The sequence below is a fragment of the Muscardinus avellanarius genome, assembly GCF_963383645.1.
Source record: "Muscardinus avellanarius genome assembly, chromosome: 4".
Taxonomy (NCBI): Eukaryota; Metazoa; Chordata; class Mammalia; order Rodentia; family Gliridae; genus Muscardinus; species Muscardinus avellanarius.
Window position 1 is genome coordinate 56465702 of NC_137789.1, and position 72089 is coordinate 56537790.

General features: G+C 37.0%; 1 protein-coding gene across 3 annotated transcripts; it reads left to right on the forward strand.

Annotated features, from left to right (window-relative positions):
- Window positions 1-25175: 25175 nt before the first annotated feature.
- SNX16 (sorting nexin 16) lies at window positions 25176-52681 on the forward strand (the record flags this gene model as incomplete). 3 transcript variants are annotated; one of them, XM_080693646.1, is made up of 8 exons in its annotated part: window positions 25176-25323; window positions 25411-25550; window positions 33174-33260; window positions 40339-40487; window positions 46466-46535; window positions 50812-50948; window positions 51775-51894; window positions 52585-52681. In XM_080693646.1, the coding sequence occupies 8 exons, from the start codon at window positions 25176-25178 to the stop codon at window positions 52679-52681; spliced, it is 948 nt and encodes a 315-aa protein (XP_080549772.1). The 3 variants fall into 3 exon arrangements, with proteins under 3 accessions (XP_080549772.1, XP_080549771.1, XP_080549773.1); XM_080693645.1 differs by having other exon boundaries at window positions 25176-25550; XM_080693647.1 differs by lacking the exon at window positions 33174-33260 and having other exon boundaries at window positions 25176-25550.
- Window positions 52682-72089: the final 19408 nt, after the last annotated feature.

A 72089-nucleotide genomic window follows, 5' to 3' on the forward strand; every position in this document is an offset into this window, starting at 1 on the left:
GAACTCGGGCATGGGTCATCTAACTCCTCTTTTCGTGTAGAGATGAAATTCCTTCAAAGATCAAATTTTTTCTGCTATAAGGAGCTCAATGTTTATGTTGAGGGATGAAATATTTGGGGCATATCATGAAAAATACATGAAGCCAAGGTCCTCGTAGCAGAAATGAGGATTGAAAGTTGTGAGACTGACATACATGGGTAGTGACTGAAGCTTCTGGGGCAGCTTTGATATCTGGCTTCAGTTTTAACCTTGTCTCTGTGTAGAAATCTATATCAGGCTATCCAGAAGTTTTCAATTACACAACACTTTTTCTTGTTTGTTCTTTGGCACTACCTTGAAGGCTTAAGCCTCAAACTTCATGCACTTGGTGGTGACCAGACCTATGGCTGTTTTTCTATACACCAGGACTAAACAGGACGTTAGCCATAAAGAATGTGCGGCATGAGCTTCAGCAAAGAATAGGCCCCTAGCTGACAAAGGCAAGCTTGGAATTCTGGCTTCTTGACCTTGGACCACACAGACACACTTTCTATGCAGAGCTGGCTGAGGCAAAGTTTCAGGTATAGTTACCTGCCTCTTTATGCATAGGCCTATTAGACATTAAGATTCAGAACATCTGCTGCTCTGATGAGGGAAGGATACAGCCCCCGCAGCACCTCCATATTAGAGGTGCTACATATTATGTGTGACGTTCTAGTTTCATATGATCAGTTTGAAGCATAGACAAATGGTAACAAAGGAGAAATGCAAAACTAAGAAGCTTTGAATGTGCGCTAGTAAATTATCTCCTCATATAATCTGATTTCTGGAGCTTCCATCCACCACTAAAAAATTCTAAACTTTGAAAAACAGAGCACTATCTCAAATGCTGCAATCTAAGAGAGGAGACAACTTACAGCTGACCTTTTTCCACATATACATAGTGTCAAAATGAACCTTTTACTCATTTCTCCCCACTGAGTTTAGGAATTTTGGACAACTGGCATAAACAGTTTAGCAGTAGAGCAAGGCCAAGCCAAGATCATGTTCTTAGTCTGAGCTCCTTCACTCAGATACAATTGAGCCTATACTGCTGTTTTGGGCAACAATATTTGACCTGAGTACATCATGAGTGTGGGATTCTGGGAACATTATTTTGCCTTTTATAACTGTTCTAGACATCTGAGATTGACTCATTTCAAAATTTGCCATGCACAGGCCTCAAGCAACAGTCATCTGGTGTGTCCTACTCATCTTGTGGATTCTTTCAAAGTGAAGCTCACATACTATTTGGCATTGGGTTAAGGCACCCTCTGAGGGCCTGATGGATCTACACCTGTCCCACTAAGATAAAACTCTACTCAGCTCTTAAAACCCCCGAGCTAAGAGTAATCAGGATATTAAGTTAAAAAGAATGGGTTTCTTTAGCATTTTATAGCACAAGGGCAAGAGAATCTGATTTTGGACTTTATTTCCTCCGCATTCCTCCTTAAGCTTAAATTTATGTGCTGGCTCTTCCCTCCTTCCTCCTCCAGACCTCTCCATGCTGCTCTGTGCCTGGGTGCTGCCCAGGAGCCTCTCCTCTAATTTACCACTGGATTCTGCCAACAGAAAGCAACAATAGAATAGAAGAAAAAGGAGCTTGAATGATTTTTCTCCTCGGTTTCTGTACCACTGGGTTACTATGAGTTGGTGGCATCCCTCTATTTAAAGCATCCCTCCCCATAAACCAAGGTTATTCTATATGATCTTGACACTTCATGCTCATTGACCACAAAGGTAAAAGAAAATAGCCGCTCCCAAGAAATACGGAGCATCCCTGCTTAAATGACAATGCGGCACCCTAGCTAAGCACTGCAATGACACAAAAAAGAAGTACACGGTTCAGAAGGGGAGACGTTACTGAAGGATGAAGATAAAATCTGCAAAAAAAAGATAAAATCTTTTTTATAGGAATAAAAGAAATGATATATGAAAATATGAGGAATGTTTGTCCCTTTTTTGCTTGACATATGGTAGATTTTTTTTTTTGCCATGTCTCCTTCACAATCCTCTGTTTTTACATGAATTAACACTTTTACCTCTCTAAATATCACTGTGAGGTAGATACGATAGCTATCCCATTGTTAGTGAGGTGCAATTTTTTAGTTAACTGGGTAAATTTACTTGATTTCCCCAAGGTGAGAAGAAGACAGAGCAAAGACTAAACATAGGCCCCCCGTGTTTAAAGACTAACCACCTCGGCAAAGCCATGCCTATCAGGAAATAATGAGAAGATTTATTTTGCTCAAGTATTTGTAGAGAATAATGTAGATAAAGTTGGCGAGATGGATTATGCCTTAATACAACATTTGTACTTCATTCTTTAGTACCGAGCTAGTGAAAGATGTTAAGGAATTGATTTAAGCAAGGCTTTTTTCATGAGATTTATGTTTGAGAGTACATACAAAAGAAATCAGAATTAGACTAATGAGGTTGTTTTAATCGCATTGATTTGTCATCTCAAATTTATTCGATTACTCCTGCTTCACACAGTGATATGAATATATGTGGCAGCATTAGATCATTTGCAGCCAAGACTTGCAGAAAATAAAATTAATAATCAGAATATAGAAAAAATAACCAGAGAGGGGTGTATTACGTATGTTTGTACACACATTTTTTTATCTAGGGATATACATCAAAAACAAAGCTCAAAACAGAATGTGAAAGTCCATAAGAGGATTTGGGATGAAGAAAGGGGAGAGAAACCGCAGGGCAATGAAGTGAGTGAGATCAGTGTTACAAGAAACATTAAGTCTTCTGCTTGCTAGGTGAATAGGGCCCAGGGGTAGAATTTGAAGTTTTGGTTCAGAACAAGAAAGAATTTTCAAACAATTACAACTATCCAAGGGTAAACTTGATGATATGAGTCTATGAGTGTTTAATTCCAAATTCCTCTATTCTGAAAATTCAATCTGTTGAGTGTTATACAATAAAGAGAACAAAGCATAGTTGATACCATATGGATACAGAAAAAGATAGCATGTGCTCAGTAGCAGGAAGCATATCATGCATGGTGTATTGCTATGGATAAACTGATGCAAGACGGATGTATAGAGTATAGGATAGATGGATAGGTATTTTAACTAGAGAGAGAGATAGATAAACAGACAAATACACATTAATATGTTGTTTTAACAAACTTTCCAGGTTCCAAAATGTGAAAATCATGATGAAGACTCTAAGAGTTAAAAACTATGCTTGAATAATGATTTACATGGTCCATATACCAGTAAATGGGAAAGGGAAAATGATTGAAGTCTTTAGTAATTATTTCTAACATCTGGTTTTGGATAATTAGCATTTGTTCTTGAGTTTGAAATTGGGTATTGTTTGCATTATTGAAGAGTCTAGGGAGTTTTACAGTTTGGGGAGAACATTTTTTTAAAGTTAAAAAATAAATACTTAAAATTATTCCTCCTCCCAAATAGCACGTGATAGCATATGCTTTTTCTACAAGCATCAATAGTCAGGACATTTTACATCCAATATAATGGTCATTTTTTTTCTTGATCTTGGATTGTGTTTGTGTTAGAGTATAAAAATGCAGCCATGCATGGTGGCACATGTTTGTAATCCCAGGCTTTCGGAGGCAGAGACAGAAGAATACGGGTTCAGGGCCAGCGTCAGCTACTTAGTGAGGCCCTTAGCAACTCCATGAGACCCTGTTTCAAAATAAAGAATAAAAAAGTATGGCTGGAGGTGTAGCTTGAAGGTAGAATGTCCCTGGGTTCCAACCCCAGTACCACAAAAATCAAAATAAAAATATAAAAATGCAGATAACATTTCTAAAAAATAAAACATCAAATTGTGAATTTAAAATTTTCTTAAAACTTCTGTAAAAATAAATAAAAATAAATTCATATACATTACATATAAAGTCATATATATTGTATATATAATCTTATAAATATTCCTATAGATATTTTATTACATATTTCTATATATTTCATACTTATAAATATATTATAAATATGTATATATTAGCTGGGCATGGTGGTACATGCTTCTAATCCTAGTACTTACTGAGACAGGGGGCTCTCAGAAACCTAGTGAAACCCTATTTTCAAATAAAATATAAACTAGGTCTGGGAGTGTAGCCCAGAGGTAGAAAGCCCCTGGGTTCCATCTCTAGTACCACAAAAATAATCATGTATATATCCTAGAAGAATGTACATATTTAAATATATATAATATATACAGAAATATATATGGTAGCTTCACTTCCCTTGCCTAGATGGCTTACATTCTATCTTTCTAAAAATAAAATCCTGGTAAACACTGTATATTATTTTAAGAAAAAAATTAATTTCTACTGATAAATAATATATTTTTCACTTTTTAAATCATGTATTTTAGCAGAAAGACAACTAAAGGGGTTTTTAGCTCATATTTGTTAGGTTATATAATGAGGTCATTATTTCCAGAAAATAATTCCCCTTTCCAATTGCCTGAAACCACTGCCATAATAATTTGATTTAGATTGGGAAAAAACACAATCATAGTTTCTTTTCAATTAAAAGATATATTTCATTTTCCAATACATCCATTATCTTCATTTCTTATAAAACTCATTACAAACTAAACAATTTTATTCAGCCCAAGAAAGTTCTGTGAAAACAATCAGGGGTTACAATATAATTGTACAGCTTTAATGTTGTCCATATTTTTCTTGAGAAAATTTTATACTAACAGAAACTCCAGCTTGCTAGAGTATTTTCTTAAAGCAGCATATCTGCTATAAAAATAAAAAACTGTAGCTTATGTCCATGATTAGTAAGATACAGTATTGTTAAAATACATGTTGGAGAAATCCAAGTACCAAGATAAAGAAATATATGATTGACTAGCATTGGGGCACATGCTTGTAATCCCAGTTTTTAGGATGCTGAGATGGAGGCCAGCCTCAGCAACTTTGGAAGACCCTCATCAACTTAACAAGACACTTTCAAAATAAAAAATAAAATAGGGATGGTAGTGTAGCTTGAAGGCAGACTGCCCCTGGGTTGACTGCCCAGTATCAAAAGAAAGAAAGAAATACATATATAATTTTTTTAATTTCTTTATTGGTGCATTGTAGTCATACATCTTAATGGAATATAAGATGGTAGAGGCTTACATGAATACATCACCCAATTAGCCCTTCCCCAATTCCCACCTCATTCCCTCTTCCCTCCCTCCTTCTCATGTTTGGCTTACTGATTTACTTTGATATGTTTGTTAATGTACAACATGTGCAATAGGAAATTTTCCTCTTCCCCTCCCGTCCCCCTCAATTAGGTCACCTTATTTGCTCATCTATAGTTTCTCCTTCTTCATCTATGGTTCCTCCTGTGACCCATTTTCTCCTTAGCTTCAACATATTAGGGAGAGTATCTGGTTTCTTATTTTTTGTGACTGACTAATCTCACTTAGCATAATGTTCTTCAGTTCCACCCATTTCCCTGTAAATCATGTAATTGTGTTTTTCTTTATGGCTGACTAAAATTCCATTGTGTACATATCCCATAATTTTGTAATCCATTTATCTGTTGATAAACAACTGGGCTGATTCCATTATTTGGCAATTGTAAATTGTGCAGCTATGAACAGTTACTAATGCATTAGTTTGGTAGTTTGGTTTCCATTCTTTTGGGCAGATACCCAGAAGAGGTATTGTTGGATCATAGGATAAGTTCGTTCCCATTCTTCTGAGGATCCTCCATATCGTTTTCCAAAGTGGTTGCACTAACTTGCAATCACACCAACAATGTCTTAGAGTTCCCACTTCTCCACATCCTCTCCAGTATTTGTTGTTATTTGTGTTTTGAATGATTGCTATTCTAGTTGTAGTTAGGTGAAATCTCAGGGTAGTTTTGATTTGCATCTCTCTAATTGCTAATGATGTTGAGCATTTTTCACACATTTATGGGGCACTGGAATTGCTTCTTTTGTGAAGTGTCTAGTTTACTTGCCCATTTTTTGATTGGGTTATTTGTTTTCTTAATGCTGAGTTCTTTAGTTCTCTGTAAATTCTAGATATTACTCTTCTGTCGAAGGAGTATGTGGCAAAAATTTTCTCCCATTTTGTCAGCTCTTGGTTGAGGTTCTTGGAAGTTTTCTCTGCTGAACAGAAGCTCTTAAATTTAATTCAATCCCACATATTGATCCGTCTTTTAGTTTCTTGTGCCATTGGAGTCTTGTTGAGAAAGGTTTTACCTGTGCCTTTGTGTTGCAGTGTTAGAACTATGCCCTCTTCAAGGAGCCTCAAGGTCTCAAATCTAATTTCCAAGTCTTTGATCCATCTTGAATTGACTATTGTGCAGGGTGAGAAAGTGGGGTTTATTTCCATTTTTCTGCATATGCTTAACCAGTTTTCCAAAACCATTTGTTGAACAGTCTATTTTTTGGTTTTGGCCCATTTGTCAAAATTCAATTGACTGTAAGAGATTTGTTTCTGAGTCTTCTACTCCATTGGTCTACATATCTAATTTTGTGCCAGTATCATGCTGTTTTTATTATTTTGGCTTTGTAGGATAGTTTAAACTCAGGTATTGTGATTCCTCCTGGATAATTTTTTTTCTGAGACCTACTTTGGCTATTCTGGGTTTATTTTTGTTCCAAATAAACTTAATACTAATTTTTCTATGTCTATGAGATATAACCTTGGTAATTTAATGGCTTTTTCATTGAATCTGTAGATCACTTTTGAAAGTATGGTCATTTGGTGATATTTATTCTGCCTATCCATCAACATTAAATATCTTTCTGTCTCCTAAGGTCTTCTTCAATTTCTTTTTTCAATGTTTTATAGTATTCTTTGTATAGGTCTTTTACCTCCTTGGTTAAATTTATTCCTAATTATTTTATTTTTTTTTTGTGGGAGATCCTGAGTAGAAGTGTTTTCTGGATTTCTTTTACAGTAGATTTATGATTGGTATATAGAAAAGCTTCTGATTTTTTAAAATTGATTTTATATCCAGACACTTTCTGAATTTTCTGATCAGTTCTATAAGCTTTTTGGTTGAGTTTGTTGGGTCTTCTAAGTATAGTTATGTCATCTGCAAATAGAGATAGTTTTAGTTTTTCTTTTTCTATTTGTACTCCTTTGATTTCCTTCTCTTACCTTATTGCTCTTGCTAGAATCTCAAGTACTATATTGAAAAGAAGTGATAATGGACATCCTTGTCATGTTCCTGTTTTTAGGGAGAATGCTTGCAGCTTTTCCATTTTTAATATGATGTTGGCTCTTATTTTAATAATTTCCTGTCCTATAATGGCTTTGGGGTTAGACTGTTCCTGTTTTTCAAGGGTTTTGAGGTGTGTCATTAGGTTATTTATTTGGTGATGTTCTGCTCTTCTTATGTGGGCACTCAGTGAATTTTCCTCTTAATACTGCCTTTAAAGTGTCCCAGAGGTTTTAATATGTTGTATCTCTATTTTCCTTTGTTTCTAGGAATTTCTTGATTTCACCCCTTATTTCTTCTAAGATTCATTCTTCATTCATTGTGGTCTGAAAAGACACAAGAAAGTATTTCACATTTTTTAATTTGCTAGTGCTCACTTTGTGGCCCATAATGGCATCTTTATTAACCTTTTGTCCAGAAGATTAGTCTCATGGTGTGAGAGTGTTAAAGTATCTCAGTATTATTGTATTGAGATTTATGTGTGACAGTGTTACAGAGTTTGTTTTATAAAAGTAGCTGCACTTATGTTTAGGGCATAAATGTTAACTATTATTATTTCCTCTTGCTGAGTTGTTCCTTTTACCAGTAAAAATGGCCTTCTTTGTCTCTTCTAATAAGCTTGGGCTTGAAGTCTAATTTGTCTGATATCATAGTTGCTACTCCTGCTTGGTTTTGAGTTCCATTGGCATGGATTACCTTGCTCCAGTGTCGGGAATCCAGCCCAACAGCTGGCGGGGCTTGGCAAGATGATGAGTACCGACGACTCGAACACAAACCCACGAGCCGGGAGTCAAGTCAAGCGAGATATCATTTATTTCTCTCCAAGCAGTTCTTTATATAGCACCAAGCCATGAGGGGAATTTCCATGAGAAATAGCCTAGCCTATCCGGGATAAAGATCACTAGCACGTAGTTTACAGCCAATCCCAGGCCAGTACATGAGCCATTCATGTGTACAGGAAGCTCCTTTAAAGGTAGAAAGGGAAAAAACACTCAGTCTCCCCACCCATAATGAATGGGGAAACCACGCCTTCCTAGCTTCCTCCACGCGCCATCTTTGCCTCTTTTTTGCTGAATCACTTTACTTAAAGTTTTGCCTTAGGCCGTAGGCCGCTCCGGCTGAATCTCCTTAGGCGCTGTATAGACACACCCCATCACTCCAGCCCTTTACCTTTAGTTTTATTACTACCTTTACTTGTAATGTATGTTTCTTTCAGGCAGCAAATAGATGGGTTCTGGTTTTGAATCCATTTTGCCACCTTATGTTTTTTATTGGGGAGTTAAGGCCATTTATGTTCAGTGTGATTATTGAGAGATGACTTTTAATTTCTAATTTTTGAGGGTTTATTTTTTCATTTATTTATTTTATTTATTTTATTTATTTTTGGTGGTACTGGGGTTCCTGGAAACACTTCTACCTCCGGGATAGAGTCTCAGACCCATTTTTATACTTTTTTATTTGGAAACAGGGTCTCCTAAGCCAGAGCAGCTGGCTTCAAACCAGCATGATCCTCCTGTCTCCACCTCCCAAGCACGGGGATTACAAGCATGTGCCACCACGCCTGGCTAATTTTGAGTTATAACTTCTGTTTGAGGTAATGTTAGTTCTTCTTTGCTTAGTTGTTTGCTTGATGGAAATTCTTGTTTCTCTTGTCTGAAGGAGGTTCCAGAAGTTTTCTGTACCTTTATTTTTTTTTTCTTGGTGATACTGGGGTTCCTGGAAACCCTTCTACCTCCAGGCTATACTCCCAGACCCATTTTATATTTCTATTTGAAAACAGGGTCTCTTAAGCCAGTGAGGCTGGCTTTGAACCAGCGTGATCCTCCTGTCTCTGCTTCCCAAGCATGGGGATTACAAGCATGTGCCACCACACCCAGCTTCTGTACCTTTATATCAACCTCTTGTTCTATGTTTGAAGATTTTGATATTACTTCTTTGAAAAAATTGTTGATACCTTTGGAATCACCTTCTATTCCCTCTTCTAGTCCTATTATTCTTAGTTAGCTCTTTTAAGATGGGCCCATACCTCTTTAATGTCCAATTTATGCTGTTGAATTTTTTTAATTATATACTATGCATTCATTTTTGGCATGATCATCTTCTAAGAGAAAGATTATATTCTCCATGTGGTCTAATCTGTTGCTTAGAGTTTGTATTGATGTCATCACTTCAATTATTGGATCTTTTATTTCTTTCAGACTCTCTCTAAATTATTTTTTGAAGTCCCATATAATTTCCAATGTTGGATTTCAGTTTTGTCCTTCTGGCAATCTCTACAATTCTGTGTCATCAGGTTCTGTTATTGTGGGGTTGTGAAAGATAGTTGCTTCTTTGTTATTCCTCCTTCTCATGATTCAAAAGTTTGTATTTGTTGTTTTTTATAGATTTCTCTAAGTCCCTAGGTGTCAGCTGGTATATCTAAGGGCAAGTTTTATTGTATTCAATGTTGTAGGTTGAGTAAGGAGGGAAGTGAAGTCCTACATATAAAGAATTGGGTAAAACCACAGAAAGGATTGAATAGAATAAGAATATGAGTGTTGTAAGGTAGTAGAGATTAGAGATGGTGAATATGTAGTAGTATTCTAGTATCCAATGTAGAGTATTTAGTTTAGTGATATGAAGTGGGTTTATGCAGGAAAAAAGAAGAGAAGAGAGAAAAAAATTAAAATAAAAGGGACGGAGAGAAGAGAGTAGCTATGTACAAGGAAAGAAGCTTGGGAAAGGCATGGGGAAGAGAACAAACAAACAAGCATACACATGTAAAAAAAAACAAAAACAAAAACAAAACAACAACAAAATAATGCAAACCTTCAATATATAAATATTCTGCAGACTTGGCCTCTGCAGTCTCTCTGAGCATATGCCGAGTTCCACTGGCACTTTTCCTGCTGCAAGCCTGATTCTCTGATCTCTCTCAGTCTATGCAGATGGCTGGTATCAGTGGGAATGGATTGAGCATTAAACATAGATCTCCCTCCATGCTTTCCACAGATGTGGAGCCTGAATCTCTCCCTGCCTGCATAGGTGGTGGATGCCTCTGGACAAAACCCAGTGTATACTTAAGAGTCTCTGTTCTCCACCACTAGGGCTGGTTTGGTCTGACTTCTCCTCATTCACAATTGGGTGGTCTGTGGTGGTCCCAGAGATCCTACTAGTTGGATCTAGTGTTCAGCATAGGTCATCCTCCACACTTTTTGCTGATGCACATCCTGTCTCTCCGAGCCTCTGCTATGTCCAACAGCAGACTTTATCCCCACCTTTGCCTGGCTGAACTACAAAGTCTCAGACCCAGTGAGTGTATTACAGCTACATGAGTCCCTATGGGTGCACTGGGTGTTCTCCCGTGGGGACAGAGGCTTCCTTATGGTGTTTTTATGTGCCAGTCTTGACCTCTGGAGGTCATAGTGAGCTTAGCCCAAACTGCTACAAGTCATAGCCAGTGTTTGCACAGGAGGAATTGACAGCTTACAGTTTTGATGAGCTGCAGCTGCTTACTTTGTTTCAAGTCATTGGTTGTTTCTCTGTGAGTCTCTGGCAGTTGGCCACAGTGAGGCAAGATGGTGCTAGCCATTACAATACCCACAGCTACAGCCGTTGAAGCTGGGTGGGGTCCTTTTCTGCCTTCTGATCAGCCTTATAGCTTTTATTTTCTGCCACCTTTCATTTATCATGTTCTTTTTTGAGTTATGGTTCTCTCTTTCTTTTGTCACAATCCTGTTTTTATGGCAATGGAGACTGAGTGACAGCAGAACTGATATGTGCTGCTTCCCTGAGTCACCATCTTCCCGGAAGTCAAGTATATGATTATGCAGTTAAAGAGAGCAATCCAAAGAAAGTTTCAAAGACTTACTATAATGCTAAATGTATGAATTTTTAAACTCAGAATAATTGCAATGCATTTTACAAATATATATTATTTAAAATCAAACCATAATGTTAGAAGAAATGCTATTCTTTTATAAACTTAACAATCAAGCAGGATTTTGAAATTAAGTACATATGTGACGAATTCAAACCAAAATTGAAAATATCTACATAGCCATTTTGAAAAGTAATATGCCAGTATCTATTAAAGTTTTAAGCAAACATATCCTTTTACCCATTAATTCACTTTTAGGAATCAAATTAATATAAATTCTTGCTGTGCATAATTAAAATTAAATTTCTCATCTTTAATTAAAATTAAAATTCTTGTCTTTAGGGCTCAACTTAATAATTTAACCAGGAGTTCTTAGCCATACCCAGGCCTCAATATAACACTGTATCTATAAATTAATCAACAGCTATATCATCTTTTAGATATTTTAATCTAGGCTTGTGAAATTTTCAATAAATACTGTAAATAATATTTGAAAATATAAAATCAACACAATATATCTTAGTAACCATATTAGGTAATTTTTATGCAAAATCAATACTTTGTATTTTGCTATCCAATGGGTTTCTTTCAGAGCTGCTCATAATTTTTTTACAAATATATGTAAATGTAAGATGTGAAAGCTTGCCACAAGATGGCTCTTCCTAGATTCTAACATATATAAAGCTAAGCTATATAACTTATGTATACACAACATATTTAAAAGAGGTAAGATAGATACATATACTCTTTCAATGGGGTGTGTGTGTAAGAGAGAGAAACTAATATCCTGACTTATCTATTGAGAAGATGTCCCAGACTCCTAAGTAACTGTAGTAGAGTATGATACCTAAGAAAACTCCTAAATGAAAGGTACCTTTAATAGTTTCTGTCATCACTCACAATGAGATACATGATTGCTCCTTCTTCATTATACAATAGCATGTCTTCCCTACAATGTCTAATACAGTGGGTCATATGTAATCATTCATTTAAGGGTTGGCTTTAGTAGTATTTGAGGAAAACTCAAATACAAAACATTCATTCATTTAGCCAATATATATGTAATATACATATATATATATGTATATATATGTGTGTGTGTGTGTAATCTTGGAATATAGGCTAAACAAATATATATGAATATATATGTTCAGCCCATACTCTTAATGCTAAGGTAGATAATATAGTTTAATGATTAAGAATACACACTGGAGGCCAGGCGTGGTGGCGCATGCTTGTAATCCCCGCGGTTGGGAGGTGGAGACAGGAGGATCGCACAAGTTCGTAGCCAGCCTCACTGGCTTAAGAGACCCTGTTTCCAAATAAAAATATAAAAATAGGCCTGGGAGTGTAGCCCAGAGGTAGAAGGGTTTCCAGGAACCCCAGTACCACAAAAAGAAAGAAAGAAAGAAAGAAAGAAAGAAAGAAAGAAAGAAAGAAAGAAAGAAAGAAAGAAAACAACGGAGTTAGTAAATGTATTATCTGTGTGATCTTGAGTAAAATACTTAACTTGCTGAACCCATGCATCCCCATATGTGAAATGAAGTATAATAGTTTAAGTTCATAAAAATTAAATAACTCAATAAGTAGAGGACATAGAAAGTGTTTGCTATATTTAAGAACTTTTATAAGTATTAGCTATTCTTAACAGGCACTGTCATGAATTGAAATCATCTTGGCAAATCCCTTGATATTTCTTCAATCAGCAGAGTCTAAATCTTTTTTCTCAGATTTTGGCTGATCTTAGTGAGACATTCTTTTTTCTTGTTTATTTGTTTGTTTGCTTATTTATTTATTTATTTATTTTGATACTAGGAATTTAACCCAGGGGTGTTCTACCTTTGAGCTACAATCCCAGCCCTACTTTATTTTTTTTAAATTTTAAATGGTATCTTGCTAGATTTCTGAGAGCCTTGCAATGTTGCTGAGGAAGTCCTTAAATCTGCAATTCTCCTGTCTCAACTTCCCAAGTACTGGGATTACAGGCCTGTGCCACCATACCCAGCCATGAGGCATTCTTAATGAGTAGATTGTAGTGACTCCCAAGGCTAGTTAGAAAAAGTGGTACAACTTCAGTGTGGTCCTCTTTCTTTCTTAAGATGCTCGACCCCAGAACCCATATACATCATGTTGTGTGGAAACAAGGGACATGGCACAGGGAAAAGCCACTTGGAGGTGCTCTGGCCTTTTGAATACCCAGCAAAGGTTCTAAGCAAATTGAACATTGACTGGCAAACATGCATATAATGAGCCTACAGATGATCCCCGTGCCTAGAGTCCAAATTTCCCCAGCTATCACTGAAGAGAACAGAGGTGTGCCTGCCAAGTCCTGCTCACATGGAAGAGATAGGGGCAGTGTTTTCATTGCATTAAGTAACTTTTGATGTTTAGTTATGCATCAGTGGATAATCAGAACAGGCACTGTAACCCCAAATTGAAAGACCTGGCTTTTTCCATCAAAGAGTGTGCAGCCTTGTAGAAAATGAAGCATTATCTATTAAGAAAAGGATGGAGCCAGGCATGTGGTGCATGCTTGTAATCCCAGCATTTGGGAGGCTGAGACAGGAGGATCACAGTTTGTGGCCATCCTCACCTACTTAGTGAGGCCCTTTGCAAATCAGTGAGACCCTGATTCAAAATAAAGGATAAAAAATGGAGCTGAGGCTGTATCTCCAAGGTAAAATGCCCCTGTGTTCAACCTCCAGCACCAAAAAAAAAAAAAAAAAAAAAAAGGACTGGCTTTGGATCCAGACAGTACAGAGTCCTAATCCTCTCTGTTTATTGTCAAACACATCACTGAACTTTTGCTTCTACATCTGGAGATTCAACACACAGTCATCCCTCAGTAGCTGTGGGGGATTTGTCCCAGAAACAGTCAACTGATACCAAAATTCCTCAAATGCTCGAGTAGAGAGCATTTGTCTGGCATATGTGAGACTTGGGTTCCATCCTCAGCACCATCAAAAAATGTCATATAATCTCTGCAATCTTCCTTAAGATTTTTAAATTACTTTTGATTGCTTATAATGCTTACTATAAGTGCTATATAAATAACTGTTATACTAGATATTTTAGGGAATAATGACAAGGAGAAAAGGCTGTACATGTTCAGTACAGAGCAATTCTTTTCTAATATTTTTGATCTGAGGTTGGTTAAATTTGTAGATGTAAAACCCACTGAAACAACAAGCTGATTATAATAATACTGACCCTCACAAATTATCTCACTCCCTTCATTCTGGCCTCCCTCCTCTGTATTCTGGACACCAGAGTAATAAAGATAGTATCAACAGAAAATCCCAATTTAAGCTTGCTTATCAAAAGGTAACTTAACATCCAGAAGTAGACTAGACTCAAGGTATAGTATATTCAAAGGCCCAATGGTGCTGGGCATAGTGACACACACTTGTAATCACAGTGCATGTGAGGCTGAGACAGAGGATTGCATAGGTTCGAAGCCAGCCTCAGCTAATGAGTGAGGATCTCAGCAACTTAGTGAGACCCTGTTTCCAAATAAAAAAATAAAATTGGTCTGGAAGTATAGCCCAGAAGTAGAAAGCCTCTGGGTTCCAGCCCAAATACCACAAAAAAAAAAAAAAAGCGCCCAATGGCATCATCCAGCAGGTTTGTTCCTGTTCTTCCTGACATACTTTTGTTGGTCTCATTACAATGTGACCTCCTTGCAGTTATAAGATGACTCGGGGGATAATGGGAACTCAGTCCTGCATTGTTTATATACAATTGAAGAGAAGAAAATATTTTCCCTCAAGCACAAAAAATAAGTCCTTCCTTTCTCTCAGTCTTTATTTGACCTATTCCTTCACACATCGATGTGGCAAGCTATGTCCAACTTAAGAAGAACACTATTTTTTAAAACATATTTACCAGTCCACCGAAATTCTAGGAAGCTTAGGGACAATAAAGCCGAGAAAAAAAGCTTGAAACCAAATCATAAAACTGGTCTTATGAGGATGCTGCCATCACTGAGGATTAGACCTTGTATCTGAGATACCATTGTGGCAGGTGTGGGAAATGGTGCTTCAGATTAGCAACATCTAGAGCATTGTTTATCATACACTAGCTGCAAGGGAGGCTGATAAGGCAAGTATATGGCACATTGGAATTTTAGAGGGATGTGGGCTATGAATCCCCCTACAAAGATTCATAGGGCAGGAATGTCCAGGATGCAGAGACATTCAAAGAGTTGGCAGTCAAAAAGGTCCAGTACACAGTTGTTAGAAGAGCTTCTGCCAGATGAGCCTCCCCGTGGGACGGCACTCCCTGAGGAAATGAAGACTAAACAAAACTCAAAGGGCTGTCTCATCCATCTCTAACACTGCAGCGAAAGTAAAAGAAGTCCTCTTCATTTCAACCAGCAGCAGAACACCGTGGGTCTCCGGTTCAAGGGAATAAGGTAGCATTGTTGGCAGCTTTCCAGCTTGCAGCCACGGTGTCATGGTTGAAGTCAAAAGACGCTGCATGTCTAATCTCTCCTAGGGCAAAGGCCAAGTGTAGAGCTGTCAAAGCAAGCATGACTCAGCCAGCAGAGGCAGTGACAGCAGACACAGGGAGAAATAACCAGAACAGAGTCCCGGCAGCACTGAATGTACCCTAAGGAACTTCCAAGAATACTTAGAAAGGGAAAATCCACAAGCGACTAGAGTTCCTTAAGAAGTCAAGATTTGAAACCAGCAAAAATGGTTATGATGGTTAAAAAGTCAATGTCTCAGGGACACCTGGATCACATTGGTGAGTAGGGAAACATCTGGCATCTTATTTCCTGGAATCAGAGCTCTTAGGAAAAGAAAAGGGCACACTTGTACTAACTAGTTTCTTTCCCTTTTTTGCCTATGGAACGTGTGAAGTAGCTTTCCTGGAAGCCTCAGCTACTAGATTTTTGTAAAGTTATTTTCTGAGCATTAAAATCTCAGTAATTCAACAGATATTCTCATAAACACTTGATTTGATGCCACAATCTATAATTGTTTCACTTCTCCCTGTCCCTGACATTCTTAGTATTGTTCTATTGTCTTCAAAGATTACAAAATTAAGTTCTTAAAACTTGTTTCTGATGTTTATTGACTATTCCTGCACAAATATTCACCTGAAAGTAAATTCCATGAGCATAGTGATCTTGCATATCTTTTATTAGTAAATTCCTACAGGCTTAGAATAACTGGCACTTATGATAGGCACTCAGCAAATACTTGTTGAATGCATATTAAAATCTGGCTCTTTACAAAGCTGATGCCTTTGATAAAATTACATAAAAATTCAAAGTTAATGTCGGCAAGGTTTTATTTCAATTCAACAGCATTGTCTTTTAAGAAATTTCTCTATAATATCCTTTTATACCTTTCTGCCTGGAATACTCTTCTAACTACACCCCTTATTTCTACTCTGAAAGCTTATTTCATCTCATCAACTACTTCCCAATCTTTCCAGTTCAGTCTTTCAAGGAGGAAAAAGAAAGAAGTAAACATCAGAACCAAAAAAAAAAAAAAAAAGCAAAAACTGGGGATAAAATAGACACAGGATAACATTAGTTTACCAAGACAAATATTTCTAAGAGCCAGAGCTAGCATGCATATTAGAACTAGCTAATGATCCATGAAAAAATTTAAAAAAAGAAATGAATCACTTAGGCTAAATATTATGCTTTTTAAATGATGCGAGAAAACCAGGTATCCTGTAACTAGTTTAAAAAGTTTGCTTTTAGCCAACATTTTATCAGTGCAGTTATTTGAAGCTCCAGGCTCCACTTCCTGAAATGGGCGGGTTGGGGGGGGGGGTGGTCTAGTGGAGTGGAAATCTGAGCACCAGTTTTGGAAGCAGAATGGGGTAGGAGTACCAATCATGTCAAACAAGTTAAACTTTCCCATTAAATAAATGAAAAGAGACTCAATGTAAACAATCAAGTATAATAATAATACTGCCTATAAGATTATCCTCAGGATTAAATATATTAATGACATACGTGACTACACTTTATTTTGGTAACTATTTCACAATATAAATGAATACAAATCATCAAAGAGTCATACAAATTTGTTCATCGATTATATCCCAATAAAGCAGAAAAAATAAATGAATAAATAAAAGTTGGTAGAGAATAAACAGAGAAATATGGGAAATATATATATATATATGTATATAATCCATATATCAGTTCTCTATACTATTAATTGCTATTGGTTCATTTAATGCATATCTAAATGTATTATTATTAATATTTTTGTGGTGCTGGGGATGGAACCCAGAGACTTTCTACCTTCAGGCTACACTCCCAGATTTATTTGGAAACGGTCTCACTAAATTGCTGAGAGCCTCATTAAGTAGTTGAGGCTGGCTTCGAACCTGTGTGATCCTCCTGTCTCAGCCTCCCAAGTACTGGGATTACAAGCCTGCGCCACCACACCCAGCCTATTATTATTAATATTACTTACATCTTTTTTTTTTTTTTGGTGGTACTGGGGTTCCTGGAAGCCCTTCTATCTCCGGACTACACTCCCAGACCTATTTTTACATTTTTATTTGGAAACAGGGTCTCCTAAACCAGCACGCGCGCAGCTGGCTTCGAACCTGCGTGATCCTCCTGTCTCTGCCTCCCAAGCGCGGGGATTACAAGCGTGCGCCACCACGCCCGGCAACTTACATCTTTTTTAAGTATATGAACTGCCCAGTTGACTCAAGACATAATAATTGCTTTATATAATAATATATATTATATATATTATAATAATATATAATATAATATAACATATAATATATATTATATAATATATAATAATTCCTTTTTCTAATCACTGTTACCAAGCACTTAACATCATTTTTACTTTTCACAATAACTTTATAAGGAAGGCCCTGTATTGTTCCATATTACAAATTTGAAAAGTCAGAAGTAACCCAAAGAAAAGACTCAGGTGCAATGTGGATATTTAAGTCTCCCCTGAGAAGGTACCATACTCTTTGAAGAGATAACCAGGAATCGTGGCATTGACAGATTGGAGACTTGCTGACTTTTAATGGTCTACTTTTTACCTGGAAATATTTTTGGGTTTTTGGATGGGTTTCTTATACACTAAGATGTTGACAACCCTGGCACTGAGAACTTAAGAAAAATAATTTTCATTCTCCACCCATCTATCAGATGTATATCTCAAACTTACTTAAGACAAAGACTAAAATATAATGTCTGATTCATTGGTCGCTTTAATTTCAGGAGTTGAGCTTTTTTGTTATTTTAAGTTTAATTTTTCTTTGCCTAATGCTCTTTATGGATATTAGTACTGATAACTAGCTTGTGGTATTTGTTTTGATATCGCTACAGATTTCAAGTAATAAACTCATTAACTGTTAGATCCGAAGTGGACCTTAGAAATCATCTACTTAGTCCAGTGGTTTACAAATTATGCTGAGTAATTAAGCCTTTCTTCTTTACCACAGTAACTTCACTTTCATTTGCTTTATAGAGTCAGCTGCCATGCAATGTTTCTTCAAAACAAAATCCCACCGAGAATGTGTATGTATGAGTGTATTTATTAAACCAACTAGCTGAATCAATAAGAAAAATTTATTCACTCATTTTCATTCACTTATTCATCCAGTTTAGTCCTATGTTTTGCCAGACATTCTACCAGCCAGCAAAGAAAAAGAAGAAAAAAGACAATGTCTCAGCTTCAAGGAGCTCATGTTCTAGTCAAAGAAAGAATCAGACATAGAGATAACCATGCCCAATGGAAATAAGTGCATAGCAGAGCCTTGAGGAAGGGATTGCAAGGACATGGTGGGGAGGGAGATTGGGAACAGGTTTTGGAGAGGATATGACACACATCTGTACCTCTTAAGTGTGATGAGGAAAATTGGAGAATTATAGACAAAACTATCAAATGCGAAGAGAGAAAATGAAACCTCTCAGAATGGGAAATGATTGGCAGAATTGAACTTTGAGGTTCATTGCATATGGAAGGTCCTTACTAAATAGCTGGCTAATTAAGCTAAATAATTATTCTGAAGAAAAGTAGTTAATAAAACTTCATGAAGGAGCTTATAGGCCTACTGAAACTATCTGGATTTCATTCTCTAAATTAGGAGTTGAAAATGCAGATGTCTACATGGATCTTATGGAAAATGTGAATACGAGCGCTAAATGTAAAATAATAGTAATTATGAAGACTATTTCATTTTGTGTGTGTGTGGTACTGGGGATGCAACCCTTCTATCTCTGGGATACACTCCCAGACCTATTTTATATTTTTATTTGGAAACAGGGTCTCTTAAGCCAGCGAGGCTGGTTTTAAACCTGAGCGATCCCCCTGTCTCTGCCTCCCAAGCGCGGGGACTATCTCAGTTGGGCATCAAACAAGGTACTGTCAACCTATTGATATGTAATATGTGATCCTGGTCCTTAGGCTACACACACAAATAAGTACTCATAATATAAACTGGCAAATGCCTCCACTCATGAACCAAATACAGCAGTGTCACAGAGGATGGACTTACTGAGTTCCATGTGAAGGAAGCAGGAAAATATGACTGATAAGATTACATTTGAGATAAATTTAATGGATAAGCTCTCTATTTCTAGCTATTCCATAATGCACTCCTTTCAGTCCAATCAGACTGTCTCCTAACTGTCCCGCAACACTCCGCACTCTGCTATGTCCTCTTTGTCTGGTGTACCCAGCCTTCCTCCTTTACTCCTCCAACTCCTACTGGCCCTCAAAGACCCAGTGCAGACATTTCCTAATGCATAAAGTCCATGACGACATACCAAGTATCAAGTGCTAATTGAGAATACACCAGAGATTAGACATCATGGAAAATTGACACACAGGACATGGTAGAGTATAATAGTGTGCAGGAAGAGGTGTCTTACTGTGTGTGATGAGATGACTAGTTTGGGAGCAATGATTCATTGCCTCTGTGGCTCCAGGCAGTTGGCCTCTCCTCTGTTTTCCTCAGTATACTTAGCGTAAGAATGGAGGATTATCCTCATGAATATATGGTTCCTTTCAGTCCTAAGATTTTTAAGGAAGAATGCTGATCACTAGGTTGTGTTCTAAGTAAGATTTCTATACATGCTGTCGAACTTTTCTTATTTAGTATGCAAGAAATAGATCACCAGTCAATGATTCTAGTGTTGGAGAGTATCATTTCTATGCTATCATAAATATCATATAATTCCTAGTCTGGATTTAGGAAATTATAAGGGTCACAGGTTCATTGTGATAAATCTGGCTGTCCTGTTGCTGGGGTACTACTTTCGTTACTTCCTGTTACTCTAAAATTCAGTCGTTTGTGGTTCTTTTCCTGGACTTATAATTTTATGGTGGTGAAAAATAGAAGGTGGGTGGAGTGCAGTTCATGAAAATTAAGATTAAAGGAACACTGCCCATGGAAAACAACCTGCATGAATTAGAAAATATATAAAATTAATCCAAAACAATTAATGAGGGCAGTTATATTATTTTAGCTATAAATGATTTAGAAATTCTTTCACTAAGTTATAAGTAGGAAATTATAAAATACAATACTTAGTTTTAAATCTTTATTATGAATTATTGACAGCTATTTACAAAAACCAGGAAGGCATTTTATCAGCATCTACTATTCATTTTCAGTTTGCTTCTTTCCTAATTGCTGTATTAGTTTACTTTTGGTTTTAGGCATAAGAACTTGCTCTGGCTAGATTTAAGCAAAAAGCTATTATATTTAAAGAACACTTACAGAATGTCCTCGTTGTGTCCAAGGAATAGTCAATAAGGGGAAGGAACAAGACTAAGTCCAGAGAATTAGGCAGTTGAACTTTGTGGACCTTCACATCACAGAATTTCCTTTATTCTGACTATAGACATTGTGATTTCTAACATGTATCTCTCCTCTACCCCCACCCCAAATTTTAATTTCGGAGAAAGAGCACCTATTAGACACAATTGGGTGGAATGTTCCACTTGGACACAATAGACTCTAGTGAAAAATCTGTTACGGGTATGGCTTATACACATGGCCACCAAGAGCCCAGCCTTATAGAAGACCAATTGCTGAGAAGGGTATGTTGAATCTAGAAATACACCTCAAGAGATGCCTGTTCATTTCATATCCTTTTTTCTGCTGTGATTTTTTTTTTACCTCTTCCTTCTTCTGGCCACTACCGCCAGTGATCAGTATCTCTGTATTATTATAAAGAATGATGTGTTGGTTATGCTCAATGCACCATTCTAGAAATATATAACAACTAAAATTAAAATAATAAAGGCAGAAAAATAATCTTTGAGTATACAAATTAAAATGCAACTTTTTTTTTTTTTTGGTGGTACTAGGATTCCTAGAAACCCTTCTACCTCCGGGCTACACTCCAAGACCTATTTTTTTTTAATATTTTTATTTGAAAACAGGGTCTCTTAAGCCAGCAAAGCTGGCTTCGAACCTGTGCGCTCCTCCTGTCTCCGCCTCCCAAGCATGGGGATTACAAGCGTGCGCCACCACACCTGGCTGCAAACAATTCAATTTTGATTGTGGGCACTGTATAGAGGCATCTAGGAGCTGAGCTAAAATATTCCAAAAACAAGGACTAGCCATCTGATGTAAAAAAAAAAAAAAAGTAAAAATGTAGTAATTTTTACTTTGCCAACCACAAGATAGCCTTTCTTAACTGAAGCAGTTTAATTATTTCTTGAAAATGAAATCTAGATATTCATCAATACAAGATATTCTGGAAGATAAAACATTTAGTCTGTGTTATGCTCCACTCAGTAATCTTCAATAAACTTTTAAGGAAGTTCTTGAAATTTTTCTTTTTTCAAATGCTGGGAGTTGAACCCAAGACCACCTGCATGCTAGCCAGGCACTCTATCTCTGAGCTACAGCCCTACCTACCCCTCTTTTTGGATATTTTTCAATGATCTTTTATAGATCTTTATCCTCCTCATATCTGTGGCATCTCTGTGCTGTTACTCCTGATAGTTTCACTTTCCTTGGTTTTCTAGATATTTGAACTATCAGGGATTCTTCATCACAGGGTTTTTTTTTTTTTTTTTTTTTTTTCACTATCACCTAGGCTGCAGCCCTGTCCGTAATTTTTGGACATAAATTGTCACTCATTTTTCTTCACTTTGCTATTTCTCTTCCTTACTTACATAACTCAAGAATATAATTGCCACCTCAAGGTCAAGACTGCCAAGTATATTCTGAAAACTACCTATGGTTTAGTCCCATTTCTACATAATTCTATTTTTATGTTTCATTCATGCTGAAAGTACAATATCTCTCAAACTAAAGCCATAATTATGCCACAAATAAAATTATCTTCCTACAATCATACAGAATGTGAAAATTACCACTATCAATTCTTCCTTCCCCTGAGACTGCTCCAAAGTTCTAGAAATCATGGAACAAACTTTAAATCAAATCGAACAATTCTAATGATGTGCAGTGCTGAAGACTGGTCTAAATCTTGGTATTTGACTAGCAAAGAATGGCTTTCCTGATCATCTTATAAGTTTTCATATGAGCAAGTCTAACAAGCCTAGTAAGTTGTATCATTTGATATAAATGGCGCACCAGATAGAAAAAAATACACACAGAAAAATTTTAGGGGTTTCTACCATCAAGGATTTCTGAATTAAGTACGGCTGGCAGACAAAGTGTAGCGTGCTATCTTCCCACTCTTCAAATCAATTGTCATCCCTTAGAGCGCTGCTAATTCTGGAAAACAATCACTTACTGGAACCAGCTCAAGCTGATAATGACTACAAGTCCCATGATGCAAATCAGGAGGCCCGACTGACGTCAGCCAAAGCTCCTCCTAGGAATTTGTCGTCTAATCACCTGCTGAGGCAAAACAGGTATCATAGCCCTATTTCTTAGAAATGTACTTCAAAAAACAAAGCGAGGATAGAAAGTGCGGATTTCTTGTCACACGACTAGATTTAGCCAGACTACCAAAAACTCAGAAACGCACAACTCCCGCCCGCGCAACGGGGCGTGGCGTCGTGACGTCACTTCCGGGAGCCCGCCCGGCCCCGCTCGGGATCCTTGGCCGGTGGGCCCGGCGGAGCAGGAAAAGTGGGGAGCAGCTGCTTTCGGGGAGGAGGGGCACGTGAGCGCCTCGGTGCTGTGGGAGGAGGCGAACAGCTGCAGTGGAGGGGAATCGGGTTTAGCCGCGGGGCAGGCGCGCTCCGGCAGACCCGAGGTGGGGAGCTAGGACTGGACGGCGGGCTCCATGCGAGTGACACCTGCACCCCACGGCAGGTGAGGAGACGGCGGGAGCCCCTCCTCGGCCCCAGCCGCCGCCAGCAGCCGCGGGCTCGGCTGGGCGGAGAGGCGGGAGCTCCTGGGTCCCCGGGTAGCACGGGCAGACGGCTGGTGTGCGCAGACCCCCGCTGGACCCTCACCCAGGACCCTCCTGGGTTGCTCCACCTCTCACACCCACTTCTCTCGCTCACCTGGCGCTGCGACCACCTCACCTGCCCGTGGTGAGATTGAGATGGTTCTGCCTGGGAGCATCTCCCTGCGAGGACAAAAGCGACGGGGCTCCTAAGGAGCACGGTAGACTTTCTTCAGGTTTGGGTAGGACTCGATCCGTTGGACTCCCGGTGGTTGGGTTGATGTACTCCTCTCACCAGTCTGAGGAGCTCAGGTTGTGAAGTAGCAAAGGGCAGGGCGATCCCAAGGGCCTTGGGAAGGTCGCGATGTCACGCTTATTTACTTCTTTTGGGGCAGGCCATCAGGCGGAACCAAGGAGCTGTGAATCAGCAGCTCAAATTTATTGGATCTTTGAAAATGGGGAACGTTGCCCAGAGCCACGTGCTGAGTTAAATTCTTTCAACATCCTTCCAGGAGTCCAGGAATTCCTTTCCTACCTTCCTAACAGGCAGATTTGCATAGATAAAGTTGGGCAGATCAGACCCATTGTCGCCATGGGTGTTCATTTTGTTGGTGTGTAGTTCTAAAATTTCTTGTGAGTTTATTTAACAACTTAATGGTGAACCATTAGTTGTTTGTATTACTATAAAATTATTCTGCTATAAGATATACTGGTTCTTTTGATAACAAATTATCAAGTATGAGTTATAAGATTTGTTAAGTACTCTCAGTTTATTGCAAAGCAGAATTATTAGGGACCTGGAGAATGCGAAACAAACTTTAAATCATTTAATCTTGTTGCATGTAAGTTTAATATTCATTGATTTTATTTAAATTGTTCAAGTTTAGCCGGGCGTGGTGGCGCACGCTTGTAATCCCTGCGCTTGGGAGGCTGAGATAGGAGGATCACACAGGTTCAAAGCCAGCCTCAGCTTCTTGGTGAGGCTTTCAGCAACTTGTGAGACCCTGTTTCCAAATAAAATACAAAATAGGTCTGGGAGTATAGCCTGGAGGTAGACAGCCTCTGGGTTCCACCCCCAGTACCACCAAAAATAAATAAATAAATAAATAAATAAATAAACTGTTCAAATTTATTTTTAAATACATTTGATCCTGCATTTTATAAAATACTAATTTAAGAGCAGTAGTTACTGCTTAATATCTAAGCCTCTGACTCACTGTTATTAGTTTAAGTCTTTAGAGTTCATTAATTACATAAAAAAGTAATGTGAAAAAATTTTCTCCTTCCCATTTTCTTTTTCCCTTCTCTCCTTCCCTTCCTATACTAAATAAAGTACTGCCAGGATGATAAACTTAGACCTAGAATAAAGCTTCAGAAGGGTCTTTACCATTCTTTCTATTACTTTCTCTTTCTACTGTTGTGTGTGTATGGTACTAGAGATCAAGTCAGATTAAAGTGAACATTATAGAAATCCTTTGCCAGAAAATAAAGGGAAGAAAAAAAGATAACATGTAATGTAGTGGTCAAGAACAGGAGTTTTGCTCTCTTTACAAATGAGAGTCCTTAGAGGTAACAGAGAATAGGAGGTGTGTGTTTATTCCAAATAAAATAATGCCACAAAATTAAAAAGAACATTTGTTTTCTTTGGGATCCTGCTCTAGATTTAAGACTAATCTTTCAATATGTCCTTCTCATTTTTAGGTAGTGAATTCCTAAGAAGAAAATAATGGATTGCATATTAGTTGTTCTCTAAGTGTTCAGTTTCAACAGCGTACAGGTTTGTGGCAAAGGCCAAAAGAAGATGGCAACTCCTTATGTCCCAGTCCCTATGCCCATAGGAAACTCTGCTTCCAGTTTTACAACCAACAGAAATCACAGGAGTTCTTCATTTGGCAGTATCTCAACAAGCTCAAGCTCCTCCAAAGGCCAATTAGAAGACTCAAATATGGGTAATTTTAAACAGACAAGTGGTCCTGACCAGATGGAGAGCACTTCATCTGTCTGTAGCAGTCCTCTCATTAGGACTAAATTTACAGGTACAGATTCATCAATTGAATATTCTACTAGACCAAGAGAAACTGAAGAACAAAGTCCTGAAACAGCAAATTGGGAAGATCGACCATCTACACCTACTATACTGGGTTATGAGGTGATGGAAGAAAGAGCCAAGTTTACTGTAAGTGTTGATTTCTGATATATACCAGGAGAATGTAAAAGATTGACTCACCCATGTATTTAAACTAGTATTGATTAAACCTGTACCTACAATTTTTTGAACATTTATGGTTTTCACACCACAAAATTCTGTCATGCTCTCATGAACTTTTACATTAATGAATTTTCAAAAACCAGACACACCTATGTAACTGATATATAGATCAATGAATAGACCATCACCATCATCATAAAAGCTCCACATTCTCTCTGCTAGTCTGTACCCACTGACCTGACAGTTTTTCTGTTAGCTTAGATTAGCTTTACCTATTTATTTTTGTACTTTATGTAAGTGGAATTGGGTGTGTGTTCTTTTGGATTTTCTTTCTCTTCTTCAACATCAAGTTTGTAAGACTTATCGTTGATCTTGGATGAGTTGTAACTAGCACCTTTTGTTAATACAGATAGTATTCCTTTATAAAAATATACAAAAAAATTTTTTAGGCTCGTTCAGAACAGGGTCTTGATAAGTTGCTGAGTCTGTCCTTAAACCTACACTCATCCTGTTTCATGACTAAAGAATTTAAATTTTGTTTTGGCAATTTAGATATCCCCATGAAATATCTGTTCAGAATTTTTGTTCTTTTTTTCTTTTGAGAAGTGTTCTCCATATTTTTTTCTGTTTTTTCTTTTCTTTTCTTTTTTCTTTTCTTTTTTCTTTTTTTCTTTTGCGGGTCTGGGGATGGAACCCAGGGGCATTCGACCTCTGAGCTAGCTACACCCCCTGCCCTATTTTTTATTGTTTATTTTGAAACTGGGTCTCACTGAGTTGCAGAGGGCCTCACTAAGTAGCTGAGACTGTCCGCGAACCACGATCCTCCAGGTCTCAGCCTCCCGAATGCTGGGATTACAAGCGTGCGCCACCATGCCCGGCCCATTTTGATTTGTAGTTTTCTTTGTATTCTGGACATAGTCCTTTTCAAATTCATGCATTATTCCTGTCCTTCTCTCACTCTGTTCTTTGACTTCTCGATTCCTTAATAATACATTTGACAAAAGTCCTTAATTTAAATATAGTCCAATTTACTAGTATTTTCTTTTATGGCTAGCACTTTTTTGAAATCTTTGCCTACTCCAAGGTTACAAAGATACTGTCCCATGTTTTCTTCTAAAATCTGTTTTTGTTGGGCCTTTAATTATTATTATTTTTTTTTATGGTACTGGGGCTGGAACCCAGGGGCATTCTACCTCCAAGCTACACCCCAGCCCTATTTTTTATTCTTTGTTTTGAAACAGGGTCTCACTGAGTTGCAGAGGGCCTCACTAAGTATCTGAGGCTATCCTCCAACAGCGATCCTCCTGTCTCAGCCTCCCAAATGCTGGGATTACAAGCGTGTGCCACCATGTCCAACTGGGCCCTTAAAATTTCAGATCTGCAAACCATTTGGAATTGACTTTTGTTCATGGTGTGAAATAACGGTCAAGTTGGAGTTTTTTTCCCCAAAAAAATCAATAAATCAGGCTTTTATTTTAGAAAATACTCTTGTTCTTCTGCATCTAGTTTTACCTGTGTCATAAATCATGTGACCATAAATGTATGAGTCTGCTTTTGTGTTCCATTTTTCCATCCTTTATCAATTCAACGTCTTAAACTTTATAATCGTTCTTGATACCCAGTAGTTTCATACTCTAGCTTTGTTATTTTTCTAGATTGCCTTAGCATTCGGCCCTTTGCATTGATCTAGGGAGAAATGACATCTTAAAATACTGAGTCTTCAAACCTCTGAACCTAAACCATTTACTTAATTCTTTAATTTCTTTTAATAGTGTTTTTTAGATTCCATATACAGGCCTTTTCTCTTGTGCATAGATTAATTCCAAGATATGCTTGATGTTCTTGTAAGAATAATTCTTTGTTTTTTTCATTACTGTTTTAGATTTTTTTCTTTTTTGGGTATTAGGGTTTGAACCCAAGGCATTCTACCTCCAAGCTATATCCCCGGCCCTTTTTATTTTTTATTTTGAAACAAGGGTCTTGCTAAATTGCTGAGAGTCTTAAGTTGCTGAGGCTGGCCTCAAACCTTTCATCCTCTGTCTCAGCCTCCCAAGTCCTGGGTTTACAGGTGTGTGCCACCATGTTCTGCTACTAATTTATTTTGATTTTACATGCTTATGTACATTGACCTGTGTATGTTTATGTATCCATCAGTCTTGCTAAACTCACTTATTAGATAAATTTGGAAGTTTTCTTGCTGTAGAGTTTTTATGTTTACTTCAGTGTTTCATATTATAAATTTATGTCAGGATGGGAGGACTCTCCAGAAAAAATATTAACAGTTTATAAAGAGACGGTCTCGATTGATCATAAGACTAGTGATATCATGACAAATTTTCATGGAATTCTCTCTTTTTGAGAGCAGTTTTAGAAACTGCCGTGCACTGATTGCTCGTTTCCTTACATTGACTTAACTTATGAAAGAATGGGTGTTCATTGAGTTGACAGTGTGAATGTTTGTCCCCGCAAAATTCATATGTTGAAACCTAACTTCCAAGATGATAATATTAAGAAGTTAAGAAGTGGGGCTTTTGGGAGATGATTATGTCCTGGGGAAGTAGGAATTAATCCTCTGATAAAAAGAGGCCTTGCAAGCTGGGTGTGGTGGCGCAAGCTTATAATCCTAGTACTTGGGAGGCTGAGTCATGAGGATCACTGTTTCTCGACAGCCTCAGCTCCTTAGTGAGGCTCTCCACAACTTAGTGAGACCCAATTTCAAAATAAATAATAAAAGAAGCCAGGTGTGGTGGTGCACACTTGTAATCCCAGCATTCAGGAGGCTGAGGCTGGAGGATCAATCGCAGTTTGTGGACAGCGTCAGCTACTTAGTGAAGCCCTCTGCAACTCAGTGAGACCCGGTTTCAAAATAAAGAAGAAAAAATAGGGCTAGGGGTGTGGCTCGGAGGTAGAATGCCCCTGGGTTCCATCCCCAGTACCAAAAAAAAAGAAAAAGAGGCCTTGTGTGTCCTCCATGTCTGCCATGGGTCATAGCTATAAGACACCATCAGAACCAGTACGTGGGCCCTTGCCGGGCACCAAATCGGGTATCATCTTGATCTGGAACATCCCAGCCTTTAGAACTGTGAGAAGTTAGTTTCTGCTATTCATCTGCTACCCAGTTTTGTTAATAGCAGCCCAAATGGACCAGGTGGTGATCTGTGTGAATGTGCAAATTTGTAGCCAAATTTAAGGCAGTGGTACCGAATATCTTTTTTTATAGTCTTTCATGATACTGCAGAGGAAGAAGGAAATGACAGAGTGAAGTTAGTCAATATTCAGTTATTCACTGACTCGGCATGTTTTGATGAGTATGTGCCAGACACTGTTGCTGGTAACAGTGGTATACCAACTTGAATTTATAAATGGATGAGCAATGATAAGTAAGTAAAAAAAGACTACTGGGATGTCACATGATGATACACGCTTTAAAGAGAAATAAAAGAAAAAAGAGAGGGAATTCCTCAGAAATTGGGGTAGGGATTTAAATAATGTCAGTCACCACCTCATAGAAGAATGTACTACTAGCAGGAGTGAGCCATGAGACTGGGGGAAAGAGCTTTTCACACAGATGAGACAACTACCAAGACCCTTGTCTGGTGGCAAAGTAAGCAACATGAAGAGGTACAGGAAATGAGGTAACTAGAAAGGCAGGGGAATATAGCACATGGATTACTTGCAGTGTGTAGGCTGTTGGAAGGACTTTGGATTTTACTCTCTATAAGATGGGGATCTTTGAAAAGGTGTTTTTTTGTTGTTGTTACTGTATTTTTTGTGATGCCAGGAATTTGCTAGGTAAGTGCTCCACCACTAAGCCATAGCTCTTTGAAAAGGTTTTCTTTTTTGTTTTGTTTTGTTTTGTTTTATTTTGGTGGTACTGGGGTTCCTGGAAGCCCTTCTACCTCCGGGCTACACTCCCAGACCCATTTTTACATTTTTATTTGGAAACAGGGTCTCCTAAGCCAGCGCGTGCGGCTGGCTTCGAACCTGCGCGATCCTCTTGTCTCTGCCTCCCAAGCACAGGGATTACAAGTGTGCACCACCACGCCCGGCTGAAAAGGTTTTTAAAAAAAGAATCATATGATCTGACCTAACATTTTAAAAGATGCATTCTGGTTGCTCAATTAATTGAGACTAAATTGTCCAGGGAAGAGTAGAAGCAGGAAGCAGTTAAGTTCTGGCAATGATTCAAGGGAGGTGTGCTAGTGACACAGACTACGTTGGTGGAGAAGCTATCAGATTCTGGGTCTATTTCAGTGCTAGAGTCAGTAGTATTTCTTAACAATTTGGAAGTGGGACCTGAAAGTTTTGAGCCTAAACAATGAGATGGGTAGGGTTGCCATATAATTAGTTGGCAGGTTTCAAAAGGACGACCAGGATTTGATTTTGGACATGCTAGATGTATGATGTCTACTGGACAAAATATGGAGATGTCAGGTGTATGTGTGAAGGCATATACACACAAAGATACATATATAAATACACATACCAAAATTATTGTGTGTGTGTGTGTGTGTGTGTGTGTGTGTGTGTGTGTGTGACTTGAGTTTAGGGGAAATTTCTGAGCTGGAAATAAGTTTACAAGCCTTAGATTTCCAAAATAATTTCTTAAGATCTAATAATATGTAGAGTCACAAGTCTTTGAAAGGGGTGTTTAAAAATAAAAATTAGAACCGGGCATGGTGGCGCACACTTGTAATCCCAGCATTTGAGAGGCTGAGACGGGAGGATCACAGTTCGCAGACAGCCTCAGCTACTTAATGAGGCCCTCCACAACTTAGTGAGACCCTGTTTCAAAATAAAGAATAAAAAAATAGGGCAGGGGGTAGCTCGGAGGTCAAATGCCTCTAGGTTCCATCCCCACACCCATAAATAAATAAATAAATAAATAAATAAATAAATAAATAAATAAATAAATAAGATTAACTTGAATGGGTGGTCTTTAGGATTGGAAAGGAGACCTAAGAGCTTCTTCAATTTGTACTATTTTGTTTTTTGCTCTGGGTATTAATAACATGGGTATGTTCACTTTGTGAAAATATATCAGGTTGTGTGCTTCTGATTTGTATAATTTCTGTATATATTTTATAATTCAGTGTATGTTCAGTCTATATTCAATGTATGTTCCTTCATATGTTGTGATTCAATTAAAAATCCAAACAAGGACTGCATCAAAAAATAGTATATAGTATACACTAGGTTAAGTAATAGCAGTTTTTAGAACATAGAGAAGGGAAGGTTTAGTACTCTACATGAGGTTTTTGGTTAAAGTACTACTTCAACAAATAGAAAGGCAGAAAGAGAGCTTTCAAGAACACAGTACTGCAGAAAGAATGAAAGAAAGAAAGAACAAAAAAAAAGAAAGAAAGAAAAGAGACACAAAGTCTGTATTTTGTCTCAGAAAAGTAAGAGTGTTCAGAAGCCACTGTGGAGAATAGCTTAGTTGAAGAATAGGGGTAGTATTTTCTGAAACAGGAAAATAAAGTTAATATAGATTATTTGTAGCTAAATCCAGTTTTCATATGAAGTTGACTTTTATCATTCATTAGTCATTCAAACTCAATGAATTGTAGCTGGGAATTTGACTCAGTGGTACGGTGCTTGTTTAGCAGGCATGAGACCCTGGATTTGAGCCCAGCATTAGAAAAAAAGAAAAAGTTCTGAATGAATGAGTGACTCCTAAAAATATTATTTCTTTTGGATTACCATTATGACTTCTTAGATCCACTTTCTATAGCCTCTAAAGGATATCCAAGTAACCTTATTCTTCACCCTTACATCTTAAAAAAGTAAATTATTTCAAAGCCAGAGGATTCACTCTTAACCAGCTTGCTGTTTCTCCCATTAAAAGCTGAAAACAGACTATATTGGAGAAAAATTAATTGGTAAGGATGGTTCACAGTCCATTGTCTCTAGAGCAGCTCTGTTCAATAGATGTATAATGTGAACCACTAATGAATCACATTTGTCATTTTAGATTTTCTAGTAACCATCTTAAAAAAAAAACTAAAAAGAAGCAGGTGAAGTTATTTTAGTAAGGTATTTTAATCAACTAATATGTCCAAAATTACTTATCTAAATATGTAATCAGTATAAACTATTTTAATAAAAAATGTTTACAGCTGGGCGTGGTGGCGCACACTTGTAATCCCCGCTTGGGAGGCGGAGACAGGAGGATCGCACAGGTTCGAGGCCAGTTTCTCTGGCTTTAGAGACCCTGTTACCAAATAAAAATATAAAAATAGGTCTGGGAGTATAGCCCGGAGATAGAAGGGCTTCCAGGGACCCCAGTACCACCAAAAAAAAAAAAAATTTACATCTTTTTTCATACTAAGTCCTTGAAATCCTGTGTGTGATTTGTACTCGAGAGTACATACCAACTTAGAGTAGTCACATTTCAAGTGATCAATAGCTTTATGTGGCTAAAGTGCAGCTCTAGAGCTATAATTGAAAATTGTTGCACAGACGACTTCAAAAAAAAAAAAAGAAAGTCCTCTTATTAAGAGTTTCACTCATTTAATAGAAATCAAGTACCCATATGTTAGCTTAAAATAGAGCCCTACACCAAACTGTTAGGAGATCTTTTTCTGAGATTCTGTCATAAATAACACTTTCTTATGATAAATTTTAAAATTGTATTAAAAACATAGAATCTATGTGGTACATGCCTGTAATCCTAGTACCTGGGAGGCTGAGACAGGAGGATCACAGCTTTGAGGCAATCCTGCAATCAACTTATCAAGACCTGTTTTAAAGTAAAACATAAAATAAGATTGGGATATAGATGAGCAGGAAACTGCCCCTCAGTTCAATCCCCAGTTATCACAAGAAGAAAAAAAAGAATCTGCGTTGTTCCAATTATGTTCTTTTTAAAATATATTGACTTATCTCTACCAAATTTTTCTATTCAGTATCCTACATAACATGATTATAGAAATGCCAACTTTTATCTAACATGAGTATTTTTTATATTTCAGGTTTACATTTCAGCTTTGAAGATTAAAACAATATTGAATTTATTTGACAACTTGATAGATACTGGGTTTAAAAATTAAATTACTTGTATAAGACAAAAGTGGCTATTTTTATAGTTTCTTCAAACATGATTGGTTTTTTTATCATTTTCAAATACATTGGCATAAAACATTTTGTCATATTCATATTACTTTAAAATTTTGCTTTAAGCCAGGCGTGGTAGCGCACGCTTGTAATCCCCACGCTTGGGAGGCTGAAACAGGAGGATCGCACGGGTTCAAAGCCAGCCTCAGCTACTTAGTGAGGCTCTCAGCAACTTAGTGAGACCCTGTTTCCAAATAAAAAATATAAAAAAAGGTGTGGGAGTATAGCCCAGAGGTAGAAAGCCTCTGGGTTCCACCCCCAGTACCACCAAAAAAAAATTTTTTTTTGCTTTAGTGCCTCCATTTATTATCCATACATTTGTTGATCTAAATTATTTCTGATATTTTGCATAATAATTGTTATAGTTTGGGTTATTAAGTATAAGTTTTTCAAATATTTGAATATCTTTACTTTTTTATATCTATTTCTCTGTCTCTCTGTCTCTTTCTCTCTGTCTCTCTTATCTCTCTCTAGGTATATAAAATACTAGTAAAGAAAAACCCAGAAGAAAGCTGGGTAGTTTTCAGAAGATACACTGACTTCTCTAGGCTTAATGACAAAGTAAGTACTTTAATCCTAAACTCCCTTTTCAGTTGTGAATTATTTATCTGTTCCTCACATTTTATTTATTATGTTTGTTTCTTTTTTCTTATTGAGTCAAGTCAGAGCATTGCTAGTTCATAAGATAATTAAGTGTTTTATTTTAGATTAATAGCCTTAAGTCCCATCTTTACAGCTCATTTTTATAAAAAAACAATTATTTTTAGTTTAAAATATGAAACTTTTAACATTAAATATATAAAATGGTGTGATATTTTAAGTTTGAGAAATAACAATATAATAGTATCACATATAAAATTATATAACAAGAGAGTGAACAAAACAGTACTTTAACATAGTGAATTAGTTTTCTGTTGTTGTCTAAGATGAACACAAACCTTGCTACTTAAAGTAACAGTCATTATTATTTAGTGGTTTGAGTGAGTTCTGCTGGGTTTGATTTTTAGGATCAATCAAGCTTTTGGCTGCACTGGACTCTTATCTGGAGTCTCTAGGGAAGAATCTGCTTCCAAGCTCATTCAGGTTGTTGGCAGAGTTTAGTTTCTTGAAGTTGTAGGCTCAAGGTTCCTGTTTCCTTGCTGGCTGTCAGCCAGAGATAATTCTTACCTCACAGAGACTGTTCATTCTTTGTGCTTCTTCAAAGCCAGCAATGATTGGCCAAGTCTTTGTTTTTTGTTTTCTTTCTTTCTTTTTTTTTTTTTTTTTTTTTGTTGTTGTTGTTGTTGTAGTACTGGTGATGGAACCCAAGGCATTCTACCTCTGAGCTACATTCCCAGCCCTATTTTTTATTCTTTATTTTGAAACTGGGTCTCACTGAGTTGCAAAGGGCCTCACTAAGTTAGCTGAGGCTGGCCGCTAACCTTCAGGGAAGCTTCAGCCTCCCAAATGCTGGGATTACAAAGGTGTGCCACCACACCCATCTGTCTTTGTGTTTTGAATCTCTCCAACTTTCCTTTTCTGACGTAAGCCAAAGAAAACACTCTAAAGGTTTCTAAGGATGCCTGCCTACATGATGTCCCTATCTTAAGGTAAATTAATTCATAGCCTTAATTACAGCTACAAAACTCCTTTTGTTATATTAAAAACAAAATCAAAGAAGCAAAACCCAGAGGCCAGGGTCATGAAGCCATCTAGAATGCTGCCTTCTGCACATACAAAAGAAGATGATGATTAACCTCAATATGTTAAGAACTTTCTAAAGTAAGATTAAAAAGCAAACCCAAAAGAAAAAGAACATAGCAAATGATGAACAAGGTAAAAGAATTATAAACAATAAATCTGAAAATGTTTACTATCACAAGTACTCCAAGAAAAGAAAAATAAGAAACCAACCATTTTTTACCTGTCAGAATGACAGTCATTTAAATATGTTATCCAGTATTGGAAGTGCAGCTCTTCCTAGAGGACAACCATTAAGTTTTGCCTAATTTTGACACAGTAATCACTTTTCTTGGATTTATTCTATATAAATAAATACTCATGAATATAGAAAAGATTTAGCTCTAAGGATACTTAGCATATTTATAGTGATTTCTTTCTATTACATTTTGTTTTTTATAATTAGAAATTAGAAACAACCTAAATTCTAATGGTGAGGGATAAAGCAAATTATAGTTAGAATGTAATAAAGAAAGCCAAAGCTATCCACAGAACTTGAAGAAATTTAGATGAGGCAAGTGGGGGGGATGGCAATTTGGAAGTCAAGAGAAAGACCATTTTTCTGGCAAAAGTAAGTGGTTTGTGTTGTTTTTAAGAAGCCAAGTAAGAAGACCTAAAAACATCCAGAATTTACTCCCCAGTTGGACAGGGGTGTAATAGAGAAAGCTTTATTGTCCCTGTTCTTTCTCATTTGCCACCTTCCCTTTCCTCTTTTCTTGGACTACTTACAACTTATGAAATTACTCTATTCTTATAGTATTTGGTGCTAGGAATCCTCATTTATGTGACTTTGCAGCTTTCCAGCTGCCAAAAAGTTTCTGCTCCTCTGCAAACTTCAGTTTAAATGAAAAAGCAAGATATACAATGCTAAATTACTTTAATTTTTTATTAAATTGTGTTTACAATGCCCTTTTATAGTATAGGCTAATCATCCCTAATCCAAAATACTCCAAAATTCAACTTTTTAAGTGTTGATGTAATACCACAAGTGAAAAATTCCACACTACCTCTGTGACAGGTCTCAGCCAAAACCTAGGCCTGCTAAAAACCCTGTATAAAATTACTTTCAGGTATATATATGGTACATTTGAGACAAAAATAAATTTTGTGTTTTGACATGGGTCCCATCCCCCAGATACCTAGTTTTATTCATATCTATATGCAAATATTCCAAACCTTGGGGAAAAATCTGATGTCTGAAACATTTCTGATCTTAAGCATTTTGGATAAGGGATATTCAGCATATATGACAAAATACTTATTTCTAATGTATTTCTACCATTTACTTGAATTTTATTTACTATCCCTGAGTTTCATTCATTACACTGATGAATTAAAAACCTGTAATTCTGTACTTTTATTGATTGTTAAATGACTAAATAATAAGAAAATGAAAGCAGTTCAAACTTAGCTTTCTTATAAAATTGTTATTTTTCTCATTTAGACTCATTCTAAATAGCTTCAACTTACAGCTAATTAATCCTTCATTACTTACTATTTTTCTCTTCAGTGTTCAACTGTTACTATCTACTTCTCTTTCTCTCTCTAGATTGGCCTTTCTTGCTAAAATGTTTCTTATCTTAGGCAAGCTGAGATATAGATGATTTTAACATTTTCAAGAAGTATGTTAATAGAATTTAATTTAAAAGTATGATCTCCTTGTTCTCTGAGTTGGGCAGTTTATATTATTAGTGAATGTCTATGTTAGTCTTACATTGTAGAACCGCTTATCTTCTGAAGATATGTTCCAAGACCCCCAGCAGATGCCTGACACTGCTGATAATACCAAACCCCATGTATACTGGTTTTTCTATTGTGTTCATACCTATGATAGTTTTATAAAATTGGCACCATAAGAAATTAACAATAACTAAGAATAGAAAAAGTATGACAATATACAGTGAATACAAGTTATATAAAAGTGGTGTTTCTCTCAAAATATCTCATTATACTCTTCTCATCCTTCTTATGATGTGAGACGAAAATAAGGCAAAGTTAATGACATAGGCATTATTATGTAGCATTGAGTCATTACATGAACACAAGCAGTACTCCTGTTAGCCAGGAGGACTACCAAGTGACTTAATGGGCCAGGCAGGTGGCTTATACAGTGTGTTGGACAGAGAGATGATTCACACCCCACTAGAGCAAGATGGCACAAGATTGCAACATGCTACTCAGAACGGCACACAATTTAAAATTTACAAATTGTTTATATATGGGATTTTTTATTTAATATTTTTGGACCACAGTTGACTATAAAAAATTGACATGAAAAACAAAACTGCAGATAAATGAAGACTGCAGTAGATAACAGAAAGAGTTCTACCTACCACTGTCTTTTTACTAACAGGATTAAAAAATGACGACCACTATCAGGCACACAAGTTTAAATGGAAATCATTATGTTTATTATTGTTAAAAATAAAAAAAATCCTGGGGAGTGGTGAGTTGGCCCGGGCCACCCTCCCCCCTCATGCCATTTTGGCATGGGGCTGTAACTATTTTCTGTATTTCTATCTTTTTAATAAACTTCTTTAAATCTTCAAAAATAAAAATAAAATAAAAAATCTTGAGATCTTTTATCAGATCAATCATGAAATATTTATGAAGTATATAACTTTAATTCAGCATCAGCCTAGGAATTTTGGATAATACAGAAGCCATACACATATAAATCTCAGTGTACATTTCTCAGTTATTTATAACTGTGAAGAAAAACAGCTAATTGATGATACAGAACTTACTAAACATAGTTCAAAAAACAATGGTTAGAAAGTTTCCTGTGGAATATTGTTCTTTTTATTTTTCCTTTTTTTTTTTTTTTTTTTAATTCCCTGGTATATAGTCAGCTTCAGCGTCACTGAGGGTTTGCTAAGCACCTCTGCTGAGGAAGTCAGAGGGCAGAGTCATGCCCGGGTTTTGGAACGTGCAGCATGGGTCTCGGTGGAGGCAGCGGGCAGGTTGTAGAGTAGACTGGCCAGTGCCTTGATAGAAATATGGCCATGAGAAGTGGATATTTCTATAAATTCTACTTCATAATTTCGTATTTCCTACTTAGCAGTAAGTCAAAGCAGAACATTTCTGGTAAAATGAGTGTTTTCAGTCTGGGCAGCAGAGCATACGGAGGCAAGGAGTACGACATTAACAGCTCATTGTCAAGACAAACCAACTTCATCTGAGTAGCAGGGCAGGCTCACGTAGTCCTCACGTTTAATCTTTACATTAAGAAGAAGTCCAGGAGTAGCCCTCAACATGTCTGTCTCCCGAGTCATTGCAAAGTCCTTAACTATCAACCCTCAGTGTATATGGCTCAGAAGTGGCACACCAAGGTTGCCTGTCTGTCTTTCTGGGGTTTTTTTTTCCATTTCTTTCTTGCATCTTGCTTCTTCTATCCAGGTCTTCCTCTTTCTTGATTTACTCAGTTTTGTAACTGTTGCCTTTTTCTATCAAAAAAGGAAAAAACATGTATTGGACATAGATGACATTTAAATTGTAAAGCTTAAAAACATTTTATTTCCTCATCACCTTTGCTACTTTATTTTTATTGTAGACATATTAAATAACAAATCTCCAAGGCCAAAAATATGTCTTGAAATCAAATCTGGGTTTTTAGTTATTATCCAAGTTACTTTCTAGTTTTGTTGGTTTTTTTTCACATATTTATAGAAATAAAGAATGTGTATAATATTTTACTTTTTTATGTGACATTTTACCCTGTGCATTTTTTCTTTTGCTAGTCATTTTTCATAGCTATGATATGTAATTTTAAATAAAGAAATATGAATGTACACAAATTCATTCATCCATTTATTAAATATACAGTGTTGACTGCTTTACATAGCAGGCACAATGCTAGACATTGAGGATATAACTATGAATGAAATGTAACAATTGCAGTATAGTAAAATGTTTTTCAGTCTGCACTGTACAGTTCCCTGGAAAACGTTAAAGTTACAGTACCCAGGTCATACTACACCTAATTAAATCTTAATTGATTAGAGGCAGAACACATTCATTGATATGTTTTAAAATTCCGTGAGTAATTCCAGTGTACAGCTAAAGTTTAGAATCACTAATCTAGTAAGAAAAGCCAAAGTTAAATAAGTACTATTTACCTTGTGATAAATATCATTAGAAGACTGGTAATGTGTTAGAGAATGTCTTTCCTAAAAATGGCCACAGGAATGTGTTCAGTCTCATGCTCTTCTAGAACTTGCCACTGCCTACCAATAGGTAGAATCCATTTCTCCCCATGATCCTGAATAGCTCTGTGACTATTTGAACTATTAGACAATTGAAAATAATGCTATGTGACTTTTGAGGCTCCGTCATAAGAAGTACACAGTTTCAACCTGGCTTTCTCGCTTGGGATGCTCCCTTCTGAAGCTTAGCTTCCATGCTGTGAGAAAGTCCAGGACATCTAGAGAGGCCATTGTTGGACCTGTATTGTTAGACCTGTGACTGACAGTCCCAACAAAGGTAGGGCCTAAAGCCAGTATCATACTGAGTGAGTGAACTGTATGTGATTCCAGCTCCTAACTTTCAGATCTTCCAGCTATGGCTCCAATTCACTGCAGAACAGAGATATCGTCTTCACTATACCTGATATGAATTACTGGCCCCCAATCCAAGAGTTTAATAAATAGTTGGTTTTTACCATTAAGTTTTAAGATAATGTGTTATGCAGTTAAAGTAACTCAAACAGAATATGTAAAGGCAGGCTGGACCTGGTTTTGAAAGTTGGGAAAGTCTTCTCTAAGAAAATTTAAGCCAAATGTTCAAAATGTATCATAAGCTAACGCTTGAAAGTTAAAACTAAAAACATACAAAAAAGAAAATCTTTACAGCCTGTAAATGAGCAAACTTTTTCTATGATCTAAAAACCATATACCTTGAAAGGTAAAAATGAATGAGTTAGATAACATTAAAATTTAAAACATCTCGCCGGGCATGGTGGCGCATGCTTGTAATCCCCGCGCTTGGGAGGCGGAGACAGGAGGATCGCGCAGGTTCGAAGCCAGCCACACTGGCTTACGAGACCCTGTTTCCAAATTAAAAAGTATAAAAAATAGGTCTGGGAGTGTAACCCGAGGCAGAGGGGTTTCCAGGAAACCCAGTACCACCCAAAAAAAAAAAAAAATTAAAACATCTCTCATAATAAGACTTAAAATGAAAAATCAAGCCATAGTCTAGAGAAAAATACTTTTAGTGCATGTGTCTGACAGAGGACTCCTGTGCAGACTATGTAAAGGAATATTACAAGTTAATAAAAAAGGCAATCTAGTTTTTTGCAACAGGGACGGATTTTCAAGAGACTTGAATAGATAATTTATCAGAGAATATATGTAAGTGGAAATAAGCAGATAAGAGGGTATTTCATGTTCCTTATCAAGAGAAAAATACATCTTATAGTAACAATAAAATACTACTACACATCCACTGGAATGGCTAACATTAATTACTACCACACTGCTGGGCGTGGTGGCGCACGTTTGTAATTCCCACGCTTGGGAGGCATAGGCAGGAGGATCACGCAGGTTTGGAGCCAGCCTCGCTGGCTTAAGAGACCCTGTTTCCAAATAAAAAATATATATATAAAATAGGTCTGGGAGTGTAGCCCGGAGGTAGAAGGGCTTCCTGGAACCCCAGTACCACCAAATAAATAAATACTACTACATACACACTTTTGAAATAGCTAACATTAAAAAAATGGACAGAGCCAGGTTTTGGCAATAAATGTGGAGCAGCTAGAACTCCTATATACATAGGATTGGTAGGAATCAAGAAGTAGGGCATTATAATCTTGGCTGAATTTAATTGTGTTAAGTTTATTTCATGACTAACTTCACATAGTGAACAGGATAGACGTTATAGAATTGATGTAATTGAGTAAAACGTGGTCTTTTTTCTCTTTCAGTTAAAAGAGATGTTTCCAGGCTTCCGCTTAGCACTTCCACCAAAACGCTGGTTTAAAGATAACTACAATGCCGACTTTTTAGAAGATAGACAATTAGGATTACAAGCCTTTCTTCAAAATTTAGTAGCTCACAAGGACATTGCTAACTGGTATGTAACAAATTAAAATAAATTATGAAAGCATTCCAATGACTTGCTTAAACTGAAGAATAAATCCAAGACCTTAGTTACTTAAGTACATAATATAGAAAAGAAACATTTACTTACGAGATTTTCTTGCTTTCTTTCAATTAAGGATTTTATTTGACATTTCATCTTCATTAAATCTTTTACAAAGTCAGTAAAGTGAAAAATTCAGTGTACCCTATACTCAAGACACCCAGCTGTAAACTATAATATTAATATTTAGCACTTTTGTAGTCATTTAAGTAAAATGGCTCACATATTAGTCAATTTTTATTAATATGACACTATATAATTTGTGACTAATGTTTTCCAAAGTAATACATAAGTATGAAGATTGTGAGGTTGAGTTAATTTTATTTAGGTTAAGTGAAAATATCAAAAAATATTAAAAGGTAGGATTTTTCTTCTGAAAATATTCCTAACAAATAAATTGCTTAAAATAATTCAATACTAGGTATATATCTCATCTGGGGACTTACAGTATCAGTTAAATTAGACCTACTCTGAAGAAAAGCAGAACATTTACAATACAGAGCATATTTTATATGCCTGTAACTGGCATTTTTCATGTAAACATGGAGAACATTTTACCTGTTTTCTCAGTCTGTCTTTATATCATCTTGTATAATATGTAAGACACACAGTCATTTTTTAATGTATGCTATCTAATCTTAATGGCTTTTCAAGATCCCTCCCCATCTTCCCTCTTTCCAGGCCCCTTCTCTCTACTCCAGATGTAATATGCAGCTGCCTTCTTGATATCTCCCTCAGATAATCTCAGAAGTTATCTCAAACCTAGAACAAAAGCATAGTCTCCAGGCTGATTTCCTACAGTTTTCAGCAGCAGCATCTACCCAGATCTGCAAATCCTCCTTGACACATTCCTCACTACCCTTTATCCCTTCCTTTCTGTTTTAGGTCCCACTCAAACTGTCTGCTTTTCTCATCCCACCATCACCACCCTAGTCTAAGCATGGGTTTCTCCCTTAATTACTGTGGAAACCTTACTGTTTGCTGATCTTCCTCATCCGCTCTTATTTCTGTAGCCTGTTAGCTCAGGATGAGCTCTTGTGATTCTGTCTGATAAGTTCTTCTGGTTTCTCCCAACCTGTGTGGGTTTTTTTATTCCCCTTCATCTTCCATTCTCAGTACATCTGTCATATTCTTTTTTATCCTCCCCAAATCACCTTGTTCCTTCCCATGCACCCCTTTCCCAGTTAACTCAACATCCTTCAGATTTCAACAGACTTTCTGTTTTTAGGTAACTGGTCTTCCTCACTGACCCTTCACCCATCACCACTGAAGACTAGGTTGCTCTGTTTTCAGCGTCTCTGCCAGCCCTTCTCCACTGATTCATTAAAATCAGTGTAATAATTTGCTTTGTTTGCACTTCCAACAATGATATTTTTGAGATTACATCCCCTCTCCCTTTAGTACTTTCCTTCTATAATATTCTATAAAAAATAGGTGGTTGGCCGGGCGTGGTGGCGCACGCTTGTAATCCCCGTGCTTGGGAGGCAGAGACAGGAGGATCGCGCAGGTTCAAAGCCAGCCGCGCGCGCTGGCTTAGGAGACCCTGTTTCCAAATAAAAATGTTAAAATAGGTCTGGGAGTGTAGCCCGGAGGTAGAAGGGCTTCCAGGAACCCCAGTACCACCAAAAAAAAAATAATAATAATAGGTGGCTGGTTTTCAGTATGTCAAGAACTGAATTACTACAGTGACTCACTATCTAGATTTCCAATCACCATGGTACAACATGCCAAGATTTTTACTTTCTTTTCATTCTAAATTCAAACAATTGTTTCATAAGCTAGTTTACAACACAAAAGCTTGATTATATCTTAATTTGTAGAAGAAGAGTAGAAGATTCTTTCATTTTATAATGAACAAGGAACAGGGGATATCCCGAGACAAAAGGGGTGAAGACAAATTCCAGCACTTCTTTATGAAAACAGAAAACATTAGTTAGTTGTACATTACCTGTTGTGATGGATGCCTGTTAGCATCCTGTAAACGATCACTGTCTTATATGTCCAATTATAATCACCTGATTTTAGCTTTTTGCTGATAGTGATTATTTTGTGATTGTTTGCTGGCTTCCTCTCTGATAATCCCTCACCTTACAACACAGATATTTCTAAACCTTCAAGTTGGCTGAGCGCTTGCTGCTACACAACTGGCAGCTCTTACTGTTACAACTACTCCAACTGTAACAAGGCAGAAGTGGAAGCAAAAAAAAAAGTAAAAGGACATTATAGACTGTTAGTTTTAATGTTTTAAGGGAATATTGTTTTCAGGTACATTTAGAAAATACAAAGTAAAAAAATAATTAATACTTCTACTGATATTTTAAGAATTTACTAGAGATTTTTTCTGTTTAAAAAGTATTTAGGGCATACTATATGAAATGTATGACTATATGGAGATGAATTAGGTGCTGATCTTGTTTTCAAAAATCCTGACTTAGAAGTAGAAATACCCCTCCAAAATGATAATAGGTAGAAGTAGATCTCAGTTTTAAAATAGACTTTTTTTGGACATGCTATCCAAGTAACAAGAGGAATACAATGATATAGAATCTTCCCTTTGAACTTATAATTGTCCAATTTTTCTCTTAAGATAGGTTTCCCTACTTCCCTGATGTTTTTATTATCTATTTATTGTCAGTCAAATAAAAGCAGAAATTAGATCAGAACAGAGATTAGGAGGCTATTCAACCTATCAGTGAACAACTTAAAAAAAGTAGAGTTCTTTTTTTATAAGAATGATTTCCATTTGTTCCATGTACAATTTAATATAAATATTTTGGTGTTTACATGTAATTAGAAATCACTTGACTTATTTGTAAAACATGAATTAATGTTGTATAGAAAATCACCAAACACAATCATGACTTATATAAACAATAAATATTTATTGAATCTATAAAATCTTAAAAATAAAAATATTTATTGAATCCAGTCAATGATTTCCAAGTGGCAATGAGAGTTCCTTTCCTAAGGATTAAAAAAAAAAAAATGTGTAGGAATTTCTGTGTTTGCCCTCCTCTTGGATGGGAATATAGTTTGAGGGAATTGACCTCTTCCTCTACCGACTAAGTCCTGTTGAATCAGAAGGGCATATATACTTCTTTATGCACTCATCTTTTCCTCGCAGCAGCAGTCCTGTAATTAGAGTTATTGTGAGGAGATCTGGGTATAAACCTGTAAGAAAATGACTCACACCGGGTTGTCATATAAATAAAAGTATTAGACAAGACCCCTCTGTATTCTTCTTTGCATTTTCCTTTCTGGATTAAATGCTATCCTCAGTGGTTTCATCCACACTTTTGTTTTCTCAAGTTCAAGATCAACTTATTTCCTGTGGTTTGTTTTTAACTAATAGTAGGTATTTCAGTATAAATAATGGGTGAATAGAATTATGATACCTATACCAGCAGACTGGTACCCTGCCCTACTCTGTACTGTTAAACCAATTGCAGTATCCTAAACGCCACAATTAAAAATGGATTGTGACAAGTTGGATGTATTTACAAAGTAGCAGCCTGCAAAGAGAAAGAAAATGAACCAAAACATAAAAGAACTTAAAGATAGGAGTATATATTTGCATTCCAAAAACAGATTTAAGGGTCACCTCCGCCGCTTGCATTGTGTGACATCAGGCAAGTTATTTTACCTCTCTGAACTTTGATATCATTTGCAAGTTAGAGATATAATGCCTATCTTAATCTCATGATTGTTGGAAAATTAAGTAAAATCTTGAGTATTGCACAATGTTAGTATATTAGTATTGACTCCTCGGGATATAAGGTTAGAGGAAATATAATATCCTTTTTCTTTTCTGTGTGTGTGGTACTAGGAATCAAGCCCAGAGTCATTCTACCTCTGAGCTATACCCCCAGCTTTATTTTTTATTTTTTATTTTGAAATAGCATCTCACTAGGTTGCTGAGGGGCCTCGATAAATTGACTGAGAACTTGTGATCCTCCGGTCTCCGCCTCACAAGCACTGGAATTACAGGAGGCCTGTGCCACCCCCCGGCTTGTAATAATATTCTTGATGTATGGCTAGTGTTTTGTGAAAAGAACTAAGGTTTACTCTGATTTTCCCCCTTCCCTCCCAGAAAAACAGAACTAAGACTCATAAATAGAAGCCACCTGGAGGGAAAACTGTCAGCAATGTTTATATATGGGATGGTTAATATAAAAACCAAAGCAGTATAGCATCCCTTATATTCAGCAGTATTTAGGTATACTCTTGGCTATATCTGTAAAAAGGATAAAAAGCATACCAAGGATGGTTCAACTAGATCACACTTAAGATATCTTGTATATCTTACTCAATTATTATGAATACTTAAGTTTTTTTCTGTTTCCCTGAGTATGTGTCCTTTTTTATTTATATTGTTATGGTGTGGGGTTTTTTGGGGGGAGGGGTCTGGGAATGGAACTCAGGTCATTGGACCTCCAAGCTACACCCCTTGCCCTGTTTTTTATTCTTACTTTGAAACAAGGTCTCAATAAGTTGCAGAGGGCCTCACTAAGTAGCTGAGGCTGTCTGCAAACCTTGATCCTCTGGTCTCAGCCTCCTGAATCCTGGGATTACAAGTGTGCACCACCACGCCCGGCTATTGTTAAGGTTTTGTGATCCAAAGTCTGGTTTTCTGCATGCCACATCACCACATCTTTTTTGTTTTTGTGACCTTCTGCATTATTTTCTTAACATAAATTCTATATATATATTGGTTTTTTTGGGGGAAAAGATTTCACTAAAAATTCCATTCATCTCTTTATAAGCATTCCATCATCATGAAACAGTCTGCCCCAATCTGAAACCAGAAAGCTCCATTCCCTTTTCAACATAGATTGACATCTCTTTTATGTAGTATATCAAGTATGTCTTTTCTTTTTGAAAAAAAAATAAATAAATAAAGCTTGCACATTTTCTTTACTTGCATATAGAGCTGTCTCTTAGTTTAAAAAATTGCTTATTAGAGGGGTAGAAGTAATTTTGTAAGAAATTTTTGTTATCTAACTTCTTAAACTATTTTTGGTGATTGAAAAGTATAAGCAAAACATTAACATTATTTTAAAATATTTGGAGCCAGGCGTGGTGGCACACACCTATATCCCATTACTTGGGATTCTGAGAAGTGAATCACAGATTGGAAGCCAGCTATGGCAACTTAGCAAGGCTTTCAGCAACTTCATAAGACCCTATTCTTAATAATAATAATAATAATAATAATAATAATAATAATAATAATTAATAATAATAATAGGGCTGGGGATGTAGCTTGAAGGTAGACTGCCCCTGAATTCCATCCCCAGCAACACAGACACACACATTGGTATTTCAGAGATGGGATGTTCAGTATTCTCTGTTAAACTCTGGGGAAGATATTTAAGTAAATTAATGTAATAAACATGGCAAAGACAAACCTTTAAGTTGTTTCAGAATAAATTCTTTTCAGTTACTTTAGAAGCATTCACCAAAGGAAAAATGAGTATAATAGTATAAATTAAAATGTTATATATTCATAACAGTGTAATGACTTTTTTAGATTAGTTGAGACTAATATTACTTTGAAAGTCATAAAGAGACTATTTACTACTTAGGTTGGCGTTCTTTACCATTATTCTGAACTGAATAATGGTAAAGACATAAAGATATAGGACATAAAATTCAGTTTTATGTCCTATAGTTTTTATGCAGCAATTTGTGATTTTATAAGATCTTAGTGCCTTAAATCTTTGTATCTTCTACAGGTTGATATTTGTATTTAGTTATTTAAGAAACATAACCAACTTGCTTGTGTTGGTATATCAGTAAAACCAATTTGGTTAAAATACTGTATAGCTTCAAAGTAACTTCAGCTTTTTGCTATCTTTTGTAAACTTATTTGTTCCCTAGCTAATTTTTTTTTTTTAACTTTTGAAAAGCCTTGCAGTGAGAGAATTTCTTTGTCTGGATGATCCACCGGGTCCATTTGATAGCCTAGAAGAAAGCAGGGTAAGTGCTGTATTATATATCAAAGGAAAGAGGAACAAATAATACAGTACAATAATTACATTGTTCTTGAACAGATTAGCAAACAGCAAAATATTATCATTTCAGACTATTATAGTTTTGCACAGAAGGTTTTTAGTATTTGACTCAAAAGTTTCTTTCATTGAACTATATGGACCTAGTTCAGTGGAAAAATAAAGATTCATACATGTCATATAGTCAATAAATATCTAAGATTCTGCCTTCTTTATTTCTACTGTTTCAAAAAACAATTGAGAATCTAGTTTTACTATGCTTAATATTGTTTATATGCTGAGTTATCTTCCATCTAAATATCAAGTAAAGAACCTGCAGCTAAAGCAAATTTAAAACTTATCGTCAGAGGTGGAAGTGATTGTCTTGTTATCAATTCAGCTCATGCTTAATGCTACTCAAATTACATTAATTGACGTGTTAAAGTGGCCTATTTCTTGAAGCAGTAGGCTAGATTCACAAAGCAGATTTGGTAATAATAGATTAGTTCGGATTTTATTCAAGCTCTTCCCCCAAATGCTTAATGGTGTTTAAATGGAACAGATTTAATTGGTAGGTTCACAGTGTTTTCAATTAAACTGAGACAGTTCTTTGTGTTAGCGTGAATGCCATACCTTTTTAAAAACAGCTCCATTGAAGTAAAGTCTTAATCCATAAAATGTATCTGTTTACTATTTGTTATTCTATTATAAATGTAAAGTATAATAATTGTAGTGCCACCATCATCATATCTAGGTTTAGAATATTCCCATCACCTCAAAAAAAAAAAATTCCTACAAGCCATTTCACAATCAGTCTGCAGTTTCAGCCTAATGCCACCTCTACTCTGCTTTTAATCTATACCGATTTGCTTTTCTGGATATGCCATATGCAGAATCGTATAGTATGCATGGATGTAGGTATGTACATATAATATATACAGTATATGTAGTCTTTTGCAGCTATTGTTATTTTGTTATCTTTGTAACTGAATTGTTTTCCATTGTGTTTACTTACCAGATTTTGTGTATTTGGTTGTCATTTGAAGGATATTTGCATTGTTTCCAGCATAGAGCTACTATGACAAATGCTAAGAGCAGTGTCAGGGAGCACTGTGTGGACATGTTTGCATTCCTCTTGAGTTGATCCCTAGGAGGAGAATTATTTGGTCATATAGCAAGAGTATGTTTAACTGCTTAAAGAAACTGGTAAACCGTTTTCTAAAGTGGTTATAGTATATTGCATTTCCACTAGGAGTACAGGAATATCAATTTCTCCATATCCTTTGAGACATGTGATACTATGTCTTTGTTTTGTCTTCAAATATTTATTTGAATAATAAATATAAAGAAATTCTGAGCTAGCTCTTTTCTTTCAAAATAAAATATGCAGTGACCTTATGAGATAAATATCTTTACTCTGCAGGCTTTCTGAAGCACCCTCTTATTTAAAGGAAAATTCCAAAATGACTTATTAATCTACCTTCTTGGAGTATAAAATTAAACTAACTCAAAGGATAATGAATCCTCAACCTAGTAAACCTTGTCTCTAACCTACTCTCCTAATGGTATATTAAAGGCTGTCATTTCTATCCTTTCCTGAATCTTGAGTAAAAGAGGGTATTAAGCCAAGGGCCATAAATTTAGTCTACCTTCTTTTAGGAAAATTCACATCTATTATTTGTATTGAGATAATATAATTTGAAGAAAAGAGGTGTTAATATTACTAGTGGTAGTAATTAGCTTATAATTATAAGTGAAAATTTAACAATTTTAAGAAATGAATTATGACTACAAATAATAAAAGCTAAGATCCTTAAAGCTTCTATTCTCTCCTTAAGTTCCAAACTTCAGTTATTCTGAAGGTTAAGAATTTAGGTTTTTTGTTTGTTTGTTTGTTTGTTTGTTTGTTTTAAAATTTGAGAAACAGAAATGCAAATGAAGACTGTAGTCTAGCTGGGTGTGGTAGCACACACTTTTAATCTCAGTCTTGGGAGACTGAGACAGGAGGATTACAGGTTCAAAGCCACCTTCAGCAACTTAGCAAGACCTTGTTTCCAAATAAGAAGTAAAATAGGTCTGGGGTGTAGCCCATAGATAGAAAGCCCCTGGGTTCCATCCCTAATACCACACAGACACAAAGAATGCAATCTGAATTATAAGCAATGAAAATGGTTTTTTTAGTAGCTTCTGTTGTCAGATTTTCAGTAATGATAGAGAGATTTGGTTCCTATCTCAAAAGAAAATTATATACATGACAGATTTTTCTTAAATATTATTAGATAATACAGTTTTGTTTTTATTGTTTTCTAGGATTGAAACAATTTTTGTGGTCTCATTAATATGAGTAAATAGTCCTATCAACATAGTTTCTAGTGACTATTCTAAAACACAGTTTCCTAATCTTATACACATCTTCCCTAATAGATTATCCCCTTGGTGGGATGGTTTGTAATCATAGAATAAACCCATGGATTTTCCTATTACTCTGTATCTTCACTAGTACTTAGTACTGTCAACTTTTTAAATTTACCTAGTTGTCTTAATTATCAGCTGGCTTAGTAAACTTGTATATTTAGTAGCAGTTTGGGAATTTCCTGTTTCCATCCTTTGTCTTAGTCTCGGATTTTTATTCTTCTCTATACCCAGAGCATACAGCTATTCTCCTAATTTTTTTTTCCCAGTAGGCTTAAACTTTTGCTTTTCACATTCAGGTTCTTTAAGTGGCTTACATTTTTCTGTATGGATGACCATTCGTTCTAACAACATTTATTGAAATCTTCATTCTTCCCTCACTAGTTGGAACTCTTCTTCAATCATAAATCATTCATTATGACTGCTGTGGCCCTTCAGTTCTGTGTCAGCAGTCTCTTTTCTAACCTTTTGCCAGTTCTATACCATGTTAATTACTGTAACTTCACAGATAACCTTAGTATCTCTCAGAGCAGGGGTTTTCTTTCTTATTCTTTAAAATTGGCTATTTATTCTTTCATATGACTTCAGAATCAACTGATGAGTTTCTTAAAACTCCTGTTAGCATACACTTACTGATTCATTTTGAAAAGGATTATCTTTATGGTACTGGATCTATCAGTAGATCTTTGCTTATTTATCCTTTTAAAGACACCAATAAAGGTTTAATTGTTTTCCTTAAACTTTTAGGAAAGCCATATGATTTGTTCTTATCATTTTATTACCATAAGCAAAATGATGCCATAATTGGTATTTGTATTACATTTTAAATTATTATAGTTGCATTGTTGATTTTTATGTATTTTATATGTCACTTCCTTGCTGATGTCTCCTCAGTCTGTAGGTTTTCTATATAGTCAGTCATTTCCCTATAACATTAACAGTCGTGTTTTTCCCTTCCTAATCCATAATAACTTTCATTTCATTTCCCTATGTCATTATGCTAGCTAGAATCTTTGCAGCTAAATCGAAGCCATTATGATAGGCATACTTTTCCTTTCTACCTAACTTTAAGAGAAGTAATTGTGTGTGTGTGGTTTTTTTGAATGTGGATCATATTGAAATTGGCATGCATTCAGACGTGCTTGGTGCCCTCGCCCACCTTCCACTTTCCCTTACCCCCAACAGTGAGTGTCCAGGTTGACCATGCTACGCTCATACTTTTACACATATTCAAATGTAGCTCTTCCATTCATTCGAATGTAGCTCCTCCATTAATCAGACTTCTTCCTCTCCTACTCTTCCATTTCTGCTTTGCTGAGGTTTCCCCTCCATTATCGGAGTTAGCTGTGGTGTTTTCTATAAACTGTTGGTAGTGTTGAATTATTTTTTTCTTATTGTTTTTGTTTTTAGGTCAAGAAAGCTATCTTCTATCACCAGTTTGTTAAGTTGTATAGTGTGTGTGTGTGTGTGTGTGTGTGTGTGTGTGTGAGAGAGAGAGAGAGAGAGAGAGAGAGAGAGAGAGAGAGAGAGAAAGAGAAATGATTTTGTTTACATCTATAAAGATGATTGTGTGAGTCCTTTTTTTTTACTCCAATGTTAGTGTGGTCAATTACATTCATAAATTTTCAAATAATAAAAAATACTCATTTCTGAGGTTAACTCATAAATTTAGCAAGCTTAGCTAAGGGTCTAAGAGCCAGCATAGCACTGCTCTAAAGAGATGTGTGTAGAGAAAAACATCATTCGAGTTTGTATAAATATTATTTTGGTTATCTATGTTCCTTGACTCTTTAATAGTGCTACTAAGAAAGACACTCTGTCAGCAAGTTATTTTTTCCTCTGCATTTTTCAAGGCTTTCTGTGAAACTTTGGAAGAGACAAATTACCATTTACAGAAAGAACTACTTGAAAAACAAAAAGAACTGGAATCACTGAAAAAACTGCTCAATGAGAAGCAAGTTCACATAGACACGTTAGAGAACAGAATCAGGTATGCTGCGATACTTGCGTTTGTAGACTGACTAAATCCCTAATACTCTGGGCTACCTGCCCATTATATTTTAATATGGCTTTTCTTTTGAGTCTGAAAGTTGCAGAATTTGGGCCTTCTTCCTTGTAAATTGGGAAAATTCTCTTTTGATTTAACTTAGGAAGCTAAACCTTTGAAGAATGAGAAACATCAGGAAAATTAACCTCCAGCTGTTCAACAAAGATGAACATTATTCACTGTCACTTGTCTAAGTGGCATCTTTGTTTCTAAGTATACATGCCAACTTTTCATATGTGAAAGCTCTAGCTCACCTTCTCATCAGCCTATATCGAATTTGATGCTAAAAATACTTTTAAATTAATTAGAGCTACTAATTTCTCTGTTGACTCTCCTGATGAGCAATTTATTAGCCATGTGATTTCACTGGACATAACAGCTTAAGATTACTAAAGATACATGTATCGAGATGGTGACTCTAGCACACGCCTGTAATCCTAGTACTCAGGAGGCTGAAACTGGAGGAGCACAGGTGCAAGGCCCGTCTCAACACTTTAGCAAGACCTCAGTAACTGAGCAAGACCCTCTTTCAAAATAAAAATAAAAGGGCTGGTGATGTAGCTCAGAGGTAGAATGTCCCTGGGCTCAATACCCAGTATCCACCCCTTAAAAAAGATTATATATATATATATAAGATTATATATATATAAGATTATATATATATATGTATATGTATGTATATGTATATGTATGTATGTATATATTCACAATTAACATATGCTTGTTTTGTTCATAAAAAATAACCTTTTGCTGTGTCACTTATTTTTAGAACACTGTCTTTAGAACCTGAAGAATCATTGTATGTGTCAGGAACACAAGGTGGTGAGATCCTAAGAGTGCAGTCCTCTGCACTCGAGGTTGATCAAGATTTTGTGGGTGAAGAATCTAGGTATGTAATACTTAGTTTATGATGGCCCAGTGACAAGTAATTAGAAAGAATTTATTCTAAGACTCTTATTCTCTATGAACTCAGTATTACTGTATCATAAATTTGCTGAGCAAACAGAAAACATAGTTCAGGGTTCTCCTAAAAACTGTGTCTTTGGGCTCAACTTGTGGGTTTTATTTTTATTTTGAAGCTGTGTCTGATTTACTGGGCCCTGGCCAAGTTAATCCATTGGTTTGTAAATCTTGACAAATTACTTTAATCTCTCTGGATATCACCCTTTTTCCATTCAAAAAGTAGAATACAATAATAGCAGCCACCATACCTACCTAAGAGGAATGATGAAAAGATAATATATATGAAGTCATAGAATTTTTATTCCATATAAATCCAAAGAAATTGGTAATACTTTAGTGGTAATGGCTAAACTATAATTATGAGAACAAATTTTTTATGTTGTAAAGGTAACTACCTATTAGATTTTTATTGGTAAATGGTAGTTGAAAGGGCTGAGTTTATGTAACTCTAAAAGTGTTACAACTACAACCTAAATATGTTAATTTCTAATTGAATATTTGCTTACATTTATACTAAATATTTAAATAGTATTTCCATATGATAAAAGATTTTTAAGGTAATAAAATGAAATACCATGAATCAAATTCCTTTATTGATTTTTTTTTTCTTTTGCAGAGCTGATAAAAAGCCACACTTAAATTTTAGCCAACGTGAAAATGCAATCTCAGAGATAGAAGTAGCAGAACTGGCATATAATGCTGAAGAAGACTAATAACAACATGTGTGGTTCTTTCTGTTTTGACATTTCTGCAAATGTAGAATAGAGTGGCAAATACTATTTAAAAAAAAGGAACTTTGGAACATTTACAGAAAAGAGAAAGAATGTATATAAAGTTTACATAAACTTTTTTAAGTTATTGGAATAGGAAATATATTGGCTGCTGCTTTTGTCCTTTATTTGACATTGTATTTAATACACTGAAAAAGTCTAGATAGAATTCTGTTATCAAGGCAACATTTGTAAAAACTATGCATAAATTATTATGGTGTTTTGCCCGTATATTGCTCCAAGCTAGTGTGTGTATGTGTATGTATTTGAGTATTTAAAATCACCAGTACCATTAGTCAAATGGAAATTAATTGCATGTTACTCTACATGTGATATAGACTTCTTTATATCTCTGACATGACATCTTTTCATTAGTGGCTTAAATCAGTGAACATCATAGTAAAGATAAATATGAGTTGTTTTAAATGTTGACATGTTTACCATCTCTAAATAAAAAACTGCTTATTTGAACTGCTAATACTATTTAAAAGATGACTTTCTAGTACCAAAGAAAACCTATTTTAAAAAGCTGTAATCACATAGTTAAAGTGACAAGCAGCCTTGACTTTAAAAGATGATTCATTACTATCAAGATATTTTAAGTGTCCTTGTTCGTTAGTATGTTATACTCGTTTATTTTCCACGTAACCTTCATCTTAAACCTCTACCTGTAGATTCAGTGTGTTTCTGTCTTTTAGAACACTACCTCTTTTTGCTAATCAAGGCATATTCTTTTAAAAATATGTTATAGAGTCTAAGCAAATCAAGCATTTTTTAAGAAATAAAAATAAAAAGCCATATGTACTGCAGAATTACGAACTAGCTTGACTTCCGGATTGCTTTTATTTCTGTTTATGTGAAACATTGCTATGCTGTATTATGGCTGATTTTCTTTTTAATATATTTAGCCAAGTGATGCACTTTATGATAATTAAACTCTTTTGTGCCATGTTTAATTGGTGAATCTTTTTCTTGACTGGAATTAGCAGAAAGAATTATGTAGTGCCTTTACATTTCATTTTTTACAGAAGTCTTCTAGGGTCTGTGAGAAGTGTTTATGCTTGTTTCAGCTCTGTGTACAGTTACTGAAAGTGTCTTGTGTTTCTACAATGTGAAGTTAGTCATTTTCTGTTTCTACTAGTTTGCATATGGCTACATTGTAATATACATTGTAATCATGCTAGCATTTTGAGATCTGTTGGTATATTAAACTACAGAAACTTTCTAAAACCTGAGACACTAAATGGGGAAAGAGAATAAGTCTTCATTTGCTTTTCCTTACTATCTAAAAGTTTATCAGTAAATGTACATTCTAAGATATGGTTGTTTTTATTCTGGAGATATAAATCAACATATCCAAGTGGCTATTGTCAGTCTTTTATCTTAGAAGGAGACTATTTTTTACCAAAGTACCCAAAATTTTAAGACTTTTTCAAAATGCACAAGTACGCTCTGACTCAGAACATTTTCTACAAAGTATGTTAGAAATGTACTTGTCATCTTTTGAGACAAAAATGAATATAATAAGCTAGTCTGATAATTCCTCTTTAACTCTTATTCTAGACTTTACAAAAAGCTTAAAAAGAACAATCATTAAATTAACCAGTACCATTTTGAGTCTAATAAAACACGGTGATCTTTGCCAAGTTTCAGATATTATAGTACTACATGTCTGTTTTCAAGGGAATCAAACACTTTAAAACCTGGCTGTTCTAAATGGATGAAGAAGAACTCTGTTATTTCAATAAACCACTATTATTTATATTTAGAGTTTACTTGTATACTTTTATAATGCATTATATTCCCAGTATTATATTCACTTAATAAATTATTTTTTCATTACTTCATAGCTGTGTTGTTCAGATGTCGCATACCACTTTCCTCTCCACTCTGTATGTCCTTCCTGTTTTCTGTGATTATTGTCATTTGAATTATATTTTAAGAGCTTCATTTCACAAGTGTGGAATGAATCTGTGGGGGGTTTTTTCTGAGTTTATACTTTATATCACCAGTCGTCTTTAAAAAGTCTCTAAATAGGCAAAATGGACTTCAGATGTAATCGGTATTAATAAAAAAAACTGGATGCAACTGAAACAGAAAACACTTCTGTGAATAATCTTGAAACTGTAACGTCTAAGAATTAAATTCTTGTGTAGGAAGTACACAAGATAAAATTTTGTATTTCAAACTTTTTATTACACTGAGATTAGCTAATTAAAGCACGTTAATTTAGGAAACTATATTTCTGAGGTAAATCATCTATGTGATCTAGTTCAACTGTCCATAATTAAAGGGAAAGTGATCTCAAGTCTAAAAATAATTTGTCTGGCCTGTAAATCCCAGTTCTTGGGAGGCTGAGAAAGGAGTATTGCAGGTTTACGGCCAGCCTCGGCTGTCTGTCTGTGAACTGCAATCCTCTGGTCTCTGCCTCCCAAATACTGGGATTACAAACATGTGCCACAACCACACCAGGCCAGGAATCTAGGCTTTTTTTTTTTTTTTTTTTTTTGGTGGTACTGGGGTTCCTGGAAACCCTTCTACCTCTGGGCTACAGTCCCAGATCCATATATATATATATATATATATATATATATATATATATATATATACACTTTTTTTTTTTAAATGTGGAAACAGGGTCTCAAGCCAGCATGGCTGGCTTTGAACCTGCGCCATCCTCCTGTCTCCGCCTCCCAAGCATGGGGATTACAAGTGTACGCCACCACACCCAGCTTATTCTTTATTTTGAAACAGGGTCTCACTAAATTGCGGAGGACCTCACTAAGTATCTGAGGTGTTCACGAACCGTGATCCTCCGGTCTCAGTCTCCCGATTGCTGGGATTACAAGCGTGCGCCACCACGCCTAGCGTTCTCTAGATTTTCATATCCACATTTTGGTTCTTCATGAAATTACCTTTACTGCATTGCATTGTTTTGTTTTAGTGGTAATGGGGATTAAACCCAGTGACATACCTCTGAGTTACACTCCTTCCCTTTTTAATTTTTGTTTTGAAACGGGACTTTCTGGGTTGCTGACAGTCTCCCTATGTTGCTGAGGCTGTCCTCAAACCTGCAATTCTGCTTCAGCCTCCCAATTCCTGGGGTTAAAGGAATTCACCACTACTCCTGTCTTGTTTTTAAATTTTGAGATAGGGTCTGGCGAAATCGCTGAGGCTGGCCTCAAACTTGCTATTCTGCCTTAGCTTACTGAATCACTCGAATTACAGGAATGTACCACCATGCCTGACCCATAGTTTCATTTTTTATTTTCTCTTGACCTCAGTTTTCTTCTTTATTTATTTTATGGGAACATCTGTATTTTTGTGCTGAAAATTATTTGAATGACATTTTAGATTGGTAAGAACCTGTCACCATAAACTAAATTGTGTTTCCCTTTAATTAAAAAATGCCCTGAGAAAGACACAGTGGTGCACACCTGTAATCTTAGTACTTAGTAGGCTGAAACAGGAGACTTGCAGGTTCACGGAAAGTCCCAGCAATTTACCCACAACAAATTAAAGAGATCCTGTGTCAAAATTAGAAATAAAAAAGAACTGGGGGGTATGGTCCAGAGGTAAAATGCCCCTGAGTTCAATTCATAGTCACACACACACACACACACACACACACACACACACACACACCTTGAATTAAGATCAGTGAATTTAGAATAAAAATTAAGAAATGCTAGCAAGTTATAAAGTTTTTGTTCAGAACCTAATATGAATAAAGTCATGACCATAGATTCAGCCACAATCTCAAATTAGAACATACTTCACTTAGCTGGGCATGGTGGCTCACACTTGTAATCCCAGCTTTCGGGAGACTGAGGCAGGAGGATCGTGGTTCGTGGACAGGCTCAGCTACTATGTAGTGAGGCCCTTTGCAACTCAGTGAGACCCTGTTTCAAAATAAAGAAAAAATAGGTCTGGGGGTGTATCTCGGAGGTAGAATGCCTCTGGGTTCCATGCCCAGTACCGCAAAAAAAAAAAAAAGAACATACTCTACTTGCCATTTTCTTATATTTGTCAGTTACAGGAAGAATCAGTGTTACTATCTACACAAAACAAAAAACTGCAGTCAGTGTATGCTCAATAAATGGAAGGTAGCTCATTATTGTAATAGGTATGGTGAAAATATGTATAAACCATAAATACCCTAATACAATGTTTACAGCCTAGCTAATTGAAATCAACATTAATCACATGATAGCTGAAATCCTTTGGTACAGTGTGAAATGTGAAGTCTCTCCACTGGGTTATTAAGCCTATAACTGGAGGTACCTCCAGAATTAGTTTATCTAATGGTCCAAACTTCTATTTCCTTTAAACCACAGGCAGTGTTCTTTGGATAAACCAACAGATATTTATTTGCATTCTTCTTGGTTTGCCACCACAAAGCAGAAATTGGAAAGAAAAACTAAATACCATTTTCTCAGCTCCTCTTGCAGCTAGATTTGAGCTTGTGTCATGATTACAACTAGTTAGACAAATGGGAGTCAGCTGGTGGCTTCCAGGGAGTGTTTTCCTGTAAGAAGGCAGGTGTGCTGCAGATACAGCCTCTCCCCTCTTCCTTGCTTCTACCTCAGATGACATTCAGAGGGGCTGCAGCAAACATCTTGCAAAGAGAAAGAGTGAGGAATCGGAGGGTCAGAGATTCAAAGATTGGCCACTGTTTGTTGATAATTCCACCAAGATTAAAAACTATCTTAAATTTGGATTGTGAATTGTAAACTTAAGGGGGGAAAGCTTTCCAAAAAGGCTTTTTTGTCTATACTATTGTTAGCAAAGAAAAAGAAGGAAAAATATTTTCTTGAAACTTAAATGGGGGAAAACATCTATGACACATATCAAAGGTCCCTGTCTCAGTGAACATTTTGACTGCTAGACCCAATATGCCTGACCATGAACAACTCAGAGGAAGATTCATTTGCTCACAATTTTTTTTTTTTGAGATTTAGAGGTTCAATCCATGTCAGGCTGGGTTTGTGGAGGTTAAGGCGCAGCGGAGAAAGGGAGAACATGAGACTCCATTTGCTGTCACATCAGAGGCTGGAAGCAGAGCGGAGGAGGATGAATATAAAATCCCAAGGCCACACCCCCAGAGATCCCTCTGTAGCAACCAAGCCCTGCTTCCAGCATTGCTACCTTGTTTCTGTGAGGGCAAGGGGAACATTCTAAATCCAAACCATTAGAGCCTCTTCTTTTTTTCAATATACTTTTATTGGTACACTATAGTTTCATATTAAAATGTAGCTCAGAGTGATAGGGACATACATGCACACAGACGGCACTTGTTACTTCCTCATGCCAGGTGGACTTTCCAACAGTCCCTTATATCTGAGACTTCTTTTGAAAAACAATATATGTACAAAACATTTTATATGCAGGTGTGTGTATATACATATATTCATCTGTTTTGGGCTGCTATAGTAAAATGCCACAGACTGGGTGGTTTGAACAACAGAAACTTATTTTCCCATTAGCCTTGAGTCTGGATTCCAAGATCAAGATACTGACAAGGTAAGATTCATTCTGAGTCCTCTTCTCTTGAGGTGAAGGCAGCCACCATCTCACCATGTGTCCAAGTGATCTCTTGTTTTGTGTAAGCTTTGAGCAAGCATTCTGGTATCTCTTATAAAACAAAGCCAGTCAGATCAAGGCCTCATCCTTATGACTGCATTCCAGTTAATTACTTCCCTAGAGATAGCATCCAAATATAGCCACACTAAGGGTTAGAGGTCAGGGCTCCAACCTATGAATTGAGGGGGAGGTAATACATTGACATTCATCCCATAATAGTATAGTATGGATGTAAGATTAAATGTTTCTCAGTTCAAAAACTAGCCTGTTATTTCATTGTTTTGCTCAATAAACATTGAGCATTTGCTTTATGTTGGAACTGAGTTATAAAAATTTTTAAAAACACATGATAAGAAACACTTAAATTGTTAAGAAACACATTCAAGAAGTTCAGAGTGATACGGTCTTTTATACAAGCTGGTCTATATAAAAGAAAGGGCATCCATCTGGGATGATATTTTACCTTTTGTTAGCAAAGGAAATGGAGAAATGTTCTCTTTTAAGCCAAAGAGGAGAGAAATGTCTGTTAGATATATATCAAAGGTCCCTTAACTCTGAGACTCAGAAAATCACATATACGATTGTGCTGCACTGTGGCAAATGTGATGATAGGGTATTCATGGTGAATTATAGGGATCTGAAGGCCAGTAATAAGGGCAAAGATTAGCAAAAACAGTCTATCACTTTATCTATTCCTTCAAAGAGAAACAGGAAGGTATTCCAAGCAGCAGGGTGAACTCCAGATTGTGCAAGTGACAAGCATCATTGTTATCACCTCTGGGGCATGAATTCTAGCTCCAGAATAGAGCAGCAGCTTGCTTGTCTGATGTTAATGCAGACAAACACAGACCATGATGCCTTATACATTTTATTTTAACATAATGTACAGAAGTATATATCTACTTGCCAATATTCCAATAGAGATCTGAGGCCTTTTGTTGGATATAGTTCTACCAATGGGAGTTTCTGATTATTTATCTTGGTAAGCCATACACCTAAATGCATTTTCTGATTACCAGCTTTGGTGTATGCAGAATGAAGACTTGAGACACATGTGAAGGAATCTGTGCCAGAACGCTCCATTTTTACTTTCAATCTTTCTTTTAATTTTTTATTGGTGCATTGTAGTCATACATCTTAGTGGAGTACAAGATGGTAGAGGGATAGATGCACACATCACCCAATTAGCCCTTGCCCAATTCCTGCTCCATTTTCTTCCCCCTCCCTCCTTCTCATGTTTGACTTACTGACTTTGATATGTTTGTTAATGTACAATATGTACATTAGAGAATTTCCCTCAGGTCGCTTTATTTGCTCATCTATAGTATCTCCTTCTTTGTCTAGAGTTCCTCGTATCACCCATTTTCTCCCTAGCTTCTGCATATTAGGGAGAACATCTGATTTATTATTTTTTGTGACTAATCTCACTTACTGTAATGTTCTCCAGTTCCATCCATTTCCCTATAAAAGATGTAATTGTGTTGTACTGCCATTTTACCTATATTTTCATTGTCTTTTCAAGTCATTTGAGTTAGTTTTCCCTGGAAATGATAATTCATACTCCTATTTAATTATTTTATATTAATACTTTTTTGTGGTACTGGGGTTCCTGGAAGCCCTTCTACCTCCGGGCTACACTCCCAGACCTATTTTATATTTTTATTTGGAAACAGGGTCTCTTAAGCCAGCGAGGCTGGCTCCAAACCTGCGCGATCCTCCTGTCTCCGCCTCCCAAGCACGGAGATTACAAGCGTGCGCCACCATGCCCGGCTATATTAATACTTTTTTTAAATTAAATATAGCCAGTATACATAAATTTGGAAACAAAATTGAGTCCTTGGGGGTTCAGGAGTATGTGTGAGTGTTCTAAAAAGGAGACTACCCCAAGCAGTCAGGTGCCTGGAAACATCCGGAATATTCTACAGAGGATGGAAAACTTTAGCAAGTCAGTGAAGTGCCAGGGTCCAGCGTGAAGATGATTTACCTTATACTTTGGTTCTGTCCAGTTCTCCTCTCCATTGCCATCATCATCCTGGCCCAAGCACCACAATGTCTTTCAACCTATCTCCCTGCTTCCGCTTCGGCTCCCACTGTGATTTATTTTCCCACCGCCCCAGTGCAGAAAGTCTCAAGTCGCAGTTTGCTTTCCCTATCTCTAAGAATTTTCATAGAATTCCCATTATGATTAAAATAATGTAAAATTCAAACCTCTTTCCATAGCATTCAAGCGTAGATTCACTTCTGCCTGCCTACTGACTTCTGGTGCCAGCTCACAGGCTCTTCCTGCTCCTTGGGCTGTCAAGCACCTTTGCTGTCCAGCCTCGCCTCATCTGCTTTCTACAAAGTTTTTCCCAAAAGAGCACACTGCTGACTTCTCCTCTGCAAGTCTTAGGATCAATTCTTCCTCATTTGGCAACCTCAAAGAGTCTTCAAAATAGTCATCTGAATCCCAAATTTATCATTTACTGTCCTGTCTCACCTGCTCTCCTCTCCAGTCATTCTAAAAGGCAAGGTTTTTGTTTGTTTTTTGTTTTGTTTTGTTTTGTTTTGTTTTCCTCTAATTTTTGTCTCCTTTGTTCTTAGAAGAGACTCCAGAACAGAGTTAAGGACTCAATATTTATAGAGTGATTAACATTATAAAAGCCTGAGTTAAAGAATTACTAGAAAAACAGAGGCCAATAGCAAAATATATTTGAAAGAAAAAATAAGTCTTGGGAATTGATATTTTCTAAGTAGACTTGTGCTTCTAACAGAGAAGACACTTAGGATGGAGGAGACTTAAGATGGCAAGTTTGGGACAGATACCACTGACAAATACCATTGGCAATCCAGATGGAGCTCCCCAGTGGGCAGGTAGATAAAACCATCTGACATTGAAAGGGAAGCCTGCCCTGAGAGGACTTAAGTTGGGTTAAACAGGAGGTATTCTCTCTCTTGTTCACATGTTTTGCCCACAGTAAAGTGGTCTACAACCTACTAAGGAATCATCTGTTAGCAGAATTAAAGTGATGGAGACCGGAAACACGCCACTGGATGTGTGCTATGGTAACAAGAGTCATGGAAACGTGCCTAAGGGGCCCAGGTGTCTAATCTCGCCCATTTGTTTTTCATTCTATAAGTGATTTGTTTTCACAGAAGATCATGTTTTCCTACAGAAAAAGAAAAAAAAAATACAATAAGAACACAATATCACAGTTTCATCCTTGTTCATCCCTTGTCTTAAAAATATTTAGTATTTAAAACAGAGTCCAAGAAAAAGAAGAACTTCAAAAACAAGAAGCAATATAATGGGAACGTTTGATCTCAGTAGTAATCAAAGAAGTACATCTACAAGAAGGTTATACAGTAACTGAGAATTTTTCTAATGGTGCTTTTGGTATCGTATGTGGAAATGAACTCAGTACATTGCTGGTGGAACTGTGATTTGGTTTAAGAAAAATATTTCTGGAGCTAACTTGGCAACATAAAACTATTAAACATTCACAGCCTTTAAAGCAGCAACTATACTTCTAGAGATTTACACGCATATATGTGGTGTGTAGAGATTGGCTCGAAGGATATGCATCATAATTATTGCAAATCCTTCAACACAAAGCTTCCAATATTAAAGGAATTTGTTACATGTTGTATGGTATACAAAATAGGGAGCTCTTTTTTAATTAATTGAAAGAATCAGGTTACAAAAGAGTATAATAAGTAAAAAGGTATCAATTTATGCATTTGTATAGAAAAAGAATACAGTAGAATAATGGCCATGCTTATCTCTACTTGATAAAATTATGAAGAATTTTTTTTCTTTTCATGAACTTGTAGTCTTTCTCAATTTTTCTATGGTAATCAATTATTACCTTGTATTTTTTAAATTGCTTTAAGCTAATAATTTTACACTAATAATAACTAATTTGCATATTATTCCACTGCCTGTTTCACATATTTACAGCAAACTCTTCAACCTGTTCTCTATATAAAGAAGGAAATTATTGCATTGCTGTGGTCTAAGTGAAGTAGGGACATGCTAAACCAAATCTACAGCATAGTAAGTACTCATAAATGGGAAGAATTTGATATCCAACTTCATGCACTGAAAACTAGGGACACTGGCCATTCAGAAAAACCTACCTCTAAGCCAGTGGAAATACGTCATTTAACTAATATTGGCAAACAGACCTAATTATTCATCAAGTAATCATGTTATCCCAGTCATTTACCCTGTATTTTAAATTTTGAAGACTTGAATAGGGTCTTCTGACCAGTTTACAAATGGCTTTTGTTCTATTTCCAAGTGAAGCATTTGATAAATTGTGGTTATCAAATTAAAGTGCTTTTTAAATCTACAAAATACTGAAAAATTCTATGTAATGTTTGCAGTGAGATAATATAACTTTGAACCAGTAATTAAGCAGGAATAATACAATAATACATTTATCTGGACACATAGAGCTTGAATTAGAGATGAAAGGTAAGTGGAGACTTTTGTAAAAAAATCTAATGGATGATTTTAGCGTGAGATAGACAAATCACAAAGTCCTGATAGAGGTTGAAAACCTGCTAAACGTTAACCGCTCTGACCACTTCAACTAAATACGCGAACAAACAAGGCAAAGATTTACTCTTTAAGAACACAAATAAGTGGGGATATAGCTACCTAAGCCCCTTCTGATTTCTTACGGAGTCCGAGGGTTGGTAGTTCTTGCAGCGAAGGTGGGCGATTTGTGCGCCAGGTCACAAGAGTAAAGACACACTGGCTTCCTTCTCTATATAGCTGCCGTTACACTGGGGATAAGGTCAACTGAGTTCCAAAGACCTACTTACTGCCAGGATGCCACAATTGCCCAGCAATTCTACTTTGAAGAGTCTTCATAGCTGGGTGTGGTGTCACATTCTTGTAATCCCAGTATCTGGGAGGCTGAGACAAGAGGATCCAGGTTCACTGCCAGCCTCAGCTACTTAGTGAGGCTCTCTGCAACTTAGTGAGACCCTATTTCAAAATAAAGAATAAAAAGTCGGGCTGGGGTGTAGCTTGGAGGTACAATGTCTGTGGGTGCAATCCCCAGCACCACAAAAAAAAAAAAAAAAGAGTCTTCATGCGTTCCTGTGGTATGCCAGGTCCTGGTCAGCCACACCGAGGCTTTATAAAAAAACGGCACCGGATCTGTGTCTTTATTTGACACAAATCTATAAATCATTAGCTCTAATTTCATTCTTATTCATCAAAATAGGAGCTGCGCTTTGACCTCAAATGGAATTTAAATTTTCCTTTGGTAGCTAGACAAGAATTAAAGGAGGAAGATGTATGAGTCCACCTCCAGTTGAATTAAAGTATGGTTGATAAAAGAAGAAAAAGCTGCCATAGCACAGGCACTCAAATGCCTGATGGGATAGAACGAGGACCAGGGGGATAAGGAAAGTAGAGCTGAGCCAGACAGGGGAGGGCACTCTGTCAGGAGGTTTAGAATTTGCCATATGTCAGATTTCTGTCCTTCAAAGACTAATTAGTAACTGATTTAGTAAGGTCTTGGTGGAATCACTTTTATAATTATATGTAAAAATCACTTTTATAATTATATTTTGGGCTAAAAGTATGATATATATAGCCGAGTGTGGTGTTGCACACTTGTAATCCCAGCATTCGGGAGGCTGAGACTAGAGGATCGTGGTTCGCGGACAGCCTCAGCTACTTAGTGAGGCCCTCTGCAATTCAATGAGACCCTGTTTCAAAGAATAAAAAATAGGGCAGGGGGTGTAGCTCGGAGGTTGAATATCCCTGGGTTCCATCCCCAGACCCACAAAAAAGTATGATATTTATTTTATATGCTGAAAGATAAAAAATAAACATCTAGAACTGTTTTTCATGTTTTAGCTAGATGATAACTATTTACTAAAGGTTGATCCTGCTCACATGAATATATATTTACTTGCCTTTCTCAGAATATTTTATTTATTTATTTATTTATTTATTTATTTATTTATTTTGCAGTGCTGAGGATAGAATCCAGGGGCATTCTACCTCTGAGTGACACCCCAGCCCTATTTTTTATTCTTTATTGTTTGAAACAGGGTCGCACTGAGTTGCAAAGGGCCTCACTAAGTAGCTGAGGCTGACTTCGAACCTCAATCCTCCTATCTCAGCCTCCCAAATGCTGGGATTACAAGTGTGCGCCACCACACCTGGCCTAGAATATATATATTTTTTAATATCTTGAGTAGCCGGGCGTGGTGGTGCACGCTTGTAATCCCCGCGCTTGGGAGACAAAGCCAGGAGGATAGCGCAGGCTTAAGAGACCCTGTTTCCAAATAAAATATAAAATATTAAATAGGTCTGGAAGTGTAGCCCAGAGGTAGATGGGTTCCATCCCCAGTACCACCAAAAAAAAAAAAAATCTTGAGTTTATTTTTCTGAGCATTTTAATGTCTGCAAAATGCTTCGTGGTTTGTTCCAGTTCTTAGAGCCTCAGAATCTTTTGAGTTTACCTGCCTTTTGATATAATTCTAGTCAAGAATAAACTTAAAAATTGGACTGATCTAAGTTTGAGTTTGGAGTCTGCATCTTGCCAAGTGGGGTAAATTATTCTGCATGTCTGAGCTTCCTGCAAAATGGAGACAATAAGAGTGCCATCCAACATGGCTAATTGAAAGGCAACTTGAGTGTGCAGAGTGCCTGGCCTCAGCCGCAGCCCAGGACATGACACCAGGTCAGCACAGATCTTGTGCAGATACTGTGGCAGAGTGTTGCCCTCCTTGCCAGGTAAAGATGCATTTATCCCAGTGCCTGCTAAGCTGTGCTGAACCTAATTGTTCAGTCACAGTCTAGACACCAGGAATAAAAGGTACTTGCAGTGCTGAGTTCCTCAGGCTCCTACCTTTGGTAGGCTCACTTGGTGATGGCGGAATCTCTGTTTGAATAAACAGTTCCATGGAAATACATTTTCAATGCACCCAAACTGACAATGAATTGCAGCTCACCTTTTCGGCCTCATCTCTTGCCACTCTTCTGACTCGCTGGCCATCCTAGCCTTTTTCTGGTCATGGAGTGTTCTAAATACTTTCCCAATTTAAAACCTTCAAATACAACATTTTCTTCACTTTTTTTTTTTTTTTTTTTTGCAATGGAATAAGCCAAATCTTAGCCCGGAAAATCTCAATTCTCTGCTTCTGTGGCCTTTCCAATAATCTTGTTTCATTGATGCTTACTAATTGTTGAATAAGCACTGAGCATTAAAATGAAATCTCCTATGTAAAGGCTCCGAACAACTAGGGACAGTATTTAAGAATATAAAGAAATAAGAAAATAAAAGAAGTTGACCTACTCATGATCAGGTATCACATTCCATTAAGATTTTTTTTTTTGAAACATTTTTTTTCCTCTTGGCTCAGTCTCACCTTTCAACTCTGTCAAGAGAATAATATCGATTTTGTGTGCTGTCAAGGCATAAAAAGCTGATATGGAAGGCACTTCCTAAATTTATTTTTAAGGTACAAAATGGTCACTGTAATGACACAGTGTTCCTTTGTACTTGGGTACCTCACTCAATTACATAGGAGGTTTTTAACTTAAATATATTTAAAAGTAAATATTGTCTGAACAACTCTATTCCACTCTTTTTCTCTAGCTTCTGTTGAAATGGGGGGAAAGTCCACTGAATTTTGAGATATAAAATAAGGATTTCCTTCAATTTGACCCACATACGTGTATATGCTCAGGCTCCTGCCCACATCCATGGAGCTTCTGGAAAAGATATGACAACAAAAATATGATGTATGCTAGTGTGGATTCTGCCTACTGAAAGCTCTCAGAAACATTTAGGCATGACTCTCAATTACCCAATGTCTTATAGTTTGTGTACACTCCAGAATTTAATCAGTACACACACAGAACACTGACTGTGTGGAAGGGCATGTGCGTGACCTGGCTACAGTGAACAAAGAACTTCGTGGCCTAAGTATTCTTCCAGTCTTCTCTGTCAAACAATCCCTACCACGAGCCCTGAGCTCTGGACACGCTCTGTCCCAGCTCTGCGTGTGCAGTTCCCACCAGGACTCCCAGGAAGCTACCCCACATCACCGTGCGCCTTCCTCTCAGACCACTCACCAGCCCTAGCCCATCAACCGCTGCAGACCCTGAGTGGCTTTCACTGCTTATCACCGAGCGAGGATGACGAATTCTGCAGGGACTCCATAGACGTTTATGGCAGAAGAGTAGAGTGCATCCAATCTTGAGGAGAACATTTAAGAACAAGGTATTTGGAACTGTTGGAAAGTGGCTGATCCAAACTGACCCTCGGTACATGAATCCCTCTCATTGCAGACCTGTCACTCCCTCAGAAGCCTTGTGACTCTCCTACGGTGGGTACACAGCGCCCACTGGCAGACAGATCCTACCCCTAAAATGTGTATGCCTGAGGGAGCCTCGGAACCCCACATCTCAGAGATGAAATCTCAATCCAGAAAGGTTCCATAAACATAGTGAGTGACAAAGAGAGCCCTGTGGGAGACAAGATTCTTTGGCTCTCAACCCAACGTTTCTTTATTTGTTGGAGTCTCTCCTGCATTTGATTATATTTGTAAAGATTTTATGGATGACAGGCCATAGCCATTATCTATGAATTATACTTTCACCAGAGCCAATGGAAGGGAATTCTCAATCTTGTCTCAGGTTTCAGGTCTTAGTTCTACCTTTGGGACTACCTTAGTGGAAGGTTATAACTCACATTTCAATACCATCAACCAAAGATCAACAACCTCCAACCTGAGGTGGCTGCAGACATCACACCCACCACCCCGTAGTTTTCAAAAATCACTGCCTTCCCAGGAGCAGCGGTGTATGCCTGTAATTCTGGTGTTCAGAGGGCTGAGACAAGGAGATTGCAGTTGGAGGTCAACCTCATCAACTTAGTGAGATATAAAATAAAAACTAAAAAAATCTTAGTGAGATTCAAAATAAAAAATAAAATAAGGCAGGAAGTGTAGCTCTAAGGTAGAATGCCTCTGGATTTAATCCCCAGTACCAGGAAAAAATAGAAAAGTGTTGCCTCTTGCAATGTCATTCATGTACACACTTACCCCACCACCTGTGAAGGAAGAGTCATTCTGATCCTACTGGAACAAGCTCCATCTCTTTAAATCTTATGTCTACACTCTAGACACTAACATAGTCTAGAGTAAGGCTGAGAGTTTGAGGGTGAGTTGGTAGGATGGATGGTCTATCTAGTGTGGAAACCATCAGGCATAAGAAGTAGACTAGGCAACACAAAATCTTCCATCCTCCTTTGAAGAAGGCATAGCCCCTTTGCAAAGCTCTCTGTCCCATCAACTCCTCTCTACTCTCTACTCTGTCTTCAGAATCTACACTCGCTTTCAATACAATGTCCTAAAGAAGGAAGCTGGCCCCCTGCTTTTCTGCAGCCAGGAGTGAGGCAAACAGTCTTCATCTCTGGGCTAGAACTTGGGAGAGAGTTGAAGCAGTCATCCCATCGCAGCCTTCTGGGAATGTTGTAACTTCAGATAAGCAGTAAGGAACCTGCCCATGCAAACACAGAGATCTTGGCTCGAATAACTCATGTTGTTTTAGTAAGTGCATCTTCACCTAGGAGCTGTTTCCCTTTTCCAGAAGTGAGGAGCAAGACAAACTGGCCCCTTCTTATCAACTGCAGAGATTCCTTCTGAATTCAGGGCAGGACAGATCTCTAACATGCAGAACAATGAAACGCAGTCGGCAAAGGTTATGCTAGCTTAATGTGGATGTAATATATCCTGGAGGCAGTTTTATTCCTCCTTGCCGCAGGGAGTATGTGGTTTCTTTAGTACTGGTAAAATTCAAAGTTTTAAACTGTCCCTCACTGTAGCCTTCTTTAGGGTGGGCTTCTCTTATAGTACCAATACCACTTCACACTCACTATTGCTGGAACTCCCTCGTGTGGCCTATGAGGGGAGGATTTCTCTTTTTACCATTATGTGGCCACTACCAAATATGATACCTAGGACAACACAGGAGTTTAAATATAAATCTCAGATAGTTGTACTTAGTTGGTTTCTACAATGTACTGCATAGATTTGCTTGGATGCTTTAATTATTAACAAGAAACAAATCCCGCATCTTGGCCCCTTATTCATGTAAAATCAAAACACCGGACAGAATCTTACTCTCATTAATGGACTATAACTCATGAAGTGTCTATTTAAACTAACAAATATGTCAATGTTCTAAGCCCTGGAGCCTGCAACTATGAAACCTTACGTGACCAAAGGGGCTCTGCAGATGTAATGGAATTTGGAGATTGAGCCGGATGGTCTGGGCAGGTGCCATTTAACCTTAAAGGTCCTTAAAAGCAGCGAGCGTTTCATGGCTGTGACCCTAGAGAGAGATGATGATGGAAGAAGGACTAAAGAGCAGACGTGGCACCAGGGCAAGGGACTGTGAGCCAGGGGGCACAAGTGGCCACGCGACACTGGAAAAGGCCAGCGAACAGATTCCTCCCGTGGAAACCCAGCCCTCCCAACCCCTTGGTTTGGGCTCCCTGCAATTGTGTGTTGGACTTCTGACCTACAGAAATGTGAGATAATATGTCTGTGTCATTTTAAGCTATTACATTTGTGGTAACCGGTTTAGCAGAAATAAGAAACTAATTCCCAGTGGGATCCCTGGCCAGTCACAGGCCAGGGCGAAGCTCTGGGAACCTCCCTCTTCTTACACAAGTAGACAGTAAAGGCTCACTGGAGAGGACTCCTGCCAGGAAGAAACGCAGGCAAGGACACAAGGCCCAGGACTTCAAGAGTGGGGATAGCGTTTCTCTGAATTAAGTACGGTGACACCCTACCCCCCCACACACACACCCGGGCTCCTGCACAGGGCTGAGCTAGATTATTGGGATTTATATCAATTCCTTGAGAAGCCACAGTAGATTTAGCAGCCCACCAAGGCATTTCCCAGTTGCTTTGATCCCAGGCCACCTGGACTTAAAGACAATACCATGCAGCCCTCTCACTGTCCCTGCACCCTCAGGGCCTCAGCAGCCAGCGAGATGCACACAAACCAATCAAAGCAGTGTTTCCAAAGAGGGCGTCCTCAGACTCCGTTAAACAATATGGCGTGGCTTATTGCCTCGTTTAGAAACAACCATTTTCAGTTCCGAAGTTTCAATTAATAAAATCCCAGCTGTTATCAACTTCCCATAAACGGAGGTGAGTACAGCTGATTTTAGTTAGCTGCAGTCTTCGCATTTACGATGGGCTTAGGGTGCCGCCTGGTGGGAACGAGGAGTAATAACATAGGCTATCGTTCTAGGACGTCCAACGTGAAAGGTGCCAGGAATGCTGGGCGCTGAAAACCCCAGGGTCTTGGGGACAGGCTGTTCTTTTGTTGTTGTTTCTTTTTGTTTTAGTTTTATTCGTGCATTATAATTATACATTATAGTGGTATACAAAGTGATGAAAACATACCTACACACATCTCTTGGTGACTTTCTCTCCAATAGGCTGCTGTTTTATGGGCCCAAGTACATCCTAAGGAGATTTAATTTAGAGTTGTGAATACCTCATCTAAGAAAGTGTGCTAGTTAAATCATGGTATTAATTCCACCTAGTTCAAATAACCTAAATAGTGGCATTTCATTTACTACGGAATATTTTGGTGAGTTACTCACTTTGAGTCCTAAAGTAGGAATATAAAATTGAACCTTGCCATAAGTATTTTTATATCCAAACTGCTAAGGATTATTATCCACAATTTTTAAACATTAATTAACTTTTGACTTGTTAATTTATGTTATTTTACTGGCTTTAGGAGGATGCCAGCTTTAAAATGTTAAAGTTTGTTTCTAACAGACTTTAATAACTGTTTCAGAACTACGACTGTATTATACTCTTGATTTTCTCATGTTCTCTGTATTTCTTTATAAAAACTTTCCTTATGTTTTAGCTGTTATTTTTGTTTACTTCAGCCAGTTTCTAAGAATGGCATATTATTTGATAAGTAAAATTTCTGTTTACCTTCCTCTGGAGGAGCTGGGGCGAACATCTGAGAGAAGTGGTTTTGTTTAAAGTTGTGTTACTGTTGTGCTAGGGGTTGAATCTAGAAACATTTTATCTCTGAGCCATACCCCCAACCCTTTTTTTATTTTTTATTTTGAAATAAGGTCTCACTTATTTGCAGAGGGCCTCACTGAGTTGAGGCTGACCTAGAACCTGCAATCCTCCTGTTTCAGCCTCCCAAATACTAGGATCACAGCTTGGCCACTACACCTGCCTTGTTCAGTCTTAAAAGTAGACAGCTGCTGCTTAACTAGCTGGAGGTTAGATATTTTGCTGCAGCATCAAAATCCATGACAGGAGACTCTTAAACCGAAGGGAGGGGTCAGAAAAATCAAGAATAGTAGAGAGTAATAGAGGAGGCAGATAAGTCAAAGTATGTTATACAAATGTATGAATGTGCCACAAGAGAACCTGTCATTCTAAATAACTGATAGGCGCTAATAATGAAAAATTCAAAACAAAACCCCATGATAGAAACTAGAAAACTAGGATTTTTCAATTTGTCTAACTCCTCTTCCTCAGGTGCAATTCGTACTAATCAAGTGTCGACCAGCCCTCTTCTACTCTATCCTACTTTCTATGGGTGTAATTTGCTTGGATCTGCTTTGATGATCACGACCAAAATGAGCTTCTTCCTCATACAGGATATGATCCTCCTCCAAACATTGCTCATCATGGAGGATGGCACCCCACCTACTGAGCACCCAGATCAGGATCTGGGGGGAGGGATATCTGTGACTCCCCCCTCCCCCACCCCATGAGGCTCCCTCAGCCCTGCCTTTATCTTTCCTATGACAGCAGCTATGGCTTCTCAGTACATTTCCCTATCCATTCACTGCTTTCCAATCTCTTCTCTATTTGTGTGATGCACTGAACTTTATAAAATGCAAACTGGTCATTATTTAAAATTCTTCCCCCACCCAATCCCTTCATCATAAATCCAAACTTCTACTCAAGAATAGTCGCCCCCGTCATCTGGCCCCTAGCCTGCCCAGCCTCATCCCTCCCACTGGTCCCGCCATCCTAGACAGTGACATTCTCGTTTCCACCTCCGTGCCTTGCTGCTGCCCCCTGCTTCCTTGGACTCTACTGCCTACAGTGCCCGACTCAGGTGCCTGGTGTCCAGGAGGCTCACATCCAAGCGGCATGGAACATTATCACATTGCATCACATTGTCCTCTATGTACCTGCGTCTCCCTTCCCAAACTAGACCTCATGAGGCAGAAATTACTATTGTCCATTCCTGAAGCACCAATTTCCTATAGCCATTGAAGAATCTTGGACACCGTAATAATTAAGAATGCTTTGTAACTCTTTGTATCAGCCCACTACAGGGATGTTACCTGTCTTGTTGTATTTAATCTTCATATTAATCTTGTTGTATTGTCTTCATATTGAACGTATGAAGACATTGTCAATATTTATTTTATAAATGAAGAAAATGAATGTCAGCAAAGTTAGTTATCTGATATCACAATGGTGGAAATAATGTAACCTTCCAAATCCCTCTTTGAGAATAGATTTACTGTCTCACCTCTGTGGACTTTTGTCTGTGGTACTCCTCACCCAAAGCTGTGCCATTTTTGTAGGACAGCTACATCTAAAGACTGATCTCCATGAGAGTCATTTCAGAGCATCCTATGGCTTCAGCCAAGAGTTTTCTTATATAATCTCCCTTTCTTTCCTTTTTTGAATGGATGTTGGTGCCAAAAGTCCTGCTTAACAAACCTCCTGGGCTATA